Below are 72,089 nucleotides of genomic sequence, written 5' to 3' on the forward strand. Positions count from 1 at the left end.
CACATAACTCCTCTCTCTTTCTGTCCATCAGGCCCTGTGGAATATGGTGCAAACGGAAGGCTGCACTGAAGTCTGCCCATGTGGCTGCTGGTTCAGCAGGACGCATAGCTTCAAAGTTCTCCCACCACAGATTGGCGGGTCCTTCCAGGAAATATGCCACAAAGGTCACCTTGTCAGCCTCAGAAACATTCGCAGAGCGAATCTTGCGTGAGATGCTGCACAGCCAGTCATCAGCGTCGAGGGGATCGACGCAGTGATGAAACTTTGGAGGATTCAACTTCACAAAGTCATTGAGGGACACTGCAGCATTCCTAGGCTGACGAGCCGTATTCTGCTCAATACGCTCTAACACTCGGTTGGTCTCCCTTTTGTTTCTCTCTGCCTCAAGCATAACTTCCGCCAGAGAGGGCGGGTGAGGCAGGTCTTCCTGCGACGCTTGACTACCCTCGCCTTGCTCATGAGCAGGGGCACGGTTCAACCTGGTGAACACCATCCTGACAAACAAACTCACATCTTAGACCAATATCATATCAATACTAGCTATGGATTAAGAATGTACTGAACACACGAAATGCGGAAATGAATATCCGAACAACATGGTAACAAGCAACTGCTATATATACACCATGGTTCATACACACCCTTACATAGTTCAGTACAACCTTAATCAAAGAGCAAACTACTAAAATTATGTAACTACTCATCAGAGGCTTACAAGCTTCCTATACATTATTTATCTAGGCCTCCGGAATTCATTTTACATCACAGGCATACTTCACAAGTCACGCAGGACTGTGAACGTACGGCTACTACCATACTATCCCTCCGCTGACAGCTCAGGCATCCACAAAGAACATCTCATAGAGATTACCTCCATGGCCTGGAAGCTCAACCTGCGGTTCAGGAAACACTCTGGCCTGAGATCCCTAGGATCCATAAGGACACGGATGTGGCCTTGGTCCCCTGACTGGTGGTAATAGGGGTCCCCGAAGAGGGGTGACTCCTCCTATAGCTGGCCAGTCAATGTGGGCCGGAAGATGGGTCCTAACAGGGTTCAGCATCTCCATATCTCCGTACCCTGTCTGGACTACCGGTGCCAGCTGCGTCAAGGCCGTCCACACACGGGCACGGGTAGCATAAAGCTCCATGCGGAGAGCACGAGCATCCCTGTCTCTGTTCTCTAGCATCTCAACAGTGGACTGCAGTAGTGGATCCTCCATAGAAGAATCAAAATAGACTCCGCTGAGGTATCCCTCTTCACCAGGCTGAGAGGCCGGAACATAGCAGAACTCTGAATTTTGTAGCAGTGCATGTCTCGCCCTCATAATGGTCAGCATTGAATAGGCAGCATCTTGTACTGCCATGTCAACAGTGACTCCCAACCCATAGGACCAATGGATTGGCTCCTCAGCTCCAGGGTAGTCTGGAAATACCCTAACAGTGCAGATATACTGGCTCTGGTTGAAGTCTCGGTACTGTTCCTCCACTGTGTACTCGGGGTACCAGCGGTAACCGCACACCGACATCACCCTGACCAGCATGGCCGTATGACCTGGCACATCAATGCACCTGGTTAGACGTACCACCTGACGAGAAGGACGACCACGCATCTGAAAATAAAGAGTAATGCAAAAGCATTAGAGCTCTGAATGCAAAATTAGGCAGCATAACGGCTGTAAATGCTCAAAAACAAATTTTGAGACAACCCAAAATGGAATAGCGTAACCACTCAACTATGAAGTTAATTCTCTGATCATCAAACTTACTTCCTTTTTTTTAGGGATGAAAGAAACCCAATATAACTCTCGACCCATAGTCTTATAATCTACCGATCAGAAACACGAGCCTATAAGAAGATGAGTAACCTAGTCCTTAATTCCCGCAGAAAAGACGAGGATGACCAGAATAGAATAACCTGAGAAGAGAACAAGAGTCTTACGTTCCCTTCCACAAACAATTCCCTTATGTATAACTAAAGCAATTCTAGACTCAACTTCGACCAGTTTGGCTTAGTAGTCCTACAGTCAGTCAGGCTCTGATACCAACGCTGTCGGGACCCCGATCCTAAGCCATAGGAATCCAGCCTGTAACACAACTCATCCCTTTGCGGTCTCACACACGGTTAACCCCACGGCTGGAGCCTTGCCTTAGCCGGGACCGATTGCGCCTTTTGACTCACGTATGCAAATGTGTCGCTAGCATTCCAATGTAAAAGTACCCGGATCGACAAGTCTAGTCATAAACCAAAGTGGCAGTACCGCATAAGGATAGGCAGACATGACCCAATAGAGCAGGTGTCGGTCACCAGCGAATGTAGACGAGTCGTAGCAAGCTATAAGGACTCCATTACATCGCGTGACATTTCCCTAAAGGGGACAGACACAGTAGCTAAGAAGGACACACGCCGGTCAACCAATGTGTCCGGAGCAGTAGCGAGCTACCATGGCTCGTTGGATCACAAAGGGGCATTTCCCTGTAAGGAGTGCTACTAAAGTTTACGGCTAGGTAATCGAACCCCGTACATATCAAGTACGACACACGTACGCATGGCATACCGATATGTATCGATACATCGATGGCATCACAACATAACCATAAACATACAAGCTTTATTTAAGAGGCTCGGAACATCCACACACATAATATTACACAGTAAGGGTCTCACGACCCATCATAGCAGTCATTCAGTTACAAGCCAGCGGAAGTGTTTAAAACTGTCTGAGTACAGATAGGTGAAACTAGAAGGCACATGGCCTGACTATACTACAGACCCAACCTAGGGCCAGATCATAGCTCGGACACCAGCTACTCGTCGTCGTCGATGTCTATGAAGAACCCTCCATTAGGGTCATTAGCAACCTCTGCAACATTTATTAAGCAAACATGAGTACGGAGGTACTCAACAAGACTTTAGGATAACTATCTACTCATGCAATGTATCAATAAGGTATGGTGGGGTTTCATGCGGAAAGCCAGCATTTGACTCGTGGCTAGACAACTTGCATTTTTAAATAATTTTGACAACTTGATTTCTCACACTCGAGTCCACTAACACAACAACAATACTCCATCGTGGAATCATTCCGTCTCCATACGGAAATGCCGTCCACGACACTCACGCTTATCTTGACAATTTTATGAGTAGCCATTTAAGTTATCTATGAACAACATATGTCTCCAAGTAGTCCATATCCGCGGACGCGGCTATTCGAATAGATCATAACCCTGCAGGGGTGTACTTCGTCACACACGCTCTCGCCACTTATCGCCATGTGCACGTCATGCACCTCGGCAACCTTCAAGCGGAAGCCCAGCGAGGGAGTCGGCCACGACCGTTAACCACATTAGTACCTAGTCCAGGTTTATTGCCTATCTGAGGGTAACCCGCACGGAAGTCCGGCCGAGGTTTCCGCCACGGCCCCAAACGATGTGTGCAGGGTTTCCAAGCCCACCATCCGGGTGCCACTTGGTACACCGTGCCACTGCCTACCGCATCACAGCCCACCTCTCAGGTCAGCACCATGCACGACATCCAGCATGACTATAAACACCAGAAACTACTTGCAACTCCTGGACCGAGTACTAAGTGATTAATAAGTCGATCGGGGTCATATTTCAGGGCCCAGCATGTGGTAGTATCTCGTCTTGGATTAAATACATGGAACTCGGTTCCTAAGGACAGTTCCAATGAAACAACCCGCCATGTACTCCTACACAGCCTTTCACCGGTACCTTTACGAAATCAGGTTCAACTCACAACCTTTACTTACTGAACACATTATCACAATTCTGTTCATCTCCCAGATGAAAGACCATACACAACTCTAAGCATAGCATGCATAGCAGGGTAAGGCACATCATGGCTCAAGCAACTACCAGGTATGCTAGGTTGCAAGGTTCAGCTATTTACTGTGACAAGGATAGGTCATGCAAAGGAAGTGGGTTCAACTAACGTGGCAAAAGCATTTGAAGCATTTGATCCTAATGCAATAAGTAAGTGCAGGAGCGAGAACATGGGATTTATCGGGATGATCAAAATGGTTGCTTGCCTTGTTGCTCAGAGGAGTGACAATATCCGTCAGACGGATATTCGGTGGAATCCGGGGGAGCGGAGCCTACCGAAAGAAATGACAACAATCAATAACAATCATGTGCAACAAGATGATGCATGAGCATGGCATGAGGATGCAAGGTGGTATACTATTATAGCTAACATGTATTAGGCTTGAAGTTTATTTGAATCAAATTCAATTATCACTTCAAACGAGGTATTCTCGGATACCATTTTAATTGATTCGACCTGATGCTCAGATCAACTTGCTTTTATCATGCATGGAATGACATGTTAGGTTGTTGGTTTGTAATTTGGACAGTGTTTGATGATATCATTTGTAGTGAAATTTAATTATTTTCCAAATTCCATCTCCAAAGTATTTATAAGAATTAACTTATTCATTAATCTACATGTTTGGATTCAGTAATATTTTCAAACATGTTGGCGTTGGGGACGTGGCAGGGCTCGGGGAGGCTTCGGCCTTTGCAGAGAGAACCAGCTCGTCGAGGCGGAGCTACTGGACTACTCGCGAGGAAGGTCCTGTGGCTAGAGTCACGACGGCTCGAGCTCAAGCTCTTGGCAATGGAGGCAGAAGGTGGGAGGAGAGATCCCGAGAGGAGGGGGAAACTAGAGCAGGGGAACGGATAGAGACGGGCTCGGGGTGGATATCCCCGCTGTCGCGCTGTCCTGGGGAACACCGGAGCGTGCCACGGCGAAGCAGGAGGTGGAGGAGCCGCCGTGGGCGTTCGCTCCTCTGCCACAAGGCAGGAGGAGGAAGACGCCCTTGCCCCTGGTGGGCTGGGCCTCCTCAGGGCGACACGTAAGGTTTTCCTCTTTTATTTCTATTCTGTTTCTGTTTTGTTTTTCTCTTTTGCTAACTATTTTGATTTGCTTTTTATTTCAGCTCCAAAATATTTTATAAAAAAATTTGAACACACCAGAATATTAGTTGGCATATATCCAACCATTCCTAAAGTTTTCAACATTTTTGAAAACTTAAAGTTTTTGAATTCAAATTTAAAACTTGAAACCAGTAGGTTTTTGCATTTATTTGAAATGCCAAGAGTCTTATGAAAATGGTTTTCTTCATTGCTTATGTGTTTCCATGATTTGTCAGAAAAGTTGAACTTTTCTTGAGGCCATTTTGAGTTCATTGATTTGAACAAGTTTATAATTCCTTTGAATTTGAGAAGTGGCTAGGTTTTTTTTTAGTGTTCCTTCACCACTTGCTTGTTCTTGTTGAACATTTCCTAGAGGCAATGCAAAGAAGATATGAACACAATGCTAACTTGATTAAGGTGTCAGGGATGTGACACCCGTGGTAACAATGAGGTGTTCTATTGATTCACTTGATGTATGTTATGGCATCAACTTGCGGATTCCGGTGACCTTGGGGATCTATGCATAGGGGTTGATTGCATGTTTTCATACTATGTTATCTGTTAGAAATCTTGGGGTAGTCTTTGAACTTCTTTGTATTGGATTTAATATGATGAATCTAAGATTTTTTTTGATGCATCTCATATAATTAACCCACGGATACTTGATGTGACATTGGAGTATCTAGGTGACATTAGGGTTGATTGGTATGTATCATAGGTGTTATTATTGTACGAACTCTAGGGATGTTTGTGACACTTAAAGGAATAGCTCATTAGATTGACGGGAAAGAATAATTTTGAGGTAGTGCTACTACCTACGGCAATTTCATCTTATGTTCTCCGCTACTTATGAACTTTGGAGTGATTCTTTGTTGCACGTTGAGGGATGATCATATGATTCTACTATGTTAGCATTGTTGGGAGCTTGCGCCAGTGAAAGTATGAACCCTAGGCCTTATTACCAAGCATTTATATAATATTTTTCTTGTTGTTTTCCACTTCCTATCTTGTTGTTTTTATATTTTCATATTACACAAACCTATATCTACTATCCATATTGCACTTGTATTACCATTTTTTCGCCGAACTAGTGCATCTATAGAATTTTCCATTGTATTGGGTGTGTTGGGGACACAAGAGATATCTTGTACTTGATTGCAGGGTTGTTTGAGAGAGACCATCTTCATCCTATACCTCCCACGGATTGATAAATCCTTAGGTCATCCACTTGAGATAAATTTGTTGTTGTCCTACAAAACTCTGCACTTGGAGGCCCAACAACGTCTACAAGAATAAAGTCGCATAGTAAAAATCGAGCTCTTTTCTGGCGCCGTTGCCGGGAATATCATAACCAACTATCAAATAACTTCACACAAATTATAATTCACTTTTTCTTCTTTTTATTTCCTGGTATATTTAGTTTACTTCATAAAAATCAAAAATATAAAAATACTACCTTTGCTTGTTACTAGTTTACTCCTTTACTTGCTATCTTCTCATTCTTATTACTTTGTTTGCTCGGTCACCATGTCCTAGATAGATTCCACAATATCTCTTATTACCAAAGAATGTCAAAAACAGAAAGCTCTATGAACACGTTCATGACTTCACAATATGAGCATAATGAATTCTTTGCTTATGAAATTAGGGAGCATTCAACATTGCTAGACGCTGTTAGTAGTCGAGTTGATGAAGTCAATAAGGAAGTGTCTACTCTCCAATCACAATTTGCTAAAACCAAAGATTTTTTTTGGAAAGATCTGTGATAAGCAAATCACTAGCAAATAGGATGGCCGCTAAACCAATATCTTTCAATATTAATAACCATGATGAAGATCTTAAATTGATTGGCACATCTCCTCTAGAATACTTATTTACTTGTCTGAATATAAATGATAAAGGCACTCGAGATGAATCAACTCTAGCTAGAGAGCATCCTGTTTGCATGGAGGGTGATGATTCTAATGCTAAAACTGAAAAAGTGGGTTTGGAGAGGTTAAAACTTTAACTAGTGATGTGCCCACTATCTTGGATTACAAGGACTTTAATTATAAAAGTTGGTCTTTATTAGTTCACCCAATGCTTAAGAAAAAACAAGGCTGTCACTAATCATATAGTGGAACTAATGACAAAAGCTTATGATGAGAAACTTGAACTTGAAGTTTCTGTTCCTAGAAAATTGCATGATGAGTGGGAACCTACTATAAAAATAAAGATGAATAAATATGAATGTAATGCTTTGTGTGACCTTGGTGCTAGTGTTTCAACAATACCTAAATCCCTTTGTCATGTGCTTGGGCTCACTAACATTCAAGAGTGTTCCGTAAACTTGCATCTTGCGGATTCTACCATTAAGAAACCTTTATGTAAAATTGGTGATGTTCTCATTATTTCAAATAAATGTGCATGTAGATTTCATTGTGCTTGATATTGATTGCAATCCTACTTGTCCAATAATACCTGGAAGACCTTTCTTACAAACAATAGGTGCAATTATTGATATGAAAGAGGGAAACAGAAGGTTCCAATTTCCATTAACGAAAGGGATGAAACACTTCCCTGGAAAAAGAATCAAATAAACTTATGAATCCATCATGGGGGATACTTATGGGTTCATTTTCAAATATGACCACACTTTATCACACGCATTATGCCTAGCTAAGGGCATAAAACAATAGCGCTTGTTGGGAGGCAACCAAATAGTTATCTAAATTTTGCCTTTATAACTTCTGTTTTGGTGTACATGATTATTTCCTCAATAATTATTGTGTTTTTATGTTTAAATTAATGTTTGTGCCAAGTAAAACCTTTGGGATGACTTGTATGATAAGTAGAATTGATACCGTGCAAAAAACAAAACTTTGACGTCTAGTGCAGAATTTATGTGATTTTACTCGAACACCTTTTTAAGATGAATTTATTACACAGTATTTAAGATGAATTTAGTTTTATGTGATTGAAGTTTTCAAGTTTTGGGTGTTATCACGATGGACAAACGAATAAGGAGCGGCCAGAGTCTAAGCTTGGGGATGTCCAAGGCACCCCAACGTAATATTCTAGAAGACTCGAGTGTCTAATCTTTGTTATGCCCTAGAAGGCATCCTCTCTTTCGTCTCAATCCATCGGTATGTCACTTGGACCTACATTTTTACTCATCACATGATATGAGTTTTGCTTGGAGCTTTTGTTTGCTTTTATTTTTAATTTGCGACAATCATCATTTGCGTGACACACCTATTTAAGAGAGATACACTTTATCATTATTTGCTAGAATACTCTATGTGCTTCACTTATATCTTTTGAGCTTAGGAGTTGCTCAAGTACTTCACTTATATCTTTTTGAGCACAGTGGCGTATATATTTTATAGAAACAATTGCATTCTAGTACTTCACTTTTATTTGTTTGAGAGTTAATTAATAGTGATGGTAATTTGCATGGGTCATAAGGCTAGTCCAAAGATAATAGGTATTTAATGAGTGATTATCAAAACCATGATGTAGCACGCAAAGGGAAATTGTGGGTTAATGATATTGATGTGGTAATATGAAAAAGGTGTGAGCGCATCATTGTTGATTTGTACAAGTATCGGTACTAAGAGGTGTTAACTTCTTGTTTGTCTGAATACTAAAAAGGCATGGTGGGGATGTATGAGCATTTTTATTCCTCGTTAAAACCCTAGTGTTGTTTCGGGTCGGAGGCGCACAATGGTTAACAACTCCCAACCTCCTCCCTCGGGGAATGCCAGTAGTGCTTAGATTTTTGATAAAACTAATAAAAATTTGCAATAATTATATGTATTCTTAATGATTAATGTGAAACCATGGACATATGCAATCTTACCTCCTCATAGTTTGCTAGCCTCTTCGATACCGTGCATTCCCATTCTCACCTCGAGGATGGGTGCAAACTTTCCCGGTGCGTCCAAACACCGTAGCATGATATGCTATGTCACACATTAACCTTCTTATATCTTCCTCAAAACATCCAGCATACCTACCTATTATGGCATTTCCATAGCCATTCTGATATATATATTGCCATGCAAATTCCACCGTTACATCATATGACTAGTTCGTTCATCATCATATTGCTTTGCATGATCATATAATGGTGACATAGTATTTTTGGCAAAGCCAACATTCATTATATTGCTGATACATGTCACGCTAGATCATTGCACATCCTGGTACACTGCCAGAGGCATTACTATTGAGTCATATTGTTTCGTACTTCTTCTATCGAGTTTTCATTGAGTTGTAAGTAAATAAAAGTGTGATGATCATCATTATTAGAGCATTGTCCCACTGAGTAAATAAAAATGGGGGGATGAGCCACCATAAAAAATGAGAGAAAAAGAGAAAAGTGACTTTTCTACTATCCTTTACCACACTTTGTTTCTCAAAAGTGGTAGCTTGATCTTCATATAGGCAGTCTCATGTTATGTCAGTTCCATATGCAAGTGGGAATCACTTTTTCATCATTATAAACTTGTCTTGTATATTCCGATGATGGGCTTCCTCAAATGCATGAGGTCTTCGTGAGCAAGGAAGTTGGATGCACACCCCACTTAGCTTCAATTGAGCTTTCATACACTTATAGCTCTATTGCATCATTTGCAATGCAATCCCTACTCCTTGCATTGACATCTGCCGATGGACATCTCAATAGCCCGTCAGTACGCCTAGTTGATGTGAGACTATCTTTTTATCGCTTTGATATCTATCACCATATTTTATTCCACCTTTATGTTATGTCCATGGTTCACGCTTATGTATTGCATGAAGAATAAAAGGTTGATGCACTTGAAAAAGTATGATCCAATTTCCTAACTAGAACACCGTGGTCCTTGACACTTGTATTAATATGGTGAAGACGGAGGCATGCCTTGCTAATATGATAAGATGAATGGGGGTAAACATTCCTTTAGGATCATATACTTTGAAAGATTGATTTTATTGCTTGTGCTTATAAATTACCATGTTGATGTGTGTTAATTCATCATTTCTCAATGAGCATACCTTGCAAAATATTACATATTGGGTAGCATGTCACAACATTTTTTTTATCATTTACCTACTCGAAGACGAGCAGGAATTAAGCTTGGGGACGCTTGATACGTCTCCAACGTACCTATAATTTTTTATGTTCCATGGTATTATATTATCGTCCTAGGATACTTTTTGAGCAATAATTTACCAATTTATATTATTTTTAGCACTAACCTATTGACCTAGTGCCTAGTGCTAGTTGCTGCTTTCTGCGTGTTTTTTACTTTTCAGGTTTACAATACCATATGAATTCCAATTGCCCTGAAACTTTTTTATGATTTTTATTGACCAAAACAAAACCTAGAAGCCTCGAGAGAAGACTAGAGGCCACACGAGGGAGGCACAAGCCAACAGATCGCGACCAGGGGCGTCGACAAGCCCTGATGGATTTTCCCTCCCTGGTGGCTCTCCGACCCCCGTTATCTGGCCTATAAAGTCACATATATCCCAAAAACCCTAGGGGCATCACAGAACACATTTTCCACCGCCACAAGTCTTTGGTCCACTGCGATCTCATCCCGAGCTTCGTTTCGGCACCCTGCCGGAGGGGGGTCGATCACGGATGGCCTCTTCATCAACCTTGGTGCCTTGATGATGACGTGTGAGTAGTTCACTACACACCTACGGGTCCGTAGTTAGTACCTAGATGGCTATATGTCTCTCTCTCTTTTGATCTTCAATACAATGATTATCGTATCTTCACTTTGATCCATCTGATGTAATACTATTGTATGGTGCGTTTGTTGGGATCCGAAGAATTGTGGGTTTATGTTCAGATTATTCATGAAAAGTATTTGAGTCACCTTTGATATTATTATGATTCTTAATTGCATGATCACAATAGCTTTGTAAATCTCTCCGATCTATTGAATTGCTTTGGCCAAGTACATTGATGATACATCTCCATCGTATCTATATTTTTTTATTGTTCTATGCCAATATTATAGAACTTTCACATATTTTTAACAAAATTTTATATGATTTATTGGACTAACATATTTATCCAGCGCCAAGTATCAGTTCCTATTTGTTGCATGTTTTTTTGTTTTGTAGAATATCCATATCAAATAAAGTCCAAATGCAATAAAAAATATACGAAGAATTATGTTGGAATATATTTGATTGTTGGGAGTAGGAATCAACATCAACGGAGGCCCACGACATCCACTAAATACCAGGGAGCGACCCATACTCCCCGGAGCGCGTTGGTGGTTATTGGCCAGCCCGTAAGTCGGTTGCGGCTCTACTTCGGGTGCAAGAAAGACAATTTATGAAAATAAATCATGTAAATTTTTTAGCCCGATCGGAGTTCGGATCTCCGAAAATTTAAGAAATGGTGAAGGGCGAGAAAACAGGAATGTGAAACAGAAGGGAATAGAGAGGGAGATCCAATCTCGGAGGGGCTCGTGCCCCTCTGCCGCCATGGAGGCCATGGACCATAGGAGGGACTCCCCTCCCATCTAAGGGCGAGTCCAAGGAATAGTAAGAAGGAGGGGCTCTCTCCCCCTTTCTCCCAGTGGCACCGGAGTGCCACCTGGGCAAGGAGCGTGACGGTGATCTACATCAACAATCTTCTTTTCCCGCTATAAATCTCTACTCAAACATGGTGCTCAACACTACATACTATTTCCCAATGATATGTGGCTGTCCTACGATGTTAGAGTAGATCCGTTTTGTCATATGGGCTAATTTCTAAAATTGCTATATTGGTTTAATTTGGTCTTGGATATGTTGTTGTCCTTTGGTTCCCATCATATGAGCGTGCGTGCGGATCACACCATGGGGTTAGTTTAATATTGATAGGACTATGCATTGGAGGTCAAGAGTGACAGAATACTTCTTCCTAACATGGAAATTGATGCATACATTATTGGAGGGGGGGCAATATATAGCTTAGTGGTATGGTTGGGTTTTGCCTTAATGGACTATATTAGTTGCAGATGCTTTCTAATAGTTCCAATCATAAGTGTATAGAATTCCAAGTAAGGGATGACATGCTAGCAGCGACCTCTGCCACATAAAAACTTGCTATCGGTCTAGTAACATAGTCAATTTCCTATAGACAAATCCTTATCTTGTGTTACTACACTACTATATTTATTATCTTTCATATTATTTCTAGTTTTATTATCGCAAAGTACTTCTAGTTTTATTATTGTTTTAGGTAAAGCAAATGTTAAGTGTGCATAGAGTTGTTCGGTGGTCGAATGAACTTGAGGGAATTTTTGTTCTACCTTTAGCTCCTCGTTGGGTTCGACACTCTTATTTATCAAAAAGGGCTACAAACGATCCCCTATACTTATGGGTTATCAAGACCTTTTTCTGGCGCCGTTGTCGGGGAGCAATAGCGTGGGGTGAATATTATCGTATGTGCTTGTTTTCTTTATCACTAAGTAGTTTTTATTTTGTTCTTAGTTTCCATCTTTAGTTATGGTTAGGAAATGCAAAATACCAAAAAAAATTGTACCTACCGAACCAATGGTTGAAGAACCACCCAAAATCTATCATACTGCTGAAGCTTTTTACTTGGATCATCCTTGATCCCTATGTGCTTGTGCTGAAACCCCAACTAGTTTAGTTGAGGGGAAAACATTAGATGAGCATGCTTATTATGTGTGACACCTCTTATCTCAAAAATGGAAACTTTTATGGCGTCATATTAATACTTTGCATTGCTATGCTTGGAATTTATGTGAAATTTATGATTTTACTTGTTGTTCCAAAGACCCTAAGTAACGCCTTCCCTGCCAATGTGAGTTTAGTGACAACGAAATCTTATCTTCTTATGCTAAAGGTGTTTATAGTTATTATGATGTTGAACAAATTGAAGAATTGGATGCTTTTAAGGGTGCTTATGAAATTACTTCTTTGATTGAAAATTATGATGCTACTCTTTACAAATCTGAAAATTTTGTCATACTTAAATATTACTATGAAAACTATGCTTCTAATGCTTATGTTAAACTATATATTGACGACTCCTCTGCTATCCAAGAAGAGAATAATATTTTGCTGGAGTCTATGGAAGAAGAAATTGATGAAACTGGGAGCTCATTGGATGAATAAGATGGTGAGGAGAGTGAATAACAAAAGGAGGAAGTGCGGATTAGCTACCTGAGCCCACCTTCTAGTGAGAGTAACTCTTCAACTCATACATTGTTTAATTTCCCTTCGTGCTTATCGAAGGATGAATATTGTGATAACTGCTATGATTCCACTGATTCTTTTGAAATACCCCTTTTTGATGAAGTTGATGCTTGCTATGCATGTGGCCAAGATGCGGATATAAATTATGTTTGTGAAGATGAACCAGCTATCGTTCCTTATGTGAAGAATGAAGTTGTTGCTATTGCACCCGCACATGATAGTCCAATTATATTTTTGAATTCTCCCAATTTTGGAGAAGTTTGTTCCTATTAAGGATTATATTGATGGGTTGTCTTTTACCATTACACATGATGATTTTTATGGATATAATATCCACATGCTTGTTGATCCTACTTAAAATTATTATGAGTGAGGAACTACATCTCCACATCTTTATGTTTCCAACATGATAAAATTGCAAGAAACTGCTTATGCTATGTATTAGCCTTTACTTGATGTGCATGAATTGTTCTTTTATGACATGCTGATGCATAGGAAGAGAGTTAGACTTCGTCATTGCATGATATATGTGGCTTTGTGCTCACTACTAAATTACAAATCATTGTTAATTTAAATTGGCTTTGATATACCTTGGGATCAGAGTGGATCCATTACTTGAGCACTTTATGCTTAGCTTAATGGCTTTAAAGAAAGCGTTGCCAGGGAGACAACTCGGACATTTTAAACAGTCATTTGTTTCTATTATGTGCTTTTATAAAAGTTTAAAAACAAAAAAACATAGTGGGGAACCTAAATCTTTTCAAAGAGGAAAGTGAAAGTGAGAAAGACGAACACTGTTGATGTGGGGGACGTCCTTGAACTTTGTTCATGCCCATGGACACTTTGTGAATCTCAGTTATCGAAAATTTATAAAAATAATAATTATCCCATTGTATACATACATTGTATTATAAAAAATGTGCCAATATTTGCCTTTAGGATGATTAGATTGCTCGTTGATATGTGTGGTACAAAAACAGAAACTTTGGTTGTCGGTGCATGACTTTACATTTTTTTTACTTCAACATAGATAGTTTCTGAAATTGTTACACAGTAATGAAATTCAAATTTTTTATTTCTTCCTAATTTGTCATAAATTTTAAAGTTACATAAGTATGGTCAATGTTCAGATTACTAAAGATTGTCCTGTTTTTTGACATATTCTGTTTTTTCATGCATTATTTTGCTCGTTTTGATGACACTATCCATTGTATCGGTGGTATAAGCCATGGAGAAATTATATTATAGTATCTATAATGCAAAAACAAAATATGAATGGGTATGCAACAATACTTAAGGTAGTAATTTGCATTATTATACAAACGGATCTCACGAGTTGTCTGTTAAGTTTTGTGTGGATGAAGTATTCGAAGTTTGAGGAGGTCTCGATATAAGGGGAAGGAGGAGAGGCAAGAGTTCAATCTTGGCGATTCCCAAGGCACCCCAAGTAAATATCCAAGGATACTCACGCTTCTAAGCATGGGGATGCTTCATAAGGCATCTCGTCTTTCTTCAACAAGTATCAATATGTTTTTGTCTCTGTTTCCTTCATGTGATATGCGTAAATCTTGGAGCATATTTTGTGTTTAATTTTCACTTTTATTTTATGCACCATGACGGTATGTGATTATCCATGGTTGATTTGTAGAATTATCATTGCACTTCACTTATATCTTTTGAGTATGGCTTTATAGAATGCTTCATGTGATTCACTTATATCATTTGAAGTTTGGATTGCCGGTTTCTCTACATATAGAAAAATTTTATTTGTAGAATGATATTTTGCTCACTTATATTTATTAGAGCATTGTCTTTTGTACAAAGTGTTAAAGTCTCATGCTCCACTTATACCTATTTATTGATTCAAATGGAATTGGTCATTTACATGGTTAGTCATAAAATCCTACATAAAACTTGTAGATCATTGAGTATGATATGTTCGATTCCCTGCAATAGTTTTGCGACATTAAGATAGTAATATGTTGGTGAACTAGTTGATGATTGTGGATTAATAAGAATATTTATGTTAAGGTTTGTGATTCCCGAAGCATACACGTATAGTCCCTCATTATGCAATGAAGTTGGAGCATAATTTATCCTGGATTGAAATCCTTTATGCTATTATAATCGGAGTCACGTGATGGTTAACTCCTCCAATATTATCCCTCGGGGCATGCGGGTAGTGCTTTACTTCGAGAGAGCTAATAAAATCTTGCAATAAGTATGTGAGTTCTTTACGACTAATGTGAATCCATGGATTATACGCACTCTTACCTTTCCGCAATTTGCTAGCCTCTACAGTACCATGCATTGCCCTTTCTCACCTCCAGAGTCAGTGCAAACTTAGCAGGTGCATCCAAACCCTATGATATGTTACGCTCTATCACACATAAGCCTTATTATATCTTCCTCAAAGCAGCCACCATACATACCTAGTATGACATTTTCATAGCCATTCCGAGATATATTTCCATGCAACTTCCACCGCTTCTGTTATGATGACTTGATCATTCATTGTCATGTTGCTTTGCATGATCGTAGGATAGCTAGCATGATATTTCCAAGGCTTTTCCATTTTTTGATGTCTGTGCTATGCTAGATCATTACACATCCTAGTACACTGTGAAATGTGTTCATATGGAGTCATACTTTTTTTCTAGGTATCGAGTTGCAATATTTACTTGTAAGTAAATAGAAGTGTGATGACCATCATTACTCATTATTAGAGCATTGTCCCAATGAGGAAAGGATGATGGATCCTATGATTCCCCCAAAAGTAGGGATGAGACTCGGGACAAAAAAAGAGAATGAAAAAAGGAAAAAAAATAAAGAAAAAAGAGAAAATAGAGAAGGGGCGTGTTAATTCCACACTTGTGCTTCAAAGTAGCACCATGTTCTCCATATAGAGAGTCTCTTGTTTTATCACTTCCATATTCTAGTGGGTATTTTTCATTATAGAGCTTGGCTTGTATATTCTGATGATGGACTTCCTCAAATGCCCGAGGTCTTCATGGGCAAGCAAGTTGGATGCACACCCACTTAGCTTCAGTCGATTTTTCATACACTTATAGCTCTAGTGCATCCGTTGCATGACAATCCCTACTCCTCACATTGATGTCTATTGATGGGCATCTCCATAGCCTGTTGATACGCCGAGTTGATGCGAGACTTTCTTCTTCAATTTTACCCCTTTGAAACCTACCACCATATTTTGTTCCACCTTTATGCTATATCCATGGTTCACGCTCGTGTATTGAGTGAGTAATAAAAAGTTGAAGCGTGTTAAAAAGTACGATCAAATTTCTCGATTTGACATCGGGGTGCTCATCATTTATACTTTATGCTAGGAAGACCAAGTATGATAAGCTATATAATTTCGTAGGGATAGCATTCTTCAAGCATTATTATTTTGGAAGGACTACTAAACCTGACTAAGGATGTCTTATTGTCAAATGATAGACTATTGCCTTGAATCACTTGTATCATAGTACTCATGCCATGATTAGACATTTGTTCAAGACTATGTTAGGTAGCATTCCACATGAAAACTTATGTCTTTTATCATTTACCTACTCGAGGATGAGTAGGAATTAAGTTTCGGGAGGCTGATACGTCTTCGCCGTATCTATAATTTTTAATTGTTCCATGCCAATATTATACAACTTTCACATATTTTTGGCAACATCTTATATGATTTATTGGACTAACATATTGATCTAGTGCCAAGTGTCAGTTCCTATTTGTTGCATGTTTTTGTTTCGCAGAATATCCATATCAAAAGAAGTCCAAACCGACAAAATTTATGGAGAATTATGTTGGAATATATGTGATCTTTGGGAGTTGGAATCAACGTCAACGACGGCCCACGACCGTCACTAGATACCAGGACACGACCCATACCTCCTAGTGCGTGGTGGTGGTTAGTAGCCACCCCGTAAGTCAGTTGCGGCTCTACTTCAGGCTCAAGAAGTATAATTTCTTGATAAAATCGTGTATAAATTTCATCCCGATCGGAGTTACGGATCTCCGAGAATTTAAGAAACGGTGAAGGGCGAGAAAACAAGAACGCGAAACAAAAGAGAATAGAGAGGGGGATCCAATCTCGGAGGGGATCCTTCCCCTCCACCGCCATGGAGGCCATGGACCAGAGGGGGATTTCTCCTCCCATCGAGGGGGAGGCCAAGGAAGAAGAAGAAGGAGGGGATCTCTCGCTGTAATGCCCAAGATGTGATCCTATCCTTATTTTTGGCGTTATGGCCTCGACAAGGATGGAAACGCATCTCGTCGTCTTGCAAGAATGGATATCGTTGCAAGTACATGTACATAATAGATGAGTATATGGAATTGGCTTACACCCGCCACAAGCTACATCAAGATCACATCAGTACAGCAATATCATGTAATCGTGAACAAGTGAGGATCCGTGTACAGACGAAAACAAACGATAAAAGAACAACATCCATACTTGTTATCCCGGGTTATCGGCCCGGAACCCATCCTAGATCGATGATGAAGAAGAAGAAGAAGAAACTCCAAAAAGCACAATCATTGCGCTCACGTCTTAATATCACTTTACCTGTACCTGCAACTACTGTTGTAGTAATCTGTGAGCCACATGGACTTAGTAATCTCATTTCCAAAGGTATCAAGACTAGCAAAGCTTAATGGGTGAGGTATGGTTAAGTGGTGAGGCTGCAGCAAGCGACTAAGCATTTATTTGAGGTGGCTAACTTACGAGTACAAGAATAAAAGTGGGGGATGATCTACGCATAATCGAATGTGAACTAATAATGATCAAATGAATGATCCTAAACACCTACTTACGTCAGACATAACCCCACCGTGTCCTCGATCGGAGATGGAGCTCATGAAAGAAATAGTCACGGTTACACACTCGGTAGGCATATTTTAATTAAGTTAACTTCAAGTTATCTAGAACCACATGTTAAACAAAGTTTCCAAGTCTGCCGCACAATCGCGGGCACGGCTTTCCAAAAGATTTAACCCTACAGGGGTGCTCCAACTAGTCCATCACAAATTACCACAAGCCGCATAGAAAGCCTCAATCACGAAACTCGTGATTTCCTCACATTCCTTAGTGGAAAACCTCAACTCTGATATTACCCAAAGCATCACCGAAATCTTGATGCACAAGATATTTCATCAAAGGTAAAACTAATCCAGCAAGGTCGTCCGAGGTGTCGACGAACCCGATAGGAGCCGCGTATCTCGTTCTCAGGACACGACGGATGAGCGAAGCGTACGGCGGCCTGATAGACATATCCCGAGTTGCCCCGGGTTGGCCCCGCACGGTTCTCTAGTTTGGACCAACACTCATGAGGAGCACTGGCCCGGGGTTGATTAATTATCCGCGAGCGTCGGCGGGTCCTTATGCTATTTATTTGTTATTAGGAAAATGTAAAACCAAAGCTGGTCCTTGCCAGACCAGTTCTAACCTAAGACGAATTATCAAGGGGGGCCCATAACAACCCCGATCGTGTTAGGAGCGCTTGATTATGGAATATAACACAGGTAGCCGAAACTAAGGCGACAAAGGTGGAACAAAACACGAGGCTAGAAAGGCCGAGCCTTCCACGTTTTAACAAGTATATAGGTGCATTAATTTAAATATCATTAATATGGTGATATAACAAGGAACCCATGTTATCACATGGAAGCAACTTCACCTCCAACTAGCAACACTATCAAATGGTTAAGCAAGCGGTAACATAGCCAATCAGTGGTTTGCTAGGTTGTAGAAAGGTTGAAGGTTTCATGCTAATGTGGAGAGGCTGACATTTAACAGGTGGTAGGCAACAAGACATAACGAAATAAACGAGACAGCTAGCATGGCATTGATAGTAATGGTATCTAGGGAAATGGTCATCTTGCGTGTGATCCTGCTTGGAAGAAGAACGACTCCGTGAAGCAGATGAACCGACGTAGTCGAACGGATCATCACATTCTGACACGCTTGTGGAACTCTATCAAGAAGAAGTAAATCAAAACAACAATCAACACACAATATTCACCATAGCACATACACGACATGATGCATACCCTAATATGATGCATGTCCATTTCAATTATGCAAGGCATGACATGGAATTCACAACAATCAAACACTACACGTTAAGTGAAGCTCAATATGCAATGAGTTGCATATTGACAAAACTCCACGTTTAATTATTTAGTTCACTCCTGTTTATTTCCACGACAATATTAAATGTTGTTAAACATGGCAAGGGGCGAAGCACAAATTAAACTACCTATCTAGGCATATTAAATGAGGCCGGAAACGACATATAGCATTTCCGAAACGACCCCACGCCTTAACTTTGTAATCTGTTCAGATCTGTCCTAACCGCATTTTATGATTGTTAAACGGCAAAACAAAATGGTTCATGTGATTATACTCATCGTTCTAGTCCAATTACATACATAGCTCATCTCCAAAGGAGCTACGTTTAACAAGCTACGATCACACAAGATCATCTGGCATGGATGCAACATGCATGCAAAACAAAAATAAATACACAGGGTGAAAATAAAAGAGAGTCCGTGGGGATTTGATCCCTGGACCTCGTAGTGCTAACATTGCTCACTAGCCAGCTTGGCTACGAAGCGACTATGACAGAGGTGGGTTGCAGAATGCGAATCTATGTAAGGAGTCAACCTGACCCAAAATCATAAAAAAGAGGCAAAATAAAATAAGGGTGTCTGGGATTCGAACCCCAGACCCCTTGATGACCATCCTGCTCCATTTCTAGTTGGACTAGGAGACACGTTTTGGTCAAGTGCAGCTTCGCTTAAACAAAACATGGTGTCGGGCGGGGGCTCACCTCGGGCTGCATCTGGCCGGTTGGTGGAGCTACGATCTCAGATCGCGCAGGTTGGTGCACTGTGCAGAGGGGCTAGGCGGCGATGAGAGGGAAAGCGGCAACCCGGCAACAGAGTTTAATGATGTTGCGGGCATGTGCGAGTGTGGTCGGTCTCAAAATGGTCAATGACGAACACGGAGAGAACTGGCAACTAATAATGGATGCAAGTTTAGAAAACTGGCGGCAACGGAGTGCCGATGCAATGTACATGATGTGAATGATGTTAAGATGAATGTAAAAAACAATCTAACCACACGGTGGCAATGGAATAAAAGGGGAATCTTCTGGAGCATGTCTCGGGCTGTCACACTCCCCCTCTCTCCCGGTGGTGCCGGAGTGCCATCGGGGCAAGGAGCGTGATAGCGATCTACATCAACGATCTTGTCGCCGTGAACACCAACTCTCTCCCCTTTATGCAGTGGTGTAACACCTCTTTTCCTGTTGTAACTCTCTACTTAAACATGGTTCTCAGCACTACATACTATTTCCCAATGACATGTGGCTATCCTATGATGTTTGAGTAGATTCGTTTTGTCGTATGGGCTAATTCGTGAAATTGCTATGATTGGTTTAATTTGCTTGTGGATATGTTGCTGTCCTTTCGTGTCCATCATACGAGCGCGCATGTGGATCACACCATAGGGTTAGTTGTATGTAGTTAGTACTATGCATTGGAGGGCAAGAGTGACAAATTACTTCTTCCTAACATAGAAATTGATGCATACGCGACTGAAGGGGTACCAATATATATCTTAATGTTATGGTTGGGTTTTTCCTTAATGAATGTTACTAGTTGCAAATGCTTGCTAATAGTTCCAATCCTAAGTGCATAGAATTCCAAGTAAGGGATGACATGCTAGCAGGGGCGTCTCCCACATAAAAACTTGTTATCGGTCTATTAACATAGTCAATTGCTTAGGGACAAATCCTTCTCTTGTGTTACAAAAAGATTGCTACTACACTAGTGTATTTATTATCTTGCAATTTATTTCTAGTTTTATTCTCACAAAGTACTTCTAGTTTTATTCTTGTTTTAGGTAAAGCAAACGTTAAGTGTGCATAGAATTGTATCGTTGATTGATAGAACTTGAGGGAATATTTGTTCTACCTTTAGCTCCTCGTTGGGTTTGGCACTCTTATTTATCGAAAAGGGCTACAAACGACCCTTATACTTGTGGGTTATCAACTGATAGTTCTTTAGTGAGAAGGGTGCATTGTAGTGGGTTCAACCTGATGGGGTTTTATATCCTAGTGACAGAAGGGGACAAGATACACATTTTTTATTGCTACTAAGGATAAAATGATGGGGTTTATTCATATTGATTGAGTTTACTTTGCCTACATCATGTCATCGTTCGCCAAGCATTACTCTATTTGTCATGCACTTAATACATAGAGAGGCAAGCATCGAAGCGCTCTTGAAGTGGAGTAATAGTAGTAGGTGCAGGCAGGAGTCAGCTTATTTGCTTATGGACGTGAATCCTATATACCTATTTACATTGTCGTTAACATCGCATAACTATCCACTTTTCTGTTAACTGCCCAATAGTAATTTGTTTCCCCATCGTATGTTGCTTTTATGAGAGATGCCACTAGGAAACACTATGACCCCAGGGTCTATTCACTTATATATTTAAAAAACTTATCTTCATCTTGGTTCCATTAATTTTCTTTTATTTTATTTTGCAATTTAAAATTATCTAAATAAATCTACACACCTCATTTGCTTGCAAATAACAAGAACAAGGGGATTCACAACCCTCTTGCCCACGTTGGGTGCAAGTTGTTTACTCTTTTGTATACAGCTTCTTAAGATGGTTGAGGATTAATATTGCTATTGGTTTGATAAACCTTGGTTTCTTAACTGAGGGAAATACTTACCCGTATTGTGCTGCAATTACCCATTCCTCTTCACGAAAACCCAACGAACATCACAAGTATCAGTAAGGATTACTCGCGTCGTTGCAGGGGATGTGAGTGCTTGAAGGTATATCTTTAGATTTTGCAATTAAATCATTTAGTTTATTGTTTTCACTAGTTTGGTTTTATAAAATAAAACTGTAAAAATGGAATTTAGGTTGCCTCAACTATTGTGCTCAATTATTTAGGCATGCCTTTTTTATGTCTTTCGTGAAAATGATGGTTCAGAAAATTGTGCTCAATTACTGGAGGAAGAACTTATAAAAATGCTTAATGTGAAATCCTTGAATAATGAGCATGATAGAAATATTGTTAGTATGAATTCTTTGAATATCCATGATGCCAATGATATGCAAAGCAACATGCTTGGGGATGCTATGTTTGATGAAGATGATATTTTTAGCCCCCCAAGTTTGGTGAGCAAATTTATTATGATGAAAGCATGCCTCCTATTTATGTTGGTTATATTGATGAAAGTGGGTTTGGAAGAGTGACAACTCTAGGTACTAAGATACCACTATTTTGGAGGGTATTGAATCTTTTCATAATGATAAAAGTGTATTTGGAGAGGTCATGACTTTATTTAGTGATGAGTCCACTATTTTGGAAGAGGTTTCAATTGACTGTGACAACAAAGTTGCTATCTTTGATGATTATTGTGATGACATGAAACTTGTCATCATGATTTTAATATTCATTTGGATTATATCAATCAAGTATCTCATAATGGTTATTTTGTTGAGTTTGCTCCCACTACTATGAATGAGAAGAACACCGTTTATGAGGAGAGTAATAAATTTTCTATGCATGTGGATTATCAAAAGAATGTTTTATGTGATAGTTATATTGTCGAATTCTTTCATGATGCTACTTAAAATTATTATGAGGGACGTACATATGTTGTAGCAATTGCAATAATATCAAGTTTCCTCTCTATGTGTTTAAAGTTTTGTAGTTATGCTTGTGTTTCCTTCCTATGCAAGTTGATTCTTAATACAATAAATTGTTTGCTTGCAAAATCCCTATGCATAGGAAGTGGGTTATACTGAAATGATATTGTCATGTTATTCATGATGCTCTTTTGCATGTTTCAATTATTATTCTTTTTGAGCATCATTGAAATCATCATGACTAGCTAAAAGGCATTAAAGAAATCGCTCGTTGGGAGACAACCCAATATTTATCATTCCCGTTTTTCTGTTCTCACTTTAATAAGCTACTATATTATTCATGTTTTGTGTCTTTTATTCCAATAAGGTGCCAAGTAAGGCCTTTGGGATAGTGTGGATACTTGCTTGATTGATTCTGTGCAAAAAGAGAAACTTTTATGTCGAGTGCAGAATTTCTCTGATTTTAATGGTGCGTCAAAAATTCTGAAAATTTTACACAATTTTTGTATTCACCTTCTCTCAGTTTTACTAATTTTTCATAATGTTTGGTCTCACGGAAGTATGGTGTTCGTTCAGATCTTCACAGACTGTTCTGTTTATGACAAATTTTGTTATGCATGCATAGTTTGCTTTTTTAGTGTTTCCATGGATTATATCGAGTGATATAAATTATGGGAATGGTATAATACAGTAGGTATTATGTGATAACAGTTATGATTCTTGTATTGACCGTACCTAAGTGAATTATCTATATTTATTATACTAACCCATCTCACGAAGTTCCGTCAAGTTTTGTGTGATTGAAATTTCCAAGTTTTGGGTGAGATACCTATGTGAGGAGAATAGGGAGCACAAAGAACCTAAGCTTGGGGATGCCCAAGGCACACCCAAGTTAATATTCAAGGAAGACTCAAGTATCTAAGCTTGGGGCTGCCCCGTAAGTCATCCCCTCTTTTGTCTTCAACACTATCAGTATATCTTACTTGGAGGTATATTTTTATTCATCACATAATATGTGTTTTGCTTTGAGTGTCATTTTATTTTGTTGAACTCTATTAGACATTATTTATAATCTTGTTTTTCAATAAAAAGTTCCAAGAATTTCCTTTATAATGCTTGAATTGCATGTGTGCTGCACAAAAACAAACTTATTTGTTGTAGTATTCGAATAATCAGATTTTACTAGAATGTGGAACTTTTTTGAAATATCTGTACAATACTTTGATACAAATTCTTTATCATCTACTAAATATCTAGAAGTTTCGGAGATAAAGAAGTGCACTATTTAATTTGATTGCTACAAAATGTTCTGTTTGGATAGATTGTTGTCATAGTTTTGTTATCTACTTATGTGTCACATCCCTAGCTACCCCTTTGATGAATAGCAAGATTGTGCTCATATTTTCATTCTTGCATTAAAAATGAAACTCGAAATCAAAGAGGAAATCCCTAGCAACTATATATTCAAAATAATTCGAAGTGGTGACAAATCAATGAACCCAAAATGGCCTTCATAAAAGTCCATCATTTTCGATAAATATTGGAAACCACAATTCAGGGGTGGATTTCTGTTTAAAAATACTTTTGGCATTATATATTAAACATAAAAGCCACTGAAATCAACTATATATTTGATTTCAAATATTTCAGACTTTCATAAAATGTTAAATATTTTATGTGGGGTTGCAAACATTCCTAATAACACCCCAGCATTATTTATACTATTTTAGAAATAGTTTGGAGCCAAAAATTAAATGAAACAAATGCGAGAAAGTTTAAAACAGAAATAGAAATAAAAAAAAAATTGAAAAGCTTACCTCTCGCTCAGGCCCAGCCCAACTCCTCTCCCCTGTCGTCTTCCTCGCGCGAGTCGGCAGCAGGAGGGGGCCGTCGCTCCCTCCGGTGCGGCCACGCACCTGCGAGCCTGCCTGGACCCTCCGTCGCGTTTGCAAGGAGGGGATAAGCTCCCGCATCCCATCCCAGCTCCCTCCCTCTCCCCATTCGCCCCCTGTGTGCCTCTCCTCTCGACCGCCATTGGGGCGAGCTCGAGCTCGAGCTATCCGTTGCCTCCGGCTACCTCTAGCCTCCCTGAGCACGCCGTTGTCTCCGCCTTGATGAGCACGTCGTCCCTGCCTAAGGAAAGAAACCCTCGAGCCCTGCATCACCCTAACGACATCGTCTTCCTCCTCGGATCGTCGAAGCTCGCCGCCGCCGTTCTCCCTCCTTAGACCGTCCCCGAGCCCGCTTTCGACGCCTCTGCAATCCCTGTGAGCCCAGGTATCTTTTCCCCTCGTTTTCCCCCTGGATCCCTTGCTCTAGACCCCAATTCCACCGCAGCCCGACGAGATCCAACGTGGGAGCTCGTCGCCGGTGACGATCCGGTGATCGCTGGTCGATCTGAGGCTTCCATCAGCTCCAGCTCGACGTGTAGATGCTATAGGAGCCAAGCCATGTCCCTTTGGCCCACTAGATCGATGACCTCGACATCGCCCGAGCTCCGACAGCCGCCGAGCACGTTGCCGGCATCATCTCCGGCCGTTTCAACCCCTAAGCATAGCAAAAATGGATGCGCCATCGAGTGGCCGTTCTCCCAGTGCCCTCCGCCGCGCATTTGGTCATCGGAGACGCCTTTCCGATGCCCTATGTCATCTCTGGGGCCACCGGAGGCTCGTCACCGGTGGGTTTGACCCCATCGCCGGTGGGTTTGACCCCCGTGGGTCTATGACAGGTGGGGCCAGCCCCCTGGCTAATTAAGTTTAAACTAATAAAAATAATCAGTTAATTAAATCCCTAAACAACCACTGACATGCGGGCCAGCCCCTGTTAAATAACTAATTAACTTAAAGTTTAACTAAAATCTGGCCAGAGTCATTGACCAGTGGGTCCCACTGGTTAGGTTTGACTTTCAACGGCCAGTTGGACCTGCTCATGTCATGCTGACGCAGTAGTACTAATTCTGATTTATATTAATTCCACAACAAGTGCAAAACTTTGGAAATTCATAGATAATTGATTATAACTCCAAATTTGACAAATAATATATGCAAATTGATCAGACAAATTCAATGAACACAATGGTGCTACTTTCATGCATGAAAAACAAAGTTATGAAATAGCATCAGGTCAAATCAATTAAATGAATTTGATAAATATGTTACTTAAAGTAATATTTGAATTTGAATTCAAATCAGCATCATCCTAAAAGTTTGATAGCCACATTAACTCATGCTACAATTTATTTCATGCCATGATAATGCATCATATTGTTGCGTATGAATGTTATTGATTGACGTTATTGTTTCGGTAGGCTCTGCCCTTCCGGATACGTCTGATTATCCGACTGACGGATTAAATCCCTCTGTTGAGCAACAAGGCAGGCAACCATTTGATCATCCCGATATAATCCCATGTTCTTGCTCCTGCTCCCACTTATTGCATTAGGACAAAATATTTCGAATGCTTTACTTCGGTAGTTGAACCTATTCTATTGCATGACCTGTCATTGTCACAGTAAATAGCCAAACCTTGCAACCTAGCATACCTGGTAGTTGCTTGAGTTGTGATGTATTTTATCCTGCTATGCTTGCTATGCCTAGAGTAGTGTCAGCTCTATTTCATCTGGGTGATGGACAGGAATGGATGAATGTGTTCTAGTGACAAAGAGTAAGTGTGGAACCTGATTTGGTAAAGGAACCGATGAAAGGGTATGTAGGAGTACATGGCGGGTTGTTTCATTGGAACCGTCCTTAGGAACTGAGTTCCGTGTATGTAATCCAAGACTAGATAGTACCACACGTTGGGATACTTAATTGACCCGCTCGACTTATTAATCGCTTATTACTCGGTCCAGGAGTTGCAAGTAGTTTCTGGTGTTTATAGTCATGCTAGAGGCCGTGCGTAGTGCTGACCTTAGAGGTGGGCTATGATGCGGTAGGCAGTGGCAGGTTGTACGAAGTGTCACCCGGATGGCGGGCTTGGGAACCCTGCGCACATCGTTTGGGGCCGTGGTGGAAACCTCGGCCGGACTTCCGTGTGGGTTCACTCTCAAATACGCGATAAACCTGGACTAGGTATTAGCGTGGTTAACGGTCGTGGCCGACTCCCTCGCTGGGCTTCCGCTTGAAGGTTGCCGAGGTGCATGACGTGCACATGGCGATAAGTGGCGAGAGCGTGTGTGAAGAAGTACACCCCTGCAGGGTTATGATCTATCCGAATAGCCGCGTCCGCAGATATGGACTACTAGGAGACGTATGTTGTTCATAGAAAACTTTAATGGTTACTCATAAAAGTATCAAGATAAGCGTGAGTATCATGTATGGAATTTCGGTAGGGAGACGGAAATGAGTTCATGATAGTGTATTGTTCTGGTGGTAGTGGACTCGTGTACAATTTATCAAAGTTGTTAAAACTATTTGAAATTGTAATTTAGTCTAGCCAAGAGTCAAAGCTTGCTTGTTGCATGAAACACCACAACCCCCTTTGTTGATACGTGTGCATGAGTAGATAGATATGTTCTAAAGTCTTGCTGAGTACTCTTGTACTCATGCTTGCTTAATAATTGTTGCAGAGGATACCCACGAGCCAACAGGTGGGTTCTATCTAGACATCGATGATGGCGAGTAGCTGGTGTTCCAGCTACGACCTCGCCCCTTTCCGAAGGATCTGTAGATAGTCAGGCTTTATGCCTTTTCTCTTTCATCTATCTATACTCAGACAGCTTTTATGCTTCTGTTGGTTTGTATAACTATGCTTGTATGACTTGAGTGTCGGGTCGTGTGACCCCTGCCTGTATGAACATATTATGCAAGACTCTTCCGAGTCTTCTAAATAGATGTTATGTTGTTGTATGGTTATGTTGTGATGCCATTGTTGTATCTATGCATATCGAGTATGTCATGCGTACGTGTGATGCACAATGATATGTATGGGATTCGACACCTAGTCATATGCCCTTAGTAGCTCTCTATAGAGAGAAATGCCCCTTTGTGATTCCACCGAGCCTTGGTAGTTCGCTACTGCTCCTGACACATTGGTTGACCGGCATGTATCCTTCGTAGATGATGTGTCTGTCCCTATGGGGAAATGTCACGCGCTGTAATGGAGTCCTTGTAGCTTGCTACGACTCGTCTACACTCGCTGATGACCGACACCTACTTTGCTGGGTTATGTATGCCTGTCTCTGTACAGTTGAGCCACTTGAGTTTATGACTAGATATGTTGACCCGGCTTCTTTGACATTGGAATGCTAGTGACACTAATGCATACGTGAGTCAAAAGGCGTAAATGGTCCCGGCTAAGGTAAGGTGGCAGCCGTGGGGTTAACCGTGCGTGAGACCGCAAAGGGATGAAATGTGTTACGGGCTGGATTCCTATGGCTTAGGATTGGGGTCCCGACAGCGTTGGTATCAGAGCCTGACTCACTGTAGGATTACCAAGCCAAACTGGTCGAAGTTGAGTCTAGAATTGCTTTAGTTATATATTAGGGAATTGTTTGTGGAAGGGAACGTAAGATTCTTGCTTCTCTTCTCAAGTCATTATATTCTGGACATCCTCGTCTTTTCTACGGGGATTAAGAACTAGGTTACTTATCTATCTCTCAGGATCGCGTGTCACTAATCGGTAGATTGTTGGAAAATGGGTCGAGAGTTAATTCGGGTTTCTTTTGTTCCAAGGAAAAGAAAATAAGTTCTGATGACCATGGAATTGAACTTGATAGTTGAGTGGTTATGTTATCCTTTCTTTTGTGGGTTGTCTCAAAATTGTTTTTGACCATTTAAAGCCGTTATGCTGCCCAATTTTATCTCCAGAGCTATAATTCCTCTTGCATTGCTCTCTATTTCAGATGCCTGGCCGTCTTTCTCGTCAGGTGGTTCATCTGACTAGGTGCATTGATGTGCCGGGTCACACGGCCATGCCGGTCAGGATGATGTCAGTAGCCGGTTACCACTGGTACCCAGAGTATACAATGGAGGAGCAGTACCGGGATTTCAACCAGAGTCAGTACCTGTGCACTGTTAGGGCATTCCCAGATTACCCTGGAGCTGAGGAGCCGATCCATTGGTCTTATGGATTGGGGGTTACCATTGACATGGCGGTACAAGATGCTGCCTATTCAATGTTGACCATCATGAGAGCCAGACATGCACTGCTGCAGAATTCAGAGTTCTGCTATGTTCCTGCCTCTCAACCAGGAGAAGAAGGATACCTCAGTGGGGTCTACTTTGATTCCTCTATGGAGGATCCGTTGCTGCAGTCCACCGCTGAGATGTTAGAGAATAGGGACAGAGATGCTCGTGCCCTTCGTATGGAGCTCTATCCTACTCATGCCCGTTTGTGGATAGCTTTGACATAGCTGGCACCTGTAGTTCACACTAGGTATGGAGATATGGAGATGTTGAACCCTGTTAGCACTCATCTTCCAGCTCATGTTGACTGGCCTGCTATAGGAGGTGTCACCCCTCTTCGGGGACCTCTACTACCACCAGTCAGGGGACCAAGGCCACACCCGTGTCCTTGCGGTTCCCAGGGGTCTCAGGCTCGAGTATTTGCTGATCCGCAGGTTGAGCTCCCAGGCCATGGAGGCAACCTTTATGAGGTGTTTTATGCGGATGCTTGAACTCGTGAGTGGAGGAGTAGTATGGTAGTAGTTGTATTTCCACAGTCCCGTGCGTCTTGTGGAGTATGCCTATGTTGTGAGATGAGTTCTGGAGGCATAGATAAACAATGTATAGGAAGCTTGGAAAGCCTCTGATGAGTAGTATCATCTTTTCAGTAGTTTTCTCTTCAGTTGAGGTTGTACTAAACTATGTAATGGTATGTATGAACCATGGTGTATATGTAGCTGTCATTTCCGCATTCCATGTGTTCAGTGCATTCTTAATCCATAGCGAGTATTGATGTTGATATTAGTCTAAGCTGTGAGTTTGTTTGCCAAGATGGTTTTTACCAGGCTGAAATGTACCCCTACCCATGAGCAGGGAAAAGGTAGTCAGGTAGCATAGGAGGAACTGCCTCACCCGCCTTCTCTGGCGGAAGTTATGCTTGAGGCGGAAAGAAACAAGCGAGAGACCAACTGTCTGCTAGAACGTATTGAGCAAAACACGGCTCATCAGCCGCGAAATGATGCAATGTCCCTGAATGACTTTCTGAAGTTGAATCCCCCGAAGTTCCATCACTCCGTCGATCCTCTCGACGCTGATGACTGATTGTGCAGTATATCGCGCAAGATACGCTCTTCCAATGTTTCTGAAGCTGACAAGGTGACCTTTGTTGCGTACTTCCGGGAAGGCCCCGCCAATCTGTGGTGGGAGAATTTTGAAGCTATGCATCCTGCCGGACCAGCAGCCACATGGGCAGATTTCACTGCAGCCTTCCGTCTGCACCACATCCCAGAGGGTCCGATGGACCATAAGAGAGAGGACTTATGTGCCTTCACCCAGGGAAAGTTGACCATGGATGCTTATAGCCGCGAGTTCGGTAATCTCGCTCGCTACGCAACTGAAGAGGTGTCAACCGACGCCAAGAAGCAAGCAAGATTCCGCAAGGGTCTGAGCCCCGAACTTCGTCGTGACCTGCGCCTTCATGAATTTACAAGTTTTCAAGCTCTTGTCAACAAGGCGATCAGTGCCGAGAATGGTCATACCGACTATGAAGCCACAAAGAAGCACTCTCGCGATTCGGGCTCCTTATCTGGTTCCGCGTTTCCGAAACGTAGGTTGTGGGTCCCAAAATAGCTCCCTGCCGCCAAGATATACCCCGAGGCCATCATATGTGGCGCCTCAGGCGAACCAGACCAACCCCCTAGCAAAGACCTATGGTGGTCCAGCTAGCAATGCTGCACCACATGCCAACCAGGTGATCTGTTACAAGTGTGGAGAACCAGGGCCCTATTCACGAGAGTGTCCTCAGAATATAGGTGCCAAGCAACCTGGAAAGTCCGTTGGGCAAGGCAAGTCGGGCAAAACTTATTATGTGAAGCCAACTCCTGCGCGTGGCCGCGTGAATTATGTCTCAGCAAAAGAAGCTGCAGAGGATCTTGCTACCTCTTGAGCTTGCGTTGGTTTTTCCCTTGAAGAGGAAAGGGTGATGCAGCACAACAGCAGTAAGTATTTCCCTCAGTTTGAGAACCAAGGTATCAATCCAGTAGGAGTATCAAGGCAAGTCTTCAAAGTACCTGCGCAAAAACAAACAAACTTGCACCCTACGCTATAAAGGGGTTGTCAATCCCTTCACGATTGATTGCAAAGTGAGATCTAAAGGCGGAAAGTGCAACAAAGTAAAAGTGTACAGCTGAAAATATGATGTGAGGTAGACCCGGGGGCCATAGTGTTCACAAGAGGCTTCTCTTATGATAGCAAGTATTACGGTGGGTGAACGAATTACTGTCGAGCAATTGATAGAACCACGCAAAGTCATGATGATATCTAAGGCAATGATCCTACATATATGCATCACGTCCGAGACAAGTACACCGATACTGTCTGCATCTACTACTATTACTCCACACATCGACTGCTATCCAACATGCATCTAGTTTATTAAGTTCATGATAAACGAAGTAACGCCTTAAGCAGGATAACATGATGTAGAGGGATAAATTCATGCAATAGATATAAACCCCATCTTTTTACCCTTGATGGCAACAACACGATGCGTGCCTCGCTACCCCTTCTGTCACTGGGTGAGGTCACCGCACGGTATGAACCCAAAACCAAGCACTTCTCCCATTGCAAGAATTATAGATCAAGTTGGCCAAACGAAACCCACAACTCGAAGAGAATTACAAGGATACGAAATCATGCATATAAGAGATCAGAGGAAACTCAAATAACATTCATAGATAATATGATCATAAATCCACAATTCATCGGATCTCGACAAACACACCGCAAAAGAGGATTACATCGGATAGATCTCCATGAAGATCATGGAGAACTTTGTATTGAAGATCCAAGAGAGAGAAGAAGCCATCTAGCTACTAGCAATGGACGCGTAGGTCTATGGTGAACTACTCACGCATCATTGGAGAGGCAATGGTGTGGATGAAGAAGCCCTCGGTTCCCGAATACCCCCTCCGGCAGGGCACCAGAACGTGCCCGTGATGGGTCTTCTGAAGACAGAAGCTTGTGGTGGCGAAAAAGTATTTTTCGTGGCTTTCTCCCGTGGTTTCAAATTTTTAGGGAATTTATAGGCGGATGAGGTAGGGCAAAGGAGCCACCGGGGGGGGGCACAAGCCTGCTAGGCGCCCCCCAAGCCGCGGCTAGAGAGCTTGTGGCCTCCCCTGGGACCCTTTGCCTTGGTTCCCAAGCTCCCTGCGTATCTTCTGTTCCGGAAAAAAATCATTGCAAAGATTTTATTCCGTTTGGACTCCGTTTAAAATTCTCCTCTGCAAAAGGTCAAAAACACGGAAAAAACAGGAACTGGCACTTGGTACTGAGTTAATAGGTTAGTCCCAAAAAATATATAAAATGCATACAAAACATCCAAAGTTTGACAAGATAATAGCATGGAACCATAAAAAATTATAGATAGTTGGATACGTATCAAGCATCCCCAAGCTTAACTCATGCTCGTCCTCGAGTAGGGAAGTGATAAAGACTGAATTTGTCCTTTGCAACTTCTTTCATGTGACATGAATGTTTAGATCCATAGGATTCAAAACAATAGTTTTCTATTGACATGAAAACAATAATACTTCAAGTAAACTAGCAAGGTGATCATGAACTTTCGAAATAACAAGGCCAAAGAAGTTATCCCTACAAAATCATATAGTCTGGCTATGCTCCATCATCCCCACACAATGAATTTAAATCATGCACAACCTCGGTATTGGCCAAGTAATTGTTTTCACACTCCTACTTTCTCAAACCTTTTTCAACTCTCACGCAATACATGAGCGTGAGCCATGGATATAGAACTATAGGTGAAATAGAGTGGTCACATCGACTCGGCGTATCAATGGGCTATGGAGATGCCCATCAATAGATATCAATGTGAATGAGTAGGGATTACCATGCAACGGATGCACTTAGAGTTATAAGAATGTGAAAGCTCAAAAGGAGAACTAGTGGGTGTGCATCCAACTTGCTTGCTCATGAAGACCTAGGGCAATTTTGAGGAAGCCCATCATTGGAATATCCAAGACAAGTTATATAATGAAGATTCCCACTAGTATATGGAAGTGTCAAAACAAGAGACTCTCAATCATGAAGAACATGGTGCTATTATGAAGCACAAGTGTGGAAAAGGATAGTAGCATTGTCCCTTCTCTCTTTTTCTCTCTTTTTTTATTTTTTTTGTTTGGGCTCTTTGGCCTCTTTTCATTTTTTTTGGTGGGCATATTTGGCCTGTTTTCATTTTTCCTCACATGGGACAATGCTCTAATAATGATGATCATCACACTTTTATTTACTCACAGCAATGATGACTCTATAGGAAATGCCTCCGGTAGTGTATCGGGATGTGCAACGATCTAGCTTAGCATATGACGTTGAAACATCTCGCTAGCTATCTTACGATCATGCAATGGCAATCTGAAAGTGACGGCACAAGGCATGAGACGGAACGGTGGGAGTTGCATGGCAAAGTATATTTGAATGGCTATGAAAATGCCATTATAGGTAGGTATGGTGGCTGTTTTGAGGAAGGTATATGGTGGGTTTGTGCACCGGCGAAAGTTGCGCAGCACTAGAGAAGCTAGCAATGGTGGAAGGTGAAAGTGCATCTATACCATGGACTCACATTAGTCATGAAGAACTCATATACTTATTGTGAAAGTTTTATTAGTAATCGAAACAAAGTGCTAAACGCATAATCCTAGGGGAAAGGTTGGTAGGTGTAAACCATCGCACGATCCCGACCGCCACACAAAGGATGACAATCAATAAATCAATTATGCTCCGACTTCCTAACATAGCGGTTCAGCATACGTGCATGCTACGGGAATCACTGTCTTCAACGCAAGTATTTCTAGACTCACGACACCCTACTAACATAACTCTAATATTACCAAATCCATGTCTCAAAACTTAATTGAGAGGAATCAAACTTCTCTTACTAATCAATGCACATGAATATGGAAGTTTTTATTGTATTCTCTTTGGATGCCTATCATCTTTAGGACTACTTTCATAGCACAAGCCAACTACCAAGTTACTTAGAGAGAGCACTCTCAAAAAGATATAAGTGAAGATCGAGAGTTTTTATTTCTCGAAAATATGACACTGTGTGCTCTAAAAAGATCTAAGTGAAGCACTGGATCAAAGTTATCTAGCTCAAAAGATACAAGTGAAGGACATGCGAGCTACATTGCCTAACTCAAAAGATATAAGCAAAGCTCAAAGAGTTTTCTAGCAAATTCATGATGAGTGTGTGTCTCTCTCAAAAAGGTGTGCAGCAAGGATGATTGTGACAAAACAAAAAGAAAAGCTCCTATGATACACGCCGCTCCAAGAAAAACACATGTCATGTGGTGAATAAAAATATAGCTCCAAGTAATGTTACCGATGGATTGAAGACGAAAGAGGGGATGCCTTCCCGGGGCATCCCCAAGCTTAGGCTTTTTGGTGTCCTTGAATTTGGATTGGGACGCCTTGGGCATCCCCAAGCTTGAGCTCTTTCCACTCTTTATCCCATTGTCCATAAGAACATCACCCAAAACATGAAAACTTCACAACACAAAACTTAAAAAGAAACTCGTGATATCATTAGCATAAGAAAACAAACCACCACCTCTTTAGGTACTGTAGCAAACTTGATTTCTATTTATATTGGTGTTAGGTTACTTTATTCTCACTTTTCCATGGATAGTACCCCCCGATACTATCCATAGTTTCATCAAAATAAGCAATGAACACAACAAAAACATAATCTATCAAAAACAGACCAGTCTGTAGCAATCTGTATACTTCGTATACTTATGATATCTCAAAAATTCTGAAACATTATGACAATTAGAGCAATTGGCATATCAAACAGAAGCAAAAAGAATCAATTCAAAATCTCTTTTTGTATAGTAATTAAAAATAATTTTGTGAGCTTAAAGTTTCTGTCTTTTTCAGCAAGATCAAACAACCATCAAATAAACTAGTCATAAAGGTTTTACTTGGCACAAACACAAAAAGAAACACAAAATACACAATCATAAAAAAATTATGATGGTGTGGACACAACAAAACAGAAAGCAAAAAAGCAAAGATAAATTCATTGGGTTGCCTCCCAACAAGCGCTATTGTTTAACGCCCTTAGCTAGGCATAAGGCGATAGCATCAAATATCATCGTCTTTGGTGCTCAAACCATAAGTAGCCCTCATCATGGATTCATAAGGCAATCTTATTTTCTTTCTAGGAAAATGTTCCATGCCCTTATTTAGTGTAAATTCAAATCTAATATTCCCTACCTTCGTATCGATGACAGCACCAATAGTCCTTAGGAAAGGTCTACCAAGAATGATAGGACATGTTGGATTGCAATCAATGTCAAGCACGATGAAATCTACAGTTACATAGTTCGTATTTGCAATAATAAGAACATCATTGATCCTTCCCATAGGTCTCTTAACAGTAGAATCCGCAAGATGCAAATTAAGAGAGCACTCATCAATCTCATTGAAGCCTAGAACATCACATAAAGACTTTGGAATAGCGGAAACACTAGCACCCAAATCACACAAAGCATTGCATTCAGAGTTTTTGATATTGATTTTGATAGTAGGTTCCCACTCATCATGAAGTTTTCTAGGAATAGAAACTTCCAACTCAAGTTTCTCTTCAAGAGATTTCATCATAGCATCGATGATATGATCGGTAAAGGCCTTGTTTTGGCTTTAAGCGTGTCGAGAGTTTAGCATGGATTGCATCAAGGAAATACATTCAATCAAAGAGCAACTATCATAATTGAAATCCTTGAAATCCAAAGTAGTAATTTCATCACTACTCAAAGTTTTGATATCCTCCACTCCACTTTCAATGCTTTTAGCATCAAGATAGATAGGCTCTGAATCATTGGGGCATTTCTCAACCAAAGAGGATTCATATCCAGCCCTAACATCATTAGGTTTGACATTAGAAAATAAGGATTCAATGGGAGTCACACCAAGCACTTTAAGATCTTCGTGATTCTCATCACGAGAACACGCCTCTTTAAGCCATTCATGTCTATCACGAATTTGGGCGGTTCTTTCTTTACTCTCATTCATGGAAACACGCATAGCTTTCAAAGTTTCATCCATATTGATCTTGGGAGGAGCACATCTCAATTTCAAAACATAAATATCAAGAGACATTCTATCAATGCTCCTAGCCAAGTCATCAATTTTGAGCAGTTTTTCTTCTATGGATGCATTGAAAATCTTTTGCGAGTTGATAAACTCTTTAATATTACTCTCTAGATCAGAGGGTAATCTATTGTAATTTCCGTGAGCATTGTTGTAGGAATTGCGAAAGTTATTAGAGGGATTACTAGGAAAAGGCCTAGGAATATAGTTTCCTCTAAAAGCATTGTTGTTGCAAAATTATTCCTACCAACAAAATTAACATCCAAGCTCTCATTGATACTCTCAATCAAGGAAGACAAGGACATATCATTTGGATCTAAAGGAGCACCTTTACTAGCAAACAAATTCATTAACTCATCCATCTTAGCACTCACAGAGTTAATTTCTTCTATAGCATGCACTTTTTTACTAGTAGGAGACCTTTCAGTGTGCCATTGAGAATAGTTTGTCATGATACTGTCTAGGAGTTTTGTATCTTATCCTAATGTGATTTCCTTGAAAGTTCCACTGGAGGCGGAATCCAAGATATTTCTAGAAGAAAAATTCAAACCAACATAGAAGATTTGTATAATCATCCAAAGACTCAAGCCATGAGCGGGACAATTTGTAATCATCAATTTCATTCTCTGCCAAGATTGTGCAACATGTTCATTATCTAGTTGCTTAAAATTCATGATATCATTACGGAGAGAGATAATCTTAGCCGGTGGAAAATACTTGGATATATAAGAATCTTTGCACTTGTTCCAAGAATCAATACTATTTTTGGGCAAAGATGAAAACCAAGTTTTTGCTCGATCTCACAATGAGAACGAAAATAGCTTAAATTTAATCACATCATTATCCACATCTTTCTTCTTTGGCATATCGCATAACTGAATGAAGGTATTAAGATGGGATGCGACATCTTCACTAGGAAGGCCGGAAAATTGCTCTTACACAACAAGATTCAGCAAAGCAGCATTGATTTCATATGATTCCACACTAGTGGTGTGAGCAATCGGAGTACTAATAAAATCATTATTATTAGTATTCGAGAAGTCACAAAGTTTGGTGTTTTCAGTCATGGTGACTTCAGCAAGCACACAAGCGAACAGAAAGCAAACGAAAGAAAAGGGCAAACAAAAAAGGCAAATATTATTTGTAATTTTTGTTTTTCAGAAGTGGGGGAGAGGAAAACGAGAGGCAAAAAATTAAATGCAAGAGATGAGTTTGCGACAGTTACTTGGATAAGCTTCACCTAGAATAGTCCCCGGTGCCAGAAATTGACATGCTGAAGGAAGACTATTCTTGACTTGATACTCCCCGGCAACGGCACCAGAAATTCTTCTTGCTACCTCTTGAGCTTGCGTTGGTTTTTCCCTTGAAGAGGAAAGGGTGATGCGGCACAGTAGCAGTAAGTATTTCCCTCAGTTTGAGAACCAAGGTATCAATCCAGTAGGAGTGTCAAGGCAAGTGTCCAAAGTACATGCGGAAAAACAAACAAACTTGCACCGAACACTATAAAGGGGTTGTCAATCCCTTCACGATTGATTGCAAAGTGAGATCTGAAGGCGGAAAGTGCAACAAAGTAAAAGTGTAGAGCTGAAAATATGATGTGAGGTAGACCCGGGGGCCACAGTGTTCACTAGAGGCTTGTCTCATGATAGCAAGTATTACGGTGGGTGAACGAATTACTGTCGAGCAATTGATAGAACCATGCAAAGTCATGACGATATCTAAGGCAATGATCATACATATAGGCATCACGTCCGAGACAAGTAGACCGATAATGTCTGCATCTACTACTATTACCCCACACATCGACCGCTATCCAGCATGCATCTAGTGTATTAAGTTCATGACAAACGGAGTAACGCCTTAAGCAAGATGACATGATGTAGAGGGATAAATTCTTGCAATAGATATAAACCCCATCTTTTTACCCTTGATGGCAACAACATGATGCGTGCCTTGATAACCCACAAGTATAGGGGATTGCAACAATTTTCGAGGGTAGAGTATTCAACCCAAATTTGTTGATTCGACACAAGGGGAAGCCAAAGAATATTCTCAAGTATTAGCAGTTGAGTTGTCAATTCAACCACACCTGAAAGATTTAGTATCTGCAGCAAAGTATCAATAGCAGAGTAGTGTGATAGCAACAGTAGCAACAGTAACCAGTAGCAATAGTGACAGCAGTACTGGCAGAGTAACAGTAGCAGCAGCGACCGGAATAGCGACAGAGTAACAGTAGCAGCAGTGACAGCAGTAGCGGCAAAGTAACGTAGCAAGGACCAGTAGGAAAAACTCGTAGGCATTGGGTCGGTGATGGATGATTATGCCAGATGTTATTCATCATGCAACAGTTATAACACGGAGAGATAAGTAACTAGCTCTAATTCGTCAATGTAATGTAGGCACGTATTCCGTATGTAGTCATACGTGCTTAGGGAAAAGAACTTGCATGACATCTATTGTCCATCCTTCCCGTGGCAGCAGGGTCCTAATGGAAACTACGGGATATTAAGGATCTCCTTTTAATAAAGAACCGGACCAACGCATTAACACTTGGTGAATACATGAACTCCTCATACCATGGTCATCTCCGGGAGTGGTTCCGGCTATTGTCACTCCGGGGTTGCCGGGTCATAACATATAGTAGGTGACTACAACTTCCAAGATAGGATCAAGAACACACATATATTAGCGACAACATAATAGGTTCAGATCTGAAATCATGGCACTCGGGCCCTAGTGACAAGCATTAAGCATAGCCAAGTAGTTGCAACATCAATCTCAGAACATAGTGGAGACTAGGGATCAATCCCCGTCAAAATTAACTCGATTACATGATAGATCTCATCCAACCCATCACCGTAAAGCAAGCCTACGATGAGATTACTCACGAACGGTGAAGAGCATTATAGAATTGGCGATGAAGGAAGGTTCGTGATGACGATGGTCACGATCTCCCCTCTCCGGAGCCCAGAACGGACTCCAGATCTGCCCTCTAGAGGAAGAATAGGAGGTGGCGGCGCCTCTATATCGTAAAACGCGATGAACTATTCTCCTTGATTTTTTTCCGGTCGAAGGAGAATATATAGAGCTGGAATTGGAGGCGGCGGCGCCCCGAGAGGCTCACAAGCCTGCCAGGCCCGGCCAGGGGGGCCGGGCCTGGAGGGCTTGTGAGCTCCTGGCTCCGTCCCTCCAGTTGATTCTTGCGCCAGTATTTTTTATATATTCCACAAAAAATCCTCATAAATTTCCAGGTCATTCCGAGAACTTTTATTTCTGCGCAAAAACAACACCATGGCAATTCTGTTGAAAACAGCGTCAGTCCGGGTTAGTTCCATTCAAATCATGCAAATTAGATACCAAAACAAGGGCAAAAGAGATTGGAAAAGTAGATACGATGGAGATGTATCAACTCCCCCAAGCTTAAAACCTGGCTTGTCCTCAAGCAATTAAGTTGACAAACTGAAAGAGACAAAAGAAAAACTTTTATGAACTCTGTTTGATCTTGTTGTTGTAATTATGCCTAACCCATATCCAGAATTTCAGCAAGATCATAAGGACACCACAAAAGCAAATGACATCTAGGTCTCACGGTAAACTCATATCAACGGCATAATCAACTAGCGAGCAATAATAATGAGTTTCAAACGTCAACACTACAAACAAGACAATCATGAAGCAGTACGAACAGATGGTATCTCGCTAGCTCTTTCTGAGACCGTAAAACATAAATGTAGAGCACCTTCAGAGACTAAGGGTTGACAAAACATTGTAATTCATGGCAAAGAAGATCTAGTCACAGTCATACTCAATATAAGTCAAAAGCAAAGCATAAGAATGACAGAGGTGCTCTCTAATTGGTGCTTTCATAAGACGAGGATGACTCAATAGAAATATAAATAGATAGGCCCTTCGCAGAGGGAAGCATTGATTTGCCGAGGTGCCACATCTCAAGCTTTGAAAACAGAGATAAATAATTTTGGGTGGCATGCTTTCATTGTCAACGCAATGACCAAGAGTTTTCATCATCTTCCATGCTACACATACTATAGGCGGTTCCCAAACAGAAAAGTAAAGTTTTGACTCCCCCACCACCGATCAATCACACTCCACGGCTAGCCGAATCCTCGGGTACTATCCATACCAACAACAATCCAGGGGGAGTTTTGTTTCCAATTATCTTTTCCATTTGAGCGTGGAACTGGGCATTCCAATTACCGACCCCTTTCTCGTGAGTGATGTTGAATAAACACATATCAAGGATAACACGCTTAGCATGGAAGATACTGATCGCCCCTTGTCACCACATGAGCGGTTCGGGCATACAAAACAGATTATTTCTTGAAGGTTTAGAGAGTGGCACATGCAAATTTACTTGGAACGGCAGGTAGATACCGCATATAGGTAGGTATGGTGGACTCATATTGGAACAACTTTGGGTTTATGGAAGTGGATGCATAAGCAGTATTCCCGCTTAGTACAAGTGAAGGCTAGCAAAAGACTGGGAAGCGACCAATGAGAGAGCGACAACAGTCATGAAAATGCATTGAAATTAACCAACATTGAGTGTAAGCATGAGTAGGACATAAATCACCATGAAGATGAATATCATAGAGGCTATGTTGATTTTGTTTCAACTACATGCGTGAACATATGCCAAGTGAAGCCAATTGAATCATTCAAAGGAGGATACCATCCTATCATACTACATCATAATCATCTCAAAATTCATGTTGGCATCCAAGACAAACCATTATAAGATCCTACTAATTAAGCATGGCATCAGAAACTATGATCTCTAAGTTTTCATTGCAAACATGTTTCTCTCACAAGAAAGCTGAATCTGGAACGATGAGCTAGTCATATTTACAAAAACAAAATAGATCGAGTTCATACCAGCTTTTCCAGGCTCAGTCACTTCATCATATATCGTCATTATTGCCTTTCACTTGCACGACCGAATGATATGAACAATAATAAGAGTTCTCGTGCATTGGACTAAGCTGGAATCTATAGGCAAACACAAAGGAGAAGACAAAGTAATATGGCTCTTTATCAGATAAACAGATATGCATGCGAGAGCCACTAAACATTGTAACCATGGTCTTCTACCTTGACCCAAAGAAAAATAAAACTATTCACACGGGAAAGCTCCCAAAAAGCAAAAGAAGAACGAGAAATCTTTTTGGGTTTTCTCAAACTAGACAAACACACGAGAAGAAAACGAGAAAAAGAAATAAACTAGCATGGATGATACAGTGGCAAAGTGTGAACACCGACTGTCAAAGTGAAAGTGTAAACAAGAATACAAAGTCGGTGAGAAACACGTACTCCCCCAAGCTTAGGCTTTTGGCCTAAGTTGGTCTACTCCCAAGGAGGGAAATAACCGTCTCCGGGGTACTCCGGAGTGTACTGAGGGTGCCACTGCTGTGTGAGCTCCTCTGGCTCCCAGTGATAAACTGGCGTCTGGTACTCGACTGGTAGCTCGGGCACGGCCGCATGTGGTGGTGCTATGCCCCAATATGCGTAGATGTCCGAGGGCATAATAATGTATCTGTCTGTATGAAGATTGAACAAATAAGGAGCAGGCAAGGTAATAGTCTCACGAGTACCCTGACTAAATACCAGGTTATAAATCATCCTCTTATTTATATCTTTATCAAGAAAGTCATGGCGAACCATGCTATCATAATCTAGATATCTCTCAGGAAGAAGAATCTCTTCTTCCTCGTCCAGTCTATGTAACATCCCAATTTTCCTAATTGGGAATGTTTTACATTATAGCTAAGCATCTATGCATATTGATTGAAATAAATTTGGCACTTGAATTCTTTCGTCTTTTTATTTTGCATTTCCATTTTTTTTCCTCACACGAGAAATGCCGGGAAAATACTCTCTTGCACGCAAGAGAGAGAGCGAAGGAAAATGACCCTCCAAAGTGCGGGCATTCCTGAAATAATTGGAGCCCAGAAATCCAAAGTTTATTTGCGAAAATATTTGCAAAAACAAAATAAAGCATTTTGGGGAATTTCTGAAAAAACATTTTTTTAAAGTTTTTATTTTTGCTTTGGAAAAATGTTATTCGAGTAGAGGATATTTTTCTGATTTTTTTGGTATATAATACCCCATATTAAATATTTGATTTGATTCCTTTTTATTCAGTTTTATTTTTCTGTTTCGGAAAAAGATTTAAATTAGGAAAGTGTTTTTTTAGGCAACCGCCGCCTGAGCGCGTTTTAAGCTCGGCCGAATCCTCCTGGAACCCGGGATCCGAATTTCTTTCGGATCGGCCGCCCGATCCCTCCGCAGCCCCCTCCCTCCCACTGCCGCATGGGCCCCCCTGGCCGACCTGCCCCTCCCACCGGTCGTCTCTGTCCTCTCCCTTCCAAATCAGCCACCCCGACCCCAACCCGTATCCCCACCGCCGGGATCCTCTCGGATCCCCTCTCCCCTTCCTTCCGCAGCCCCCTCCCCGGCTATAAAAGCCCGCACCCCGTTCCCACCGCCTCGCCGAGCCGCCGCCCCTCGAGCCCCTGCCGCAGCCTCGCCGGCGAGCCCGAAGCTCCACCACTTCGGCCCCCTGGGGCAGCCACCCCGAGCCCCCCGGAGCACTCCCCGACGCCGCCATCACGCTCCCCGACCTCGCCGCCGCCTCCCCGTCCCGTCATCGTCGCCGGAGAACCCCCGCAGCCGCCTCCACCACCTTCGGCCGCTGCCAAGACCTCGCCGAAGTCTTCCCGCTGGTGAGCACTCCATCTCCCTTTATCCACCGTTGGATCTAGGACGGACGCGTTAGATTAGTTCTTTGATACCTGCTCAATTTAGCTCAGAAAACCATCGGTTTTTATTTCACTTAACTTTTAGCCAGTAAGTTTTAGTTAGACCTCGGCCGTTTGCTCCGAACGTTAGCAACATACACCCCCTCAGCCACTCACAACGCGCCACGTGTAGCTCCTGTCTGTTAGCAAATCAGTTTCTTTTTTCTGTCTAGTTTCAAAAAACAGCAAAGTTTCTGTTTTGTTTTGGCCATAACTTTTGATCCCGAAGTCCAATGATATTGATTCCTGTTGCAGTAGATCCAAATTTTTCTTTAATTTTTAAAAACATATAATTTGTCTATGTTTGAAATTTTCAAATATGAATTAGATCAGATTTAGTTTAAACCTTGTTTTGCCTATTCCAGGAGTTAAAAAATGATTTTGAGTTGATTCTTTTTGCTACTGCTTCCTAGTGATTATATCTTACTGTGGTAGAAGTTTCAAAAATTTTAAAGTGTTTTGCTGGGGTTTTTAACAGAAACAAGTTTCTACCTTAGTGACGCGTATTGAATTCTTTTACTTAGGCCTTAGCAAATCCTTACTTGTGATGTTATTTTTACTTGTTGCTTGATTGTAGTGCTTATGGTGTGTTTTGTGTTTGTATCGGTAGATCACCCAGAGTGCGAAGCGTGTTACTTAGAAGCACTCGATCAAGACAACTATCATCAAGGCAAGTCATTTTGATCATACTATCACCTATGTTTTATGCATTGTAGTTCTACCATCCTATGCCCAATTGCATGCTGCTTAGGTACTTGGAAATTTTAGTGTAGATTGTAGTATCATGTGGTAGGCACACAACAACCCCGATACTTGGCCCCGGGACGACAATTTCATATTTGCTATGCTTGAGTAGACGGGTTTTCGGTTGAGTTCATAACATGAGTGATGCGAGGTTGATTAAATAATCAAGACCGGTTAAGACAAGATTTTCAAGACCTCGGACGCAATGCAACTCTGGGTGAAGGACGGTTGATCGGCTCCCTGGAGAACCCAGTGGATGACCCGGGATGCTGGGGACGGCCATGACATCCTGCGGAAAGCTTCACCCAGGCTCAAAGAGACGGACGGATATTTTCAAGACTCAAGGCTTACCTGTACAGCCACAAGTCATTATGGGCTCTGGCTTGGTTGGACAACGTGGTGACTCTGGACAGCCGGTGCTAGCAGATGTATAAGAACGGTAGGAATGGATGGGCACCGCCAGGGATTCAGAGGGACCCGTTGAAAGACCATGTTTTGATCATCCGGTCTTCAAACACCCTGAAGTGCGAGGACAAACACGGAGGCGATCAAATCTTGTGGGGAACGTGTGCAAAACTCTGGAGAGTGCCCAACCTAATCGATTAGCGGTGTCCACGGTCATGGACAACTTGAGCCGAAGGCATTGAATTTCCCCTGAACTCTCGACACAACTTAATAATGATGTGGGTGTTAACAACTATTCGGGTACGAGAATTGGTTGGCAGAACCATCTCGTTAACAACAAACAATGTAGTAATATTTTGCTTCCAGCCCCTGTTGTTGTAGGATAAAATTGGCTTTATGCAAAACTTATAGCCCCACCGGCCAAATATGCATGTAGAGATAGTTGATTATTATTTTTTACTCCTCTCTTTGATGACTTGCCGGCATATTCCATATGCTGACCTACACGGCTGCAATGTATCATGTTGCAGAGTACTTTTCCGACCAGGAGTGAGGCTACGATCTACGCTCAGCGACATGCCCTGGAGTCGGATGGACTCGTCTACCTGATGCTTCCGCTAGTCTTCGTTAGATATCTCATGAGATGGCCTTCAGCCACTTTATTGTAATCCTTTATTGTAATAAAGTACTCTTTATGAGATTTCGATTAATAAAGCTGTGTGATTGAACTCTTGAATATATACATTATGTACTAAGTGTGTACCAACATGATCTTGGGATGGTACGGAAACACCAGAGGCTTGACTCGTCTTGAGTCGGGTCACTACAGAAATGGTATCAGAGCACACGCTGACCATAGGACGTAACCTCTAGGAATGGAAAAGCCTTAGGAAGAAAACTATTTTCTTATGTCTATAAATCTTCTATTTGCTCTTCTGATCATTTCTGACTTCTCTCCGATTTTCCAATGTTTTTGATGGCCACCTTAATCCCTATTAAGTTCACGGAGTTTTGCCAGCCCGACGCCACTATGCCTTTCGGAAAGGAGCTGGTGTAGATCACCAAGAACTTGAGGATTGTTGTGCCGACTATCACAGGGAAGCCGACTTCGTCTTACCCGGAGGATTCACGCTACAGGATCGAGGTGCACGTTCCCGGAAGGACATTCGAGCCGCGCACTGAGCCGGTGGATTTCAAGTTCATCGCACCCAACTGGATTCTCGGAAGGGACATGGCGATCCATTGTGCACTCGGACGTATCAAGGAAGAGTACAAAGGCTGCCCTATTTCACCAGACCTATTCACCATATCCCGGAGAAGCGAAGACGGAGAAATTATCTCAAGCAAGACCAAGAACGCTCTCCTGTCTTATGCCCAGACCTTGGAGAAGCACAGCGGGACTCTGGAGCATCGTCTGATCAAGGACGCTAGGAAGATCAAGCAACTGTCACTCCGCGAGCTCGAACACGAAGAAGCAGCCCGGGAAGCCCACTATGAGCACGAACTGGAGGTGAAGGACTTTCTGGAGCGGATCGAGAAGCTGAAGACTCGAGTTGCATACCTGAAGGAGGAACTGGACATGGGCGAGAACCTTCATCCCGAAGGTGACGTAGCCCCCTTGATCAGCAACGACGAGGACTACGAAGAAAGCTCCACCGAAGGACCCATCACCATGCTTTTCTGAGGAGGACACTTAGACTAGACCACCAAATTTACTTTATCGTTATACGCTTAGGCCGATGTTTAGGATTATCGAATTTTGTGTCCTCGTGTGAACCTTTGTGATGGTATTGAATAAAATGTGTGGTGTGATACTTGTTTGTTGCATTTCATATGGGTAGTGTAATTACTCTTAGACCATTGTTCTATGCTAATCTCACCCCTCTACAAACATCACATGCCTCTGAGACGCGCCCCTGAGTCCAACTTTCCACCGGAACTCACCCAGTTGATCCAGCAACAGAACACCCTGATGCAGCTGATCATCCAGAACCAGAACAATAACAACAACCATCATCCACCCCAGGCCGACAATCTCACCAGTTTCCTGAGGTTGAACCCTCCAACTTTCTCCAGCAGCATTGAGCCCATTGTGGCAGATGATTGGCTCCGCAAGATGGAGCGTGAACTTATCACTGCTGGTTGTCCTGAAGCTGAGAAGCTGCGCTTTGCCGCGCATCAACTTGAAGGCCCTGGAGCTGCTTGGTGGGAGAATTACACCACCACATACCCCATTGTTGGTGTCACTTGGGAGCAATTCAAGCAAGCCTTCCGCACCGCACATGTCTCAGCTGGTGCAATGAGTCTAAAGAAGCGTGAGTTTCGCAACTTACGCCAGGGGAATCGCTCTGTGGCCCAGTATGTCGATGAATTCAGCATGCTCACCCGTTATGCACCTGGAGATGTGGCCGATGATGCGGCCAAGCAGGAAAAGTTCTTGGAAGGACTCAATGATGAGCTGAGCATTTAGTTGACTATAGCCACCTTCAACAACTATCAGGAGCTGGTTGATAAGGCCCTCATCTTGGAGGGGAAACACCAGTAGATGGAGAACCGCAAGCGGAAGTATGGGATTGGAAAGTTCAACTCCGACACTCAGCAGAAGCCTTGCTACACCCCCTATTCAGGGAATACCGGGACTGGATCCGGTAAGTTTGGAGGACACGTCCAGCATAACCACCCAGTGCACAACCATGGAGGCCACAACCATGGAGGAAATGGGAACCACCGCAACAACAGCAACTTCAAGAATGGCGGTACTGGCACTCAGCAGCATTCAGCTCCAGCTCAGAAGGATCTGAATCACATCACCTGCAGCAAGTGTCAGAAGACGGGACACTATGCCACTGAATGTCCCCAGAACAAGCATGGAAATGGAAATGGCAACGGCAACCCTGCAGCAAAGGAGCCCAATCCTTTTCCTCGAGCTCAGGTGAACCACATTGATGTTGAAGAGGTCTATGATCACCCCGATACTGTGGTTGGTAAGTTTTTGCTAAATTCACGTCCAGTATTGGTACTTTTTGATTCTGGTGCAACACATTCATTCATATCAAGGGTAGTTGTGGAAAAGTATAGCTTGCCAAATAGAACCCTCAACCATCCTATTAAGGTCAGTTCCCCAGGAGGCATGATGACAGCCGGGATAGGATGCCATGCTTTGAGTCTCAACATCGGGAACCATAATTTTCCCACCGACCTCATCGTATTAGAGTCCCAGGAATTGGATGTAATCCTAGGCATGGATTGGTTGGCCAAGTATGAAGGGAATATTGATTGTGCCCTTAAGTCTATTTTGCTCACCACCCCCGAGCAGAAGCAGATTAAGTACGTGTCTCAGCGCCCGACACGGAGTAAGCGAGTAAACTCTCTCACGGGAGTAGTCCAGGAGGAAGTACCGATTGTACAGGAGTACCCAGATGTATTTCCGGAGGAATTGCCGGGCATGCCACCCGATAGAGAGATTGAGTTCCTGATTGAGCTATTACCCGGAACAGCCCCGATATCCAAGAGACCCTATCGGATGCCCGCAAATGACTTGGTAGAAATCAAGAAGCAAATTAAGGAGTTGTTGGACAAAGGGTATATTCACCCAAGTTCTTCACCTTGGGGAGCCCCAGTACTCTTGGTTGAAAAGAAGGATAAGTCCTTGAGAATGGTTGTCGATTATCGTGCATTGAACGATGTGACCATCAAGAACAAGTACCCCTTGCCGATGATCAATGATCTGTTTGATCAGTTAGTTGGAGCTCGCGTATTCTCAAAGATCGATCTTCGATCCGGGTATCATCAGTTGAAGATTCGTGAACAGGATATACCCAAGACAGCCTTCACCACTCGGTACGGCTTGTATGAGTACACGGTCATGTCATTTGGACTGACCAATGCTCCGGCATATTTTATGAATCTGATGAACAAGGTATTTATGGAATACTTGGACAAGTTTGTCGTGGTGTTCATCGATGACATACTGATATTCTCCAAGAATGAAGAGGAACACAAGGAACATCTGCGTCTAGTTCTGGAGAAGCTTCGAGAGCATAAGCTATATGCAAAGTTTAGCAAATGTGAGTTTTGGTTGAAGGAAGTCGGATTCCTCGGACACGTCATCTCAGGAGAAGGAATAGCACTGGACCCTGCCAAGGTCGCAGCAGTCACCGAATGGGTAGCACCTACTTTAGTCAAGGAGATCCGCAGTTTCCTAGGACTTGCCGGATATTACCGGAGGTTCATTGAGAATTTCTCAAAGATTGCCAAGCCCATGACAGAGTTGTTGAAGAAGGAATCCAAGTATGTTTGGACTGAGGAATGTGAAACCAGTTTTCAAGAGCTGAAGAAACGTCTTGTTACAGCCCCAGTGCTGATATTGCCGAACATTCGGAAGGATTTCCAGGTTTACTGTGACGCTTCTCGTCAAGGACTCGGAGGAGTGCTCTTGCAAGAAGGTAAAGTTGTAGCCTATGCATCCGGACAGCTCAGACCTCATGAGTTGAATTATGCCACGCATGACTTGGAACTAGTAGCTGTAGTGCACGCTCTCAAGATCTGGAGACATTTCCTGATCGGAAATAGTTGTGATGTTTACACTGATCACAAGAGCCTGAAATATATCTTCACGCAGAAGGAGTTGAACCTCAGACAGAGGCGATGGCTAGAGTTGATCAAGGACTATGACATGAGATTGCATTATCACCCAGGCAAGGCAAATGTTGTAGCCGATGCGTTGAGCCGCAAGAGTTATGTGAACACACTCATAGTAGGAGGATTACCCCAGGAGTTAGTCGATGACCTCCGAGAGCTCAAAATGGAAATAGTTCCGAGAGGATTTGTTGCCACACTAGAAATTCAGTCCACCTTGACCGAAAAGATCCGCGAGGCACAGAAATCAGACAAGGTGATAGCTGAGATTAAGCAGAAAATGAAAGACGGGAAGGCTAAAGGTTTTCGTGAGGATGAACACGGAACTTTATGGTTTGAGGATCGCATCTATGTGCCCAATGATCCCGAACTCAGGAAGTTGATACTTCAGGAGGCCCATGATTCCCCGTACACGATACACCCTGGCAACACCAAGATGTATCTGGATCTGAAGGAAAGTTTCTGGTGGACAGGAATGAAGAAAGACATTGCCGAGTTCGTAGCAATATGCGATGTTTGTCAGCGAGTAAAAGCCGAGCATCAGAAGCCAGCAGGTTTTCTCCAACCTCTGCCGATACCCGAGTGGAAATGGGAAAAGCTTGGTATGGACTTCATCATAGGATTACCCAGGACCCGTACTTGCTATGATTCTATTTGGGTTGTGGTCGATCGTTTGACCAAGGTAGCTCACTTCATCCCTGTGAAGACTACTTACACGAGTGCCAAGCTGGCCAAGATATATATGACGAGGATCGTATGTCTGCACGGAGTACCGAAGAGCATTGTGTCAGATAGAGGGACTCAGTTCACATCCAAATTTTGGCACCAACTGCATGAAACCTTGGGAACGAGATTGGAGTTCAGTACAGCTTTTCACCCATAGACAGATGGACAGACCGAGAGAGTCAATCAGATTCTGGAGGACATGTTGAGAGCTTGCGCCCTAGACTATGGGTCTAGTTGGGATGACAATTTGCCTTATGCCGAGTTCTCATACAACAACAGCTACCAGACCAGTCTGAAGATGGCCCCTTTCGAAGCTCTATACGGAAGGAGGTGCAGAACACCGTTGATGTGGGATGGAGTTGGAGACCGACAACTTTTTGGTCCCGACCTTATCCGAGATTCTGAAGAGAAGGTCATACTAATCCGTGACCGACTCAAGATAGCTCAGTCCAGGCAGAAAAATTATGCTGACAGCAAACGCAAGGAAGTAACATATGAAGTGGGAGACCGAGCATATCTTCGGGTGTCTCCACTTCGAGGAATCAAGAGATTCGGTGTGAAAGGAAAGTTAGCACCCCGTTTCATTGGCCCCTACAAAATTCTTGAACGTAGAGGCGAAGTTGCATATAAACTGGAACTGCCGGGAGGATTGTCGGGAGTTCATGATGTCTTCCATGTTTCCCAGTTGAAGAAATGCCACGCTGAGATGGCCGATGTTCCGTTGAGAGATATAGTGCCCCTAGAGGCCATACATCTTGACAGTGATCTGAGTATGAGGAGAAACCCGTCAGGATTCTCGAGACTACCAACAGAGTTACCCGCAACAAGATCATCAAGTTCTGCAAGGTGTTGTGGAGCCACCACACCGAGGAAGAAGCCACCTGGGAACGAGAAGAGGATCTTTGTCGAGACCACCCGGACCTATTTTCTAGCCAACCCGAATCTCGAGGGCGAGATTCATCTTAAGGTGGGTAGGTTTGTAACATCCCAATTTTCCTAATTGGGAATGTTTTACATTATAGGTAAGCATCTATGCATATTGATTGAAATAAATTTGGCACTTGAATTCTTTCGTCTTTTGATTTTGCATTTCCATTTTTTTCCTCACACGAGAAATGTCGGGAAAATACTCTCTTGCACGCAAGAGAGAGAGCGAAGGAAAATGACCCTCCAAAGTGCGGGCATTCCTGAAATAATTGGAGCCAAGAAATCCAAAGTTTATTTGCGAAAATATTGGCAAAAACAAAATAAAGCATTTTGGGGAATTTCTGAAAAAACATTTTTTTAAAGTTTTTATTTTTTCTTTGGAAAAATGTTATTCGAGTAGAGGATATTTTTCTGATTTTTTTGGTATATAATACCCCATATTAAATATTTGTTTTGATTCCTTTTTATTCACTTTTATTTTTCTGTTTCGGAAAAAGATTTAAATTAGAAAGTGTTTTTTTAGGCAACCGCCGCCTGAGCGCGTTTTAAGCTGGGCCGAATCCCCCTGGAACCCGGGATCCGAATTTCTTTCGGATCGGCCGCCCGATCCCTCCGCAGCCCCCTCCCTCCCACTGCCGCATGGGCCCCCCTGGCCGACTTGCCCCTCCCACGGGTCGTCTCTCTCCTCTCCCTTCCAAATCAGCCACCCCGACCCCAACCCGTATCCCCACCGCCGGGATCCTCTCGGATCCCCTCTCCCCTTCCTTCCGCAGCACCCTCCCCGGCTATAAAAGCCCGCACCCGGTTCCCACCGCCTCGCCGAGCCGCCGCCCCCCGAGCCCCTGCCGCAGCCTCGCCGGCGAGCCCGAAGCTCCACCACTTTGGCCCCCTGGGGCAGCCACCCCGAGCCCCCCGGAGCACTCCCCGACGCCGCCATCACGCTCCCCGACCTCGCTGCCGCCTCCCCGTCCCGTCGCCGTCGCCGGAGAACCCCCGCAGCCGCCTCGACCACCTTCGGCCGCTGCCAAGACCTCGTCGGAGTCTTCTCGCCGGTGAGCACTCCATCTCCCTCTATGCACCGTTGGATCTAGGACGGACGCGTTAGATTAGTTCTTAGATACCTGTTCGTTTTAGCTCAAAAAACCGTCGGTTTTTATTTCACTTAACTTTTAGCCATTAAGTTTTAGTTAGACCTCGGCCGTTTGCTCCTAACGTTAGCAACATACACCCCCTCAGCCACTCACAACGCGCCACGTGTAGCCCCTGTCTGTTAGCAAATCAGTTTCTTTTTTCCGTCTAGTTTCAAAAAACAGCAAAGTTTCTGTTTTGTTTTGGCCATAACTTTTGATCCCAAAGTCCAATGATATTGATTCTTGTTCTAGTAGATCCCAATTTTTCCGTAGTTTTTAAAAACATATAATTTGTCTATGTTTGAAATTTGCAAATATGAATTAGATCAGATTTAGTTTAAACCTTGTTTTGCCTATTCCAGGAGTTCAAAAAATGATTTTGAGTTGATTCTTTTTGCTACTGCTTCCTAGTGATTATATCTTACTGTGGTAGAAGTTACAAAAATTTTTAAAGTGTTTTTACTGGGGTTTTTAACAGAAACAAGTTTCTCCCTTAGTGATGCGTATTGAATTCTTTTACTTAGGCCTTAGCAAATACTTACTTGTGATGTTATTTTTACTTGTTGCTTGATTGTAGTTCTTATGGTGTGTTTTGTGTTTGTATCAGTAGATCACCCGGAGTGCGAAGCGTGTTACTTAGAAGCGCTCGATCAAGACAACTATCATCAAGGCAAGTCACTTTGATCATACTATCACCTATGTTTTATGCATCGTAGTTCTACCATCCTATGCCCAATTGCATGCTGCTTAGGTACTTGGAAATTTTAGTGTAGATTGTAGTGTCATGTGGTAGGCACACAACAACCCCGATACTTGGCCCCGGGACGACAATTTCATATTTGCTATGCTTGAGTAGACGGGTTTTCGGTTGAGTGCATAACACGAGTGATGCGAGGTTGATTAAATAATCAAGACCGGTTAAGACAAGATTTTCAAGACCTCGGACGCAATGCAACTCTGGGTGAAGGACGGTTGATCGGCTCCCTGGAGAACCCAGTGGATGACCCGGGATGCTGAGGACGGCCATGACATCCTGCGGAAAGCTTCACCCAGGCTCAAAGAGACGGACGGATATTTTCAAGACTCAAGGCTTACCTGCACAGCCACAAGTCATTATGGGCTCTGGCTTGGTTGGACAACGTGGTGACTCTGGACAGCCGGTGCTAGCAGATGTATAAGAACGGTAGGAATGGATGGGCACCGACAGGGATTCAGAGGGACCCGTTGAAAGACCATGTTTTGATCATCCGGTCTTCAAACACCCTGAAGTGCGAGGACAAACACGGAGGCGATCAAATCTTGTGGGGAACGTGTGCAAAACTCTGGAGAGTGCCCAACCTAATCGATTAGCGGTGTCCACGGTCATGGACAACTTGAGCCGAAGGCATTGAATTTCCCCTGAACTCTCGACACAACTTAATAATGATGTGGGTGTTAACAACTATTCGGGTACGAGAATTGGTTGGCAGAACCATCTCGTTAACAACAAACAATGTAGTAATATTTTGCTTCCAGCCCCTATTGTTGTAGGATAAAATTGGCTTTATGCAAAACTTATAGCCCCACCGGCCAAATATGCATGTAGAGATAGTTGATTATTATTTTTTACTCCTCTCTTTGATGACTTGCCGGCATATTCCATATGCTGACCTACACGGCTGCAACGTATCATGTTGTAGAGTACTTTTCCGACCAGGAGTGAGGCTACGATCTACGCTCAGCGACATGCCCTGGAGTCGGATGGACTCGTCTACCTGATGCTTCCGCTAGTCTTCGTTAGATATCTCATGAGATGGCCTTCAGCCACTTTATTGTAATCCTTTATTATAATAAAGTACTCTTTATGAGATTTCGATTAATAAAGCTGTGTGATTGAACTCTTGAATATATACATTATGTACTGAGTGTGTACCAGCATGATCTTGGGATGGTACGGAAACACCAGAGGCTTGACTCGTCTTGAGTCGGGTCGCTACAGTCTAATAGATATCTCAAAATTTCTGGCAAGACGGGTAGCATAGGTACCTCCATAAACAACGCCTTTAGAATGGTCCGTGTTCAACCGTTGAGCTACTATAGCGCCCAAGCTATAAGTTTTATCATGATAAAGGGCTTCGCGCAAGACCACAAGATCTGGGGAGCTAAGGGCCCCAGCTTTCCCACGGCCAATCAAACATTTTCCCACGAATAATGACAAGTACCGAAGCACGGGAAAATGTATGCTAGCAGCTCTATCGCAAGACACTCCTCTATCCTCTCCTACAATAATAGTATCTATGAAAGCCTCCAAGTCATGTGGACGAGGTTCATGAATATCCCCAACATAAGATAATTTGTAAACATTCCAAAAATCCTAAAGTGACATGCGCTGGGGGATATCATATAATTTGAACTCAACCATAGGAGGACTCTTCCTTGGATAAAAATTAAAGCTTTGCACGAAAATATTAGTGAGGAGGAGGTATTGCGGACACTTATCTTCAACGAAGGCGGTAAGGACTGCGTTCTCCACCAAGGAATAAAAGTCCTCATAAAGTCCGGCGACGCGTAAGAACACATTGCTTGGCCACTCGCACGCTCGAACTTCTGCAACTCGGGGCACCGGATACTTGGGTTTCTTCTTCTCACTTTCATCATCCTTGGGGTCACGGCTTGAAGAGCCTCTTAAGAACCTCCTCATCTTTTCCTTTTTCTATCTCTGAAATTTTTAGTGACTCTAAGGAAAAGTGAACAAGTCTCAACGAAAGTCATAACAACTACTCCTTCAAGAGCCTAGAGGCCATATCACACATCAAAACTACTTGGGACCAGCTAAAATTAGCATGCAACGCTCAAGAACAGGGTCACCAAGGCAGCAAAAATATGCGATGTATAGGGCACTAGAGCAAATACTAATTGGACCAATGGAGGAATGACATACCAAGGAGCAATTTCCCGAAAACATTTGGTAAATGGGGCTTTGCACAAGGAGATCGAAAATCGCAGCAAGAAGAGCAAGAACACGGGTTTGAGCTGCAAAACGATTTTTTATGGAGGAAGGAGAAGAAGATGGGAGCTAGAATGAGTGGAGGTGGTACACGTGGGCCCCACAAGCTTGCCAGGCCTGGCCAGGGTGGCTGGCCGCCTGGTGGGCTCGTGACCCACTGACGCATCCCCGTGACTAGCTCTCTATCCCAGAATTTTTCCAAAATTCCAGAAAAAATTATACTTGATTTTCACGGCATTCGGAGAACTTTTATTTTCGGGGTACTTTTCTACGAGACGCTAAAAGCAGAAAACAGGGAAAACTAAACTAAATTTATCATTTTTCTTCTAAGCAACTGAAAGTGAAAGCTTGGAACAGAGGTTTGTGACTCCTCGATTCATCCATCCCATGGTCATTGAAAGAAATCCGTCAATGAGGTTGATCAAGTCTCCTTGACAAACCTTTTCGAATCGCATAAAAAGGAACGGAGAATTTCCGAATAGTCACTAGGTTACCTCAATGGGGATGTGCATATCCCCAACAAGAAAATCATACTTCATCTTAACAGTAGGTATAGGGCATTCAAAGCTCCCAATAAGAATCGATGAAGTTTTTTTGATAGCATTGATGCAATGTACTCGATATTGTTTCTTCAGAAAGTGCACCATATGCTCATTACCGTTGACATGGAAAGTGACATTGCCTTTGTTGCAATTAATAACAGCCCATGTAGTGTTTAAAAAAGGTCTTCCAAGGATGACCGCCATGGCATCATCCTCGGGAATATCCAGAATAACAAAGTCCGTTAAGATAGTAACGTTAGCAACCACAACACGCACATCCTTGCAAATGCCGATAGGGAAAGCAGTTGATTTGTCGGCCATTTGTAGAGAGATTTCAGTGGGTGTCAACTTATCCAGTTCAAGCCTACGATAAAGAGAGAGAGGCATAACACTAACACCGGCTCCAAGGTCGCATAAAGCAGTTCTAACGTAGTTGCCTTTAATGGAGCAAGGTATAGTGGGCACTCCGGGATCACCTAGTTTCTTAGGAGTTCCACCCTTGAAGATGTAGTTGGCAAGCATGGTGGAATCTCAACCTCAGGTATCTTCCTTTTGTTGGTCACAATATCTTTCATGTACTTAGCATACGGAGACATCTTGAGCATATCTGTCAGACACATTTGCAGAAAGACAGGTCTAATCATTTCAACAAATCGCTCAAAATCCTCATCATCCTTTTTCTTGGATGGTTTGGGACGAAAGGGCATGGGTTTCTGAACCCATGGTTCCCTTTCTTTACCATGCTTCCTAGCAGCGAAGTTGTCCTTATCGTAACTCTTATTCTTCGGATGTGGGTTCTCAAGATCAACAGGTTCAATCTCCACATCATTATCATTGCTAGGCTGAGCATCATCATGAACATCACTATCTATATTATCATTAGGCTCATGTTCATCACCATATTGTGTTTCAGCATCAGAAACAGAGGCATCATCTTTCCTTTTCTTTCTAGGATGACTAGGTGCCTCGGTGCTAACTCCTTGAGAATCTTGTTCAATTCTCTTAGGATGACCCTCAGGATACAAAGGTTCCCGGGTCATTCTACCGCCTCTAGTGACGACTCTGACAGAATTGTCATTCAACTCATTGAGCAAGTCATTTTGAGCCTTAAGTACTTGTTCTACTTGAGTAGTAACCATAGAGGCATGTTTACTCAGAAGCTTAAGATCATTGACGATTCTGTCCACACAAGCACTTAAATGACTAAGCATACGAGCATTCTGTTCCAATTGTCTGCTAAGATAATCATTGAAACTTTGTTGTTTGGCAACAAAGTTATCAAATTCATCCAAGCATAAGCTAGCAGGTTTATCAAAAGGAATATCACTCATTGAATCTACGAAGAGAATTTACTTCTACTACGTGTATCGGGTTATCAAGGCCATGGATCTGTTCGATAGGTGGTAGATTTTTGACATCTTCAGATTTAATGCCTTTCTCTTTCATAGATTTCTTAACTTCTTGCATATCTTCAGGCCTGAGGAATAGAATACCTATTTTCTTGGGAGTTGGCTTTGGAGGTGGTTCGGGAATAGTCCAAGCATTCTCATTGCACAAGATATTAGTCAATAGGATCTCAGCTTGTTCTACGGTTCGTTCCCTAAAAACACAACCGGCACAACTATCTAGGTGGTCTCTAGAAGCATCGGTCAGTCCATTACAGAAGATATCAAGTATTTCATTCTTCTCAAGAGGGTGATCAGGCAAAGCATTCAGTAGCTGGACAAGCCTCCCCCAAGCTTGTGGGAGACTCTCTTCTTCAACTTGCACAAAGTTGTATATTTCCTGCAAGGCAGCTTGCTTCTTATGGGCAGGGAAATATTTTTCAGATAAGTAGTAGATCATATCCTGGGGGCTAAGCACACAACCAGGAGCAAGAGAAGTGAACCAAGTCTTAGCATCATCCTTTAGCGAGAAAGGAAACAACTTAAGGATATAGTAGTGGCGGATCTTTTCCTCACTCGTGAATAGGGTGGCTATATCGTGCAGTTTGGTAGATGGCCTACAACCGTTTCAGACTCATAACCGTTAAAAGGATTAGATTCGACCAAAGTGATTAACTCAGGGTCGACAGAGAATTAATAATCTTTATCGGTCACAAAGATAGGCGACGTAGCAAACTTCGGGTCGTATTTCATCCTAGCGTTCAAAGATTTTTCTTTCCACTTGCGCAGTAAATTATCAACATCATAGCTATCCTTACAAGCAAGAAAGTCCTCAGCTATCTCTCCCTCCATAGCATAACCCTCAGGCATATCAGGCAATTCATATCTAGGAGAGCTAGTTCTTATGGGCAAAATAGCAGGTTCTACTTCAATAATCTCAGCAGTTTCAGAAGCATCATCACATCTAGCAGCACCTCTAGCAGTTTGTGCATCAAGGAATGCACCTAGTGGCAAAGTAGTATCAAGCATAGCATCATCACAAGTATCATGGATAGCAGAAGTAGCATCATCAAGCACAGGCGACACATCAAAATTTCTAGCAGGAGGTGGTGTCGCAAACTTACTCATAACTGAAGGTGAATCAAGTGCAGAGCTAGATGGCAGTTCCTTACCTGTCCTCGTAGTTGAGGGCAAGACTTTAGTTCTTGTATCTTTCGGATTGCTCATAGTGATCAGCAGACGTAAATCCCAAGTGACTCAGAGAATATAGCTATGGCTCCTCGGCAACGGCGCCAGAAAAAGGTCTTGATAACCCACAAGTATAGGGGATCGCAACAGTTTTCAAGGGTAGAGTATTCAACCCAAATTTGTTGATTCGACACAAGGGGAAGCCAAAGAATATTCTCAAGTATTAGCATTTGAGTTGTCAATTCAACCACACCAGAAAGATCTAGTATCTGCAGCAAAGTACTAGTGGCAGAGTAGTGTGATAGCAACAACAGCAACAGTAACCAGTAGCAATAGTGACAGCAGTACTGACAGAGTAACAGTAGCAGCAGCGACAACAATAGCGACAGAGTAACAGTAGAAGCAGTGACAGCAGTAGCGGCAAAGTAACATAGCAAGGACCAGTAGGAAAAACTCATAGGCATTGGATCGGTGATGGATGATTATGCCGGATTTTATTCATCATGCAACAGTTATAACACGGAGAGATAAGTAACAGGCTCCAGTTCGTCAATGTAATGTAGGCATGTATTCCGTATGTAGTCATACGTGCTTAGGGAAAAGAACTTGCATGACATCTATTGTCCATCCCTCCCGTGGCAGCGGGGTCCTAATGGAAACTACGAGATATTAAGGTTCTCCTTTTAATAAAGAACTGGACCAACGCATTAACACTTGGTGAATACATGAACTCCTCATACTATGGTCATCTCCGGGAGTGGTTCCGGCTATTGTCACTCCGGGGTTGTCGGGTCCTAACACATAGTAGGTGACTATAACTTGCAAGATAGGATCAAGAACACACATATATTGGCGACAACATAATAGGTTCAGATCTGAAATCATGGCACTCGGGCCCTAGTGACAAGCATTAAGCATAGCCAAGTAGTAGGAACTTCAATTTCAGAACATAGTGGATACTAGGGATCAATCCCCATCAAAACTAACTCGATTACATGATAGATCTCATCCAACCCATCACCGTCCAGCAAGCCTACGATGAGATTACTCACGAACGGTGAAGAACATCACTGAATTGGCGATGAAGGAAGGTTGGTGAAGACGATGTCGGCGATCTCCGGTCTCCGGAGCCCAGAACGGACTCCAGATCTGCCCTCCAGAGGAAGAACAAGAGGTTGCGGCGCCTCCGTATCGTAAAACGTGATGAACTTTTCTCCTTGATTTTTTACCGGTCGAAGGAGAATATATAGAGCTGGAATTGGAGGCGGCGGAGCCCCGAGGGGCTCACAAGCCTGCGAGGCCCGGCCAGGGGGGGCGGGCCTGGTGGGCTTGTGAGCTCCTGGCTCCGTCCCTCCAGTTGATTCTTGCGCCAGTATTTTTTATATATTCCACAAAAAATCCTCGTAAATTTCTATGTCATTCCGAGAACTTTTATTTCTGCGCAAAAACAACACCATGGCAATTCTGCTGAAAATAGCGTCAGTCCGGGTTAGTTACATTCAAATCATGCAAATTAGATACCAAAACAAGGGCAAAAGAGTTTGGAAAAGTAGATGCGATGGAGACGTATCATGCCTTGCTACCCCTTCTGTCACTAGGTGAGGTCACCGCACGGTATGAACCCAAAACCAAGCACTTCTCCCATTCCAAGAATTATAGATCAAGTTGGCCAGACGAAACCCACAACTCAAAGAGAATTACAAGGATACGAAATCATGCATATAAGAGATCAGAGGAAACTCAAATAACATTCATAGATAATCTTATCATAAATCCACAATTCATCGGATCTCGACAAACACACCACAAAAGAGGATTACATCGGATAGATCTCCATGAACATCATGGAGAACTTTGTATTGAAGATCCAAGAGAGAGAAGAAGCCATCTAGCTACTAGCTATGGACACGAAGGTCTATGGTGAACTACTCACGCATCATCGGAGAGGCAATGATGTTGATGAAGAAGCCCTCCGTGCCCGAATCTCCCCTGTGGTAGGGCACCAGAACGTGCCCCAGATGGGATCTTGCGGAGGCAGAAGCTTGCGGCGGCGAAAAAGTATTTTTGTGGCTCTCTCCCGTGGTTTCAGATTTTTAGGGAATTTATAGGCGGAAGAGGTAGGGCAAAGGAGCCACAGGGGGGGCCACAAGCCTGCTAGGCACGCCCCCCAGGCCACGACTAGAGGGCTTGTGGCCTCCCCCGGGACCCTTTGCCTTGGTTCCCAAGCTCCCTGCGTATCTTCTATTCCGGAAAAAATCATTTCGAAGATTTTATTCCGGTTGGACTCGGTTTAAATTTCTCCTCTGAAAAAGGTCAAAACACGGGAAAACAGGAACTGGCACTTGGCACTGAGTTAATAGGTTAGTCCCAAAAAAGATATAAAATGCATACAAAACATCCAATGTTTGACAAGATAATAGCATGGAACCATAAAAAATTATTGATACGTTGGAGACGTATTTGATCTTGATGTCATTTTGGGTACTCTCCTTGTCAATCATCACCCAACGTCTGTTCTTTTTTACACTGGGTCATCTCATTCCTTCATTTTCGAAAGTTATGCGCAGTTGCATAACATGTCCTTTTGTGATATGCCAATCCCATTAGTTGTCCAGACCCGTGGTAGTAAGTGGCACACTTCTAGGATAAGTTATGACAATGAAATCCTAGTAGACATGCTAGTTTTTCTAGCATCATTGATAGCCCTGAAATCCTCAGATATCAATATCATCTTGGGTATGGACTAGATGTCAGCTCATTATGCCAAGATTGATACCCAATTTGGGAATGTTCAGCTTACCCATCCCTCGGGTGAGATAGTTAATGTCTCTACTCGAGTTGCCAAATGTCAGCTCTATTCCCTCAATGCTAGTCCTCTCCCAGAGCTTGAAGACATTCCGGTAGTCAGTGACTTCCCGAATGTTTTTCTAGAAGAACTGCCAGGAATTCCACCTGACAGGGATGTAGAGTTTGTGATAGACCTTGTTCCAAGAACTGTCCCAATAGCCAGAAGACCCTATAAGATGGCACCCTTGGAGCTACCGAACTTAAGAAACAACTAGATGAGGTCTTGAATAAAGGATTCATTCATCCTAGCTCTTCTCCTTGGGCTTGTCCCATCCTCTTCATCAAGAAGAAGGATGGAACGGACCGGATGGTTGTACATTATAGACGAGTTAACCTTGTCACCATAAAGAACAAGTATCCTCTCCCCAGGATCAACGATCTGTATGATCAGCTCGCTGGATCCTCAATCTTCTCCAAAATGGATTTGAGGTTGGGTTACCATGAAATCAAGATCAAGAACGTGGACATTCCAAAGCCGGCCTTTGTTACTCGTTATGGCCAATACGAGTACACCGTCATGTCCTTTGGTTTAACCAATGCCCCAGCTACCTTCTCTCGCTTGATGAATTCAATCTTCATGGAGTATTTGGATAAATTCGTCGTGGTATAACTCGGTGATGTTCTCATCTACTCGAAGAATGAACAAGAACATGCCGAGCATCTAAGGCTGGTATTGATGAAACTTCGAGAGCATCACCTTTATGCCAAGTTTTCAAAATGTGAATTTGGGTTACCAGAAGTGACCTATCTAGGCCACGTAATCTCTGGTAAGGGTATTGTTGTCAATCCCGATAGAGTTCAAGCTGTCCTTGACTTGACTCAACCTGAATCGGTTAAGCAAGTTAGGAGTTTTCTTGTACTAGCGAGCTATTGTCGCCGCTTTGTCGAGAACTTCTCCAAGGTTGCAAAGCCTCTAACTGAACTCCTCAAGAAAGATAAAAAGTTCGAGTGTACACCATAGTGTGAGCATAGCTTTCAGGAACTGAAAAGACGCCTGACTTCCGCACCTATGTTGCTACCACCAGATTTCTCTAAGGACTCTGTTATCTATTGTGATGCCTCGCGACAAGGATTAGTTTGCATTCTCATGCAGGATCGTCATATGATTGCATACGCATCTCGATAGTTGCGTCCACATGAGGATATTTATCCCACACATGATCTTGAGCTTGCAGCTGTAGTCCATGCACTAAAAACCTGGCGACATTACCTTCTTGGTAATCGTTGCGAAATATTCACTGATCACCAAAGTCTGAAATATATCTTCACCCAGCCGGATTTGAATCTCACGCAAAGACGGTGGGTTGAGTTGATCACGGATTACGACTTAGGGATAACTTACACCCCGGGGAAGGCCAATGTTATGGCTGATGCACTAAGTCGTAAGTCTTATTGTAACAATCTGATGTTACAACGAGGTCAACCACATCTCTATGAGGAATTTCGGAAGTTAAATCTTCACATTGTTCCTCAAGGATTCATTTCTAGCCTGGTGGCGAAACCTACTCTTGGGGATCAAATCATAGTTGTGCAGACTTATGATAAGGGTATATCCCGGATCAAGGAGAATATTCCTAGCGGAAACGGTAGGGATGTCTCTATTAATGAGCAAGGTGTCGTGTTCTTTCAGAACCGTTTAGTTGTTCCTAAGAGAAAACGTCTGCGGCAGTTGATCCTTAAGGAGGCTCATGATTCCCCTCTCACCATTCATCCTGGTAGTACTAAGATGTATCAGGACCTACGCCAGAGGTTTTGGTGGACTAGGATGAAGTGAGAAATTGCTGAGTTCATTGCTAACAGCGACATTTGTCCTCAAGTTAAGGCGGAACATCAAAGGCCTGCTGGCACCCTTCAACATTTAGCTATTCCTGAATGGAAATGGGATAAAGTCAGTATGGATTTCATCACTGGATTTCCCAAGACGAAGAAAGGAAATAATCCTATCTTTCTGGTCATTGACCGTCTTTCCAAAGTAGTTCATTTTCTTCCAGTTCGTGAGAGTATAAGAGCTAGCCATCTAGCAGAGTTATATATCTCTCGAATAATTTCTCTTCATGGTGTTCCTCTGGAGATTAACTCAGATCGTGTAAGTATTTATACTTCTCGCTTCTAGGAAAGATTTTAGAATACCATGGGGACTCACCTATCTTTTAGCACTGCTTTCCATCCTCAATCAAGTGGTCAAGTAGAAAGAGTGAATCAAATCCTAGAGGATATGCTTCGAGCTTGTGTTATATCATTCGGTATGAATTGGAAGAAGTGCCTTCCATTCGCCGAATTTGCTTATAACAATAGCTATCAATCAATCTTGGGCAAAGCCCCTTTTGAAGTTCTCTATGGATGAAGATGTCGAACCCCTCTTAATTGGTCAGAAACCGAAGAGAGGCAACTCTTTGGTCCGAATATGATCCAGGAAGCAAAAGAGCAAGTTTGCATTATTTTGAAAAGTTGAAAACCGCCTAGTCTCGTCAAAAGAGCCAATATGATCGTCATTATAAGGTTGTGACCTTTGAAGTTAATGAGAAGGCTTACCTTCGGGTTACACCTTTGAAGGGTACCCATCGTTTCGGTATCAAAGGCAAATTGGTTCCTCGTTACATTGGTCCTTTTTGCATTCTTGCCAAATGAGAAGAAGTTGCCTACGAGTTGGAACTTCCTCTGCATCTTTCCAAGGTTCATGATGTTTTACACGTCTCGTAACTCAGGTGTTGCTTTTCGGATCCTATCCGTGAAGTGGACCATGAAACGCTTGATCTCCAAGATAACCTTTCATACCAAGAACACCCTGTTCGTATTCTTGATCAAACTGAGCGTACCACTCGATGTCGAAACATCAAGTTTCTTAAAGTTCAATGGTCAAATCATTCTGAAAAAGAGGCAACATGGGAAAGAGAGGACCGTCTTCAACTTGAGTATCCTGCGCTATTCCCGACGACTTCCAAATCTCGGGACGAGATTCTTTTGAGTGGGGGTGAGTTGTCACATCCCTAGCTACCCCTTTGATGAATAGCAAGATTCTGCTCGTATATTCATTCTTGCATTAAAAATGAAACTAGAAATCAAAGAGGAAATCCCTAGCAACTCTATATTCAAAACAATTCAAAGTGGTGTCAAATCAATGAACCTAAAATGGTCATAAAAGTCCATCATTTTTGATAAATATTGGAAAACACAATTAAGGGGTGGATTTCTTTTTAAAAATACTTTTCGCATTTTATTTTAATCACAAAAGCCACTGAAATCAACTATATATTTGATTTCAAATATTTCAGAGTTTCATAAAATGTTGAATCTTTTATGTGGGGTTGGAAATAATCCAAATAACACCCCAGCATTATTTATAGTATTTTAGAAATAGTTTGGAGCCAAAAAATAAATGAAACAAATGCCAAAAAGTTTAAAACAGAAATTGAAATGAAAAAAAAGATGGAAAAGTTTACCTGTCACTCAGGCCCAACCCAGCTCCTCTCCCCTCTCGTCTTCCTCGCGCCAGACGGCACAGGAGGTGGTCGCCGCTCCCTCCGGCACGGCAACGCACCTGCGTGCCTGCTTGGACCCTCCGTCGCGCTGGCAAGGAGGGGATAAGCTCCCACATCCCATCCCAGCTCTCTCCCTCTCCCGATTCGCCCCCTCTGTGCCTCTCCTCTCGGCCGCCATTGGAGCGAGCTCGAGCTCGAGCTAGCGGTCGCCTCCGGCCACCTCTAGCCTCCCTGAGAAAGCCGTTCTCTTCGCCTTGATGAGCACGTCATCCCTGCCTAAGGAAAGGATCCATCGAGCCCTGCATCGCCCAGACGCCATCGTCTTCCTCCTCGGATCGCCGAAGCTCGCCGCCGTCATTCTCCCTCCTCAGACTGTCCCCGAGCCCGCTTTCGACGCCTCTGCAATCCCTGTGAGCCCAGGGAACTTTTCCCCTTGTTTTCCCCCTCGATCCCTTGCTCTAGACCCCGATTCCACCGGAGCCCGACGAGATCCGCCGCGGGAGCTCGTCGCTGGTGATGCTCCGGTGATCGGCTGGTCGATCTGAGGCTTCCATCAGCTCCAGCTCGACGTGTAGATGCTATAGGAGCCAAGCCCCATCCCTTTTGCCCACTGGATCGATGACCTCGACCTCGCCCAAGCTCCGGTAGCCGCCGAGCTCGTCGCCGGCGTCATCTCCGGCCGTTTCATCCCCTAAGCATAGCAAAAATTGATGCGCCATTGGGTGGCCGTTCTCCCAGTGCTCTCCGCCGCGCGTTTGGTCATCGGAGACGCCTTTCCGATGCCCTCCGCCATCTCTGGAGCCACCGGAGGCTCGTCACCGGTGAGTTTGACCCCATCGCCGGTGGGTTTGACCCCCTGGGTCTATGACAAGTGCGGCCAACCCCCTGGCTAATTAAGCTTAAACTAATAAAAATAATTAGTTAATTAAATCCCTAAACAGCCACTCACATGTGGGCCAACCCCTGTTAAATAACTAATTAACTTACAGTTTAACTAAAATCTGGCCGAAGTCACTCACTAGTGGGTCCCACTGGTCAGGTTTGACTTTCAACGGCTAGTTGGACCTGCTAATGTCATGCTGACACAGTAATACTATTTCTGATTTATATTAATTCCAGAATAAGTGCAAAACTTTGGAAATTCATAGATAATTGATTATAACTCCAAATTTGACAAATAATATATGCAAATTGATCAGAAAAATTCAAGGAACACAATGGTGCTACTTTAATGCATGAAAAAAAGTTATGAAACAGCAGCAGGTCAAATCAATTAAATGAATTTGGTAAATACATTACTTAAAGTAATATTTGAATTTGAATTCAAATCAGCATCATCCTAAAAGTTTGATAGCCACATTAACTCGTGCTACAATTATTTCATGCCATGATCATGCATCATATTGTTGCATATGAATGTTATTGATTGACGTTATTGTTTCGGTAGGCTCTGCCCTTCCGGATACGTCTAATTATCCGACTCACGGATTTAATCCCTCTGCTGAGCAACAAGGCAAGCACCCTTTTGATCATCCCGGTATAATCCCATGTTCTTGCTCCTGCTCCCACTTATTGCATTAGGACAAAATATTTCAAATGCTTTACTTCCGTAGCTGTACCTATTCTATTGCATGACCTGTCATTGTCACAGTAAATAGCCAAACCTTGCAACCTAGCATACCTGGTAGTTGCTTGAGCTGTGATGTGTTTTATCCTGCTATGCTTGCTATGCCTAGAGTAGTGTCAGGCCTGTTTCATCTGGGTGATGGACAGGAATGGATGAATGTGTTCTAGTGACAAAGAGTAAGTGTGGAACCTGAGTTGGTAAAGGTAAAGATGAAAGGCTATGTAGGAGTACATGGCGGGTTGTTTCATTGGAACCGTCCTTAGGAACTGAGTTCCGTGTATGTAATCGAAGACTAGATACTACCACACGTTGGGATACTTAATTGACTCACTCGACTTATTAATCTCTTAGTACTCGGTCCAGGAGTTCGAAGTAGTTTCTGTTGTTTATAGTCATGCTGGAGGCCGTGCGTAGTGCTGACCTTAGAGGTGGGCTATGATGCGGTAGGCAGGGGCACGGAGTACCAAGTGGCACCCGGATGGTGGGCTTGGGAACCCTGCACACATTGTTTGGGGCCGTGGCGGAAACCTCGGCCGGACTTCCGTGCAGGTTCACTCTCAAATAGGCGATAAACCTGGACTAGGTATTAGCATAGTTAATGGTCGTGGCCGACTCCCTCGCTAGGCTTCCACTTGAAGGTTGCCGAGGTGCATGACGTGCACATGACGATAAGTGGCGAGAGTGTGTGTGAAGAATTACACCACTGGAGGGTTATGATCTATTCAAATAGCCGCGTCCCCGAATTTGGACTACTAGGAGACATATGTTGTTCATAGACAACTTTAATGGCTACTCATAAAAGTATCAAGATAAGCGTCAGTATCATGTATGGCATTTCCATAGGGAGACGAAAAGGAGTTCATGAAAGTGTATTGTTGTGGTGGTAGTGGACTCGTGTACGACTTATCAAAGTTGTTAAAACTATTTGAAATTGTAATTTAGTCTAGCCAAGAGTCAAATCTGGCTTGCTGCATGAAACACCACAACCCCCTTTGTTGATACATGTGCATGAGTAGATAGATCTGTTCTAAAGTCTTGCTGAGTACTCTTGTACTCATGTTTGCCTAATAATTGTTGCAGAGGATACCCATGAGCCAACATGTGGGTTCTATCTAGACATCAATGATGACGAGTAGCTGGTGTCCCAGCTACGACCTGGCCCCTTTTCGAAGGGATCTGTAGTTAGTCAGGCTTTATGCCTTTTCCCTTTCATCTGTCTGTACTCAGACAGCTTTTATGCTTCCGTTGGTTTGTATAACTCTGCTTGTATGACTTGAGTGTCGGGTCGTGTGACCCCTGCTTGTATGAACATATTATGCAAGACTATTCTGAGACTTCTAAATAAATGTTGTGTTGTTGTATGGTTATGTTGTGATGCCATTGTAGTATCTATGCATATCGAGTATGTCATGCATACATGTGATGCACTATGATATGTATGGGATCCGACACCTAGTCGTATGCCCTTAGTAGCTCTCTATACAGATATATGCCCCTTTGTGATTCCACCGAGCCTTGGTAGTTCGCTACTGCTCCGGACACATTGGTTGACCGACATGTATCCTTCTTAGCTGTTGTGTCTGTCCCTACGGGGAAATGTCACGCGGTGTAATGGAGTCAGTCCTTGTAGCTTGCTACGACTCGTCTACACTCGCTGATGACCGACACCAACTTTGCTGGGTTATGTATGCATGTCTCTGTATAGTTGAGCCACTTGAGTTTATGACTAGATATGTCGACCCGGGTTCTTTGACATTGGAATTCTAGCGACACTAATGCATACGTGAGTCAAAAGGCGCAAACGGTCCTGGCTAAGGTAAGTGGCAGCCGTGGGGTTAACCGTGCGTGAGGCCGCAAAGGGATGCAATGTGTTACGGGAAGGATTCCTATGGCTTAGGATCAGGGTCCCGACATTATCCTAGAGTTTCGTGGATTATATAAATTGTGGAAATGATGGTATACGGTACGTAATGGTTGAAAATTATTATACAACTTGTCTTTTGAATACATGAAGTGTTGTTTTATTCTTTTGTGTACTAACCTAGCTCATGAGTTCTTTTCAAGTTTTGTGTGGATGAAGTCTTTGAGACTTAAGTGAAACCGGGATATGAGGGGATTGAACGAGATATAAAAGCTCAAGCTTGAGGATGCCCTAGGAACACCAAGTAAATATTTCAAGAAGTGTCAAGCATCTAAGATTGGCGATGCTATGGATCACACCTCTCTTCATTGAAAAATATCGGTTAGCCTATTTAGAGCCTAAGTTTTTATTCATTCACATGATTTGTGCTATTCTTTGAGTGTATTTTTTGTTTTATTTTCCGTTTGAAATGAATATCAGATCTAAAAATCTTTATTGAGAGACAATCCTCACATAGCTACTTAATTGTTTGACTACTCATTGATCTTCACTTATATCTATTGAGAGTAGTTTTATGTTTACTCTTGTGCTTCATGTATATCCTAAGAGTAAATTATGAATGAATGAAAAATCATAAATCTAAAATTATCAATGTACTTTATGCATAGTAGTAGTTTCATATTTGGTTTAGAAAGTGAAATCTATTGAAGTTTGACAACTACAGTATTGGTCATACAAGCAATTCATGAATGACTAGTATAAGAAAGAGAGCTTTCACATAGAAATATATTATCTTGGACATCTTTTATGATTGTGAATAATCATTAATTATTTTCAAACTTGATCAAATAGTTGAAGTTGGACAAGGAAGACAATGTAATGGTTATGTTTGGGTATATTTGCATAGAAGTTATATTGTTATGGATCCTCCAACATGTGGTGCTTGTTTAGAACCTTTTGCTAGCCAAAACTTCGTACTTACTAGAAATACTATGTGTGCATCCAAATACTTGACCCAAGTTTCTTCCATGAGAGTCCACCATACCTACCTATATACGGTATTTCACTTCCATTCCAAGTAAATTTGCATGTGCCACCTCTAAAACCTTCAAATAAACAAGTTACTGCTCATGGAGCGATCGTGGCGACCAGTATCGTCCATCCTAAGCGAGTTATTCTCATAATGAGTGTTTATTCACTTGTAATTGCATGAGATAGGCTGGTAAAAAGGATTCCCAGTCCTGCATAATACAAAAATAAATAAACTGGAACTCCCCCTAGAAAGTTGATTGTTTGGATGGTACCCGTGGATATGGCTAGCCATGGAATGTGTTTGAATGGTGAGGGGGGGGGGGGGGTAAAATTTCAATGCTATTTAGGAGCCACGAATAATATGGTTAGCATGGAAGAGGTTGAGAACTCTTGTCGTAATGCTGATAGGAAAGGCACACCATCGAAAATTATATGCTTTAAAACAATGAGCTCTGGCACCTCTGCAAATCCCTGCTTCCCTCTCTGAAGGGACAATCTATTTACTTTCATGTTACTTACTTTTCATGTTGAGTCAGCTTCTTATTCCAAACCCAATCTATTAGTTTTCAAGCATCATGTGGTGTGGAAAGATCCAAACATATATGTCAAATATATTTGATCATGATTCATCATTGTTGACAATTATCTTGATGATAAGTATGTTGGGAGTTGAAACATTAAGCCCATATCTTTCTCTGTGTTTGATGGATGTTTTTTGTCCTAAAAATATGCCTTGAGTATTAGCAATCATAGAAGACTATATGATAAATGAGCATGTAGAGCTCTTACTTAGACTTGATGATGCATTGAAGTTGTTTGGTGACTAAGAACATGGGTTGTTAAGTTTCAAGAGAATGCATTGTTTGAACCATGACATGTGAATTGATTGCTACCCAACCATGATGATTTTTATGAAAAATTGCTGGTTATGATGCTCGAAAAAGTGATTGGAATAATCGTTGATAAAACTTATATACTATGCTAGCATTCACACTTCATAAATTATTTCTTTTACCATTTATCTACTCAAGGACGAGTAGGAATTAACCTTGGGCATGTTGATACGTCTCCAACCTATGCATAATTTATGAAGTATTCATGCCATATTTTCCTATGTTTAAAATACTTTTATATGGTTTTGATGCACTTTATATGATTTATTTAGAACTAACCCAGATTGACACTGTTTTCAACAGAATTGTTGTGGTGTTGTTTTTGTGCAGAAAATAGAAGTTCTTAGAATCGCCCGAAACTTTTTTATGATTTTTCTGGAGAAAATGAGAAATAGTGGAGCAAAGATCCACCATAGGGGATCCACCTATGGGCCACAAGCCAACAGAGCGCGCCCACCCCCTGGGCTTGCCCTGATAGCTTGTGGGGTCCACGTGGCCCCGTTTGGCGTGATTCCAACACCGAAAAATCCTATATATACCAAAACCTTTAGAAATAAACCTAGAACTTCCGCTCTATGACCGTAACTCAATGTATCAATTAAAAACCCATATGGAGCCTTTTCGGTACCTTGCCAAAGAGGGAAATCATCTCCTATGGCCGTCTTCATCATCCCGGTGGAGGCTATGACGAGGAGGGAGTAGTTCACCCTCAGGGCTGAGGGCATGTACTAATATCTATGTGTTTAATCTCACTCTCTCGTGCTCTTGATATGGAATGGTCTTGATGTATAACGGGCTTTGTTAATATAGTTGGGTGATATGGTGTTTGGCCCTTGCTATCTTGATGTGATGAATTGAATCTTGTATTTGAGAATACTTGATGTATTCCTTGCATGTGGATACTCGTGGTGACAATGGGGTATTCTATTGATTCACTTTATATATGTTATGGCATCAACTTGCGGGTTTCGGTGACCTTGGGGTTCTATGCATAGGGGTTGATTGCATGTTTTCATACTAAGTTCTTTGATAGAATTCTTGGGGTACTCTTCAAAGTTCTTTGTGTTGGATTAAATACGATGAATCTGAAATTGTTTGATGCATTTCGTATAAATAACCCATGTATACTTGAGGTGATATTGAAGTATCTAGGTGACATTAGGGTTAATTGATATGTACCATGGGTGTCATTCTAGTACGAACTCTAGGTATGTTTGTGACACTTATAGGAATAGCTCAAAAGATTGATCGGAAAAAATAAGTTTGAGGCGGTTCTACTACCTATGACAATTTCGTCTTATGTTCTCCGCTAGTTATGAACTTTGGAGTGACTCTTTGTTGCACGTTGAGGGATGATCATATGATTCATGGGTGTTGTTGCCAGGAATATCGTCATAAGCTATGAAGTAACTACACAAAAATTATCATTCACATGTTCTTGTTTTTATTTGCTATTATATTTTCTTTACTTCATAAAAATGAAAATTACAAAAATATTTACCTTTGCTTGTTACTAGTTTGCATCTTCGCTCTCTAGTTTACTTGTCCTCCTTGTTACTTTTCTTGCTCAGTCACCATGTCCCAAGATACTACTAAGTTGTGTGACTTATCAAATACTAATAATAATGATTTTCTTAATACTCCTTTGCCACCCATCACAAGTGTGGATTCTATTGATATTAATGCTTCATGGGTGAATCTTGTCATGAAATAACAATTTTTGAGAAGTCCTCATGAGGATCCTACTACTCATCTTAAAAAGTGTGTTAAACTTTGTTATATGAAAAAGAACAAGGACATGGATAATGATATTGTTAAATTAAAATTATTTCCTTTTTCATTAAGAGATAAAGCTAAGACTTGGTTTTCATTTTTACCACGTAATAGTATTCGAACATGGGTTAAGTGTAAAGATGCTTTTATTGGCAAGTATTTTCCTCCTGCTAAGATCATCTCCCTTAGAAATAAAATAATTAATTTTAAACATCAAGACCATGAACATGTTGCACAAGCTTGGGAAAGGATGAAATTAATGATTATAAATTGCCCTACTCATGGTTTAAACTTGTGGATGATTATACAAACTTCTATACTGGTTTAAACTTTGTATCTACCACAAGTGGTGCATTCATGGAGGCGGCCTTAGGAGAGGCCACCAAACTTATGGACAACATCATGCCAAACTATTCTCAATGGCATACTGAAAGAGCTCCAACTGGTAACAAGGTAAATTCTGTTGAGGAAATCGCTACTTTGAGTGAAGAAGTAGATGCTCTTATGAATTTGGTTGCTAATAAAAAAGCTCATGTTGATACTAATGACATGCCCTTGTCTACTTTGATTGATAATAATTACAATGACATTGATGTGAATTTTATCTCCCGAAATAATTTTAACAACAATGCCTATAGGGGTAATTTCAATGCCAGGCCATATCCCGAAAATCCTTTTAGTGGTTATGGTAATTCTTATGGAAAATCTTAAGGAAATAATTCTACCAATAATAATAAGTTCTTTTGTTATATTTAAAACACCATTAAACAATTCATTAATTCTCAAAAAGTTTTCAATACTATGGTAGAGGAAAAAGATGCATACAATCGATATTTTGGCTAAGAACATGGATAGAATTGCTCTTGATGTAGAAACTCTTAAAAGTAAAGTTGTGTCACCCAAGAATTATTTTAATAAATCTATCCAAATATCTATGAATTAAAGTAGGGAGAGGACCGCTAAGTTGAAAGCTAAGCGGGAATTCCTAGAAAAAG

This window comes from Hordeum vulgare, chromosome 7H, assembly GCF_904849725.1.
Source record: "Hordeum vulgare subsp. vulgare chromosome 7H, MorexV3_pseudomolecules_assembly, whole genome shotgun sequence".
NCBI lineage: Eukaryota > Viridiplantae > Streptophyta > Magnoliopsida > Poales > Poaceae > Hordeum > Hordeum vulgare.